Source organism: Durio zibethinus, chromosome 9 (assembly GCF_047325235.1).
Source record: "Durio zibethinus cultivar Kanyao isolate XHJ-2024 chromosome 9, ASM4732523v1, whole genome shotgun sequence".
NCBI lineage: Eukaryota > Viridiplantae > Streptophyta > Magnoliopsida > Malvales > Malvaceae > Durio > Durio zibethinus.
The window spans coordinates 10,674,241-10,746,329 of record NC_143170.1 but is presented as its reverse complement, the minus strand read 5'-3'; the positions used below and the strand labels follow the sequence as shown (position 1 = coordinate 10,746,329).

The 72,089-nt window shown below is 32.5% G+C and overlaps 2 protein-coding genes and 2 pseudogenes across 2 annotated transcripts in view; 2 read left to right on the top strand and 2 right to left on the bottom strand.

Moving 5' to 3' along the window:
• The window catches only part of GC2 (golgin Putative 2), a 10,568-nt gene extending 3,269 nt beyond the window's left edge, over positions 1-7,299 (top strand). Inside the window, exons 5-10 of the mRNA XM_022910614.2 lie at positions 281-338; positions 1,752-1,804; positions 1,941-2,027; positions 5,957-6,082; positions 6,626-6,673; positions 6,757-7,299. Of these exons, the coding sequence (XP_022766349.2) occupies positions 281-338; positions 1,752-1,804; positions 1,941-2,027; positions 5,957-6,082; positions 6,626-6,673; positions 6,757-7,116 (732 nt within the window). The 3' untranslated portion in view covers positions 7,117-7,299. The remainder of the gene's footprint in view (positions 1-280; positions 339-1,751; positions 1,805-1,940; positions 2,028-5,956; positions 6,083-6,625; positions 6,674-6,756) is intronic.
• An 18,650-nt stretch (positions 7,300-25,949) lies between these two features.
• LOC111303195 (uncharacterized) lies at positions 25,950-27,163 on the top strand. The gene has a single exon (XM_022899292.2). The coding sequence runs from the start codon at positions 26,019-26,021 to the stop codon at positions 26,721-26,723; it is 705 nt and encodes a 234-aa protein (XP_022755027.2). The 5' UTR covers positions 25,950-26,018; the 3' UTR covers positions 26,724-27,163.
• Positions 26,996-66,167, bottom strand: LOC111311227 (peptidyl-prolyl cis-trans isomerase FKBP17-2, chloroplastic-like; annotated as a pseudogene).
• On the bottom strand, positions 32,751-33,523 carry LOC149516795 (secreted RxLR effector protein 161-like; annotated as a pseudogene).
• Positions 66,168-72,089: the final 5,922 nt, after the last annotated feature.

The following is a 72,089-nucleotide window of genomic DNA, read 5'->3' as shown; positions in this document are numbered from 1 at the left end:
AAAAAAAAAAAAAACAACACTTTTGCTTTGTATTTTCCAATTTGTGATGTATGCCAATATGAAATGTATCAGGCTTATTTCTAGAGTAATGGATTCAGTAGCATCTCCCATTGTCTTGGCTCTTAAGTCTTACACAATTCTCTGACCAATTTACTAATTGATGACTCGGAATGGATAGATATATTCTAAATGTAACTAACATCACAATGAAAGCTTTTCTGGCCTCATCCTCCCTTAACCTTATATATGTTGCTCATTACATTTTAGCTTTTTGAACCAGATTAATAGGGTAGCAGATCGCCGACAACAAATTAAGCTGGAAGAAGCAGCCCATGAAGGTATGTATCTATTATTTTGATCTGATTATAATTTCTTGAAAGAGTGTGGAAGAACCGATGAACCCTACCAACCCCAACCCCAATAAACAGGAAAGAGAAGAAAAAAAATATAAAACTACTTGTCTTAAATGAGTTTATGCAGGAAAGAAAAACAAAAAAGAATAAATATTTATTGCTAGAGTTGTGCTAGGACTTTGGCTACCTATCCTCTTATGGTTGATGGGAAGTGGCTCATTGAAAAGGTATTTTTTTTAATAGGTTGTTAAACATTATGAAATTAAATCAATGGAAGTTCATACAGACATGAAACATTAGGTTTTAGGGGTTCTTGATTTAAGACTAAGCTATTTTTATTCTTAAGTTCTTCCCAAAGAGCCAATTGCTAACACATTAAATTAAAATTAATTACATAAGGCAGATGCAAAAGGGATCTGCAAGGGAAAATCTTCAAAAAGAAAAAAAGAACATGGGGAGGCAAATTAGATTTAATTTTGACTTTTGAGGGTGTTCTTTTTCTTATGGGTGGGCGCCCGTCAAGAGGCTTTTTTTCTGTCTTACGGATCGTAAGTTGGGATCCTATTTCTTTCCCGCATAATCTTTTTTGTGTTTTTTCTTAAAACAATTTTGTGTAATTTACAAATAAGCACCTTGTGGCTTGAGGTGGAACGAATTACCCCTAGAGGTTTGCAAAGAGATATTTAACTATGATTTACTCGATTAACTTACCAATCTAAGACAGTTAGCTTGTTCCTCCTATTTCTTGTCACTTGGCTGATCTTTTTTCCAGTACCTTGTTCTGCTCTTTCTTCTTGTTTCTATCTCAGAATGCTAAAGTCTATGATTTAATTGCTCCCTTGCGATCAATCTTTTTCTTCACTCTTGCTACACATAACTTAAGAGCCTAGAATTGATTGATACCCACCCAACCCTTCCCTTCTTTCTTCTCATCTGTTTTCACTTTTCATCCTTTTTTGAGTTTATCTCTCTATAATCTAATTTGCTTGCATAAAAATCTTTAAATTAACTATTAGTTTTTAAACATTAGGGTGCAAATTTTTTTAGACCTCACCGCAAAATACTTTTTTTTTCGTTACCTAATTTTAATTATATTTTCTAACTTTTTTGGTATTCTATAGTAAAGTCTTTCAATAAGTTGAAACCATGGAAATGTTTCAAACGCATTTTAGATTTCATATTGACTGTAATGATGTTGCTTGCCATGCGTATCATATAATCATTGAGGAAAATATAATGTCTTTATAATAATTAAAGGGGTTGTGTGGTGCACGAGACTCTTGCTTTGCATGGTGTAGGGAAGGTCATGCAATTTCTTGATTAATACTACCCTGAAATAACCCTGGCTTATTTCTATCTGGTTTTACAAGTTACGGATACTTCTTTTTCACCTTGTAGAACTCAAGAGGAGGATCTCTAGTAGTCACCAAAGTGGAACTTATCTAAACCAAGTGAGTTAAGTAGTTTCTCAGATCATATTTGTCTATAAATACTGACTAGAGATACTGTTCTAATCTGGCATTTTCAGCAAAAGTACTTTGCTCCAACGGGTTGTTTGGATAATCTTGTCATTTTAAAATGTTGCAGTTATCAAAGGGAATTGAATTTGGACGTGAAATCCTTGAGGCAGAGTACTCTCTTGTCACTGATAAAATTGGACAATTGCAAGACAAGGTTAGCTTTCCTCTCTCACTTTCTTCCTCTCTAGACACTCACATTTAGTTTTATAAGTTTGCAATGATCTAACAACTTATATAATATTCTATTTCACCACTCATTCATGGATAGCTGCATGTTTCTTTTTTCCGCTAAAAGGGGCAGAGTAAAATGGATATAGAGATCCAAATCCCTCAGCTTGATGGTGTTCATTCATGCACTTGTTATAAAACATTTCAAATAAGAAAAGGTCTCTACAAGTAGCACCATGCATGTCCATGAAACATTAATTGTCCTTTTCCTTCTCTGTTTAGCTGCAGTATTGAAATTCTTAAAGTTCAGATTGGGTCATATGTCCTCCAAGATTTGACTACCAACTAACAAGAAGTTTCATCTTATACTTTGAATATCTACGTTTAATATTTAGACTGATTTACTTAATACTAGAATTTGTGACACACCCACTACATGGTTGAAAGAGGAGAAAGTGGAAATGTAATATTTTTCAAAATAAAAGGTAGTTGTTTTCCTTTTAAGAGCCTGTAAAAAACAGTTTAATACAGAAAATCAATGTAAAAGTGGGCCTTAATCATGATATTTAGTAGGAGAAATGACTAATATGACTCTTATTTTTATCTGTTATGTTTTGCTAGAGTTTTTATGTAATCTATACTTGTATATAAAGGAACTGAAGTTTGGTTCATGAGTCAAGTGATTCCAACTTAGTTTGTGAATTTACATTAACAGCTGAAAAATAGTAAGTACAATAAACAAGGGATATATATAATATGTCAATTTTGACAAATGTCTTAAAGAAATTAGTTGATATTCTCTGTACCTTACACATCTGATCCTATACTTTTTAATTTCTTCTCACTCTTGGGGAAATTACCTTTTGACAACCTGTAACAAGTCAGTAGAGATTTTTTTTAACACCCAACCTAAATGATACCCACATACCTTCCCATGTATCCCAAGTCACAACGGCTGCTACCAGTTCCTTTTCTTGCATTCAAAACAAATCTTTCTTCCTCCATCTCCTTTTCAACATTAAAAGTTTATGTCTTTCTTTTATGGATACCAATTAATTAATACTCACTAAAGGTATGTTCACATGCTATCTTCATCAAAATTTCTTTTTATTGCACCAGCTTCTACATTTTCTCCATCTTGAATTTTACTTCTCATTTCAGAATTTTAAAGTAAAAAATATGTTAAGGAGAATTTTATTTGTGTATGGCCGAAGGTCAACAAAAAGCACCACTAATTGGAGGCCACTTTCCGATGAAGTCTTCACACTAGGGGAAGGAGAAAAAAATCAGTTAAAAGGACATTAATCTCTTCTGGTAATCATCTACTTAATTTGCAAATTCATTCCCTTCTCTTGCACGTGAGAAATAGTTACAACTAAAAGCAGTTTTACATATGGGCTACACAGTTATAGTACCTTGAAAATGTCTTTTGCATTTAATTATGTTTCATTAGTTCATAAAGAATAAATGTGTCATTGGGTTTTTGGAATGATGGAAACTCTAGTAGTTTTTTTTAGACCATAAGCATCACAGGTAGTTTGATTACTCGTACATTAAAACAACATTCCTTTTTGTATTTTCAACTCGTTCCTTTAGAATATCTACTAGAGGTCATCTTTATCACTTTTCAAACTATCAATCTGTACTTCTATCTTCTTTGTAATAAAAAAATCCTCATTAAAAACAATATATTAGATCTTCTGTCTGATATCATGAGTTACTTTTTTTTTTATATATCCTTAACATTATTTTTCTGCTTTTATGTAAAATGATTTTTTAAATGAAATATGATAGTTAAATGTTTTCTTGTATTTTCTACCTATAGAGTCACCATATATAATTAGCTGCACACCTTTTAACTGTTGACATCACCATTAAGGTCAGTCAACATTTCTTTTTTCCCAAAAAATTTGGTTATGTAATTTGCATTGCTTTACATTTTTCTTCAACTCAAAAATAAATTTTGATGCAAATCTAAGTTATACAATAGTATTGGGATGCCACCTTTTTGTATAGGAGTTGTACAGCACATGGAAATGCAATGCATAATTTACCAAAGGAAATTTTCTTTATGGGCTTACTGTGGTATTTTAATAAATTAATTATTGTTGTGCTATTCCTTTGATTACTAAGAAAAGTACTACTGTATATTTGAGTACGGTGTCACAAGGCACCAACTTAGTTACTATAATTATATAAAAATCTAACAAACATATAGAAATAAGGTCATATTAGTCATTTTTGTTCCTAAATATATTAGGAATGAGGCCCATTTTTAAAGTGATTTTCTCATAGGATTTTTTTTTTTTTTTTCCATTTAGACACTTTGAAAGGGACAAATTACCTTTTTTACTTTAAAATCATATAGCCTTTCCACTTTTCCCTCTTAAACCCACGTAGTGGGTGTTAATTCTAGTTTTAGTAACTACATTGATGTCACTAAACTTGTGAACCCCAACTCAGAACATGCAGTACTTTTTTTTTTTTCACTAAAGACTAATAATTAATTCATTGAAAAACAAGGAAAGCCTGCAAAAGAAAATGTGGGAAAATTAAGCATTGCATATCCATATGGTGAACAACTCCTAAAAACTAAAAGATGATACTTGACACTGATGTATAAATTAGATGCAAAGCATTAAAACTTATTTCAGACAACAGTAGGAAAAAAGTTATAGGAATGCAAGACAAAAGTAAGGAATGATGTTAGAGCAGTAAATAATTGACCTGTAGAGATTCTAAAAGGAAGAGTTAAAACTTGAAAATACTAGACAGAATGTTGTTTTGCATTGAGAGGAAAAGTATTTAGAGAAAATGTAGAAGGTGCTAGAGTGTGCATCTCTTTTTCACTTTAAAGTATTGAAATGAAAAGTAAATATTCAAGATGGAGAAAATATAGAAGTTGGTAAAAGAGGTCTGATGAAGAACATGTAAACATTCTTTTAGTAGGTATTTAATTAATTGGCATCCATAAAAGAAAGTAGCAAGCATTCAATGTAGAAAAAGAGATGGACAGGGAAATTCATTTTGTCTCCGTAGGAGAAAGGAAGCGGTAACAGTTTTTGGAACTTGAGACATGTGGGAAGGTATGCAACTATTATTTAGGTTATTTATACAAAAAAATCCCTATTGACTTTTTACCAGTTGTTGATAATGTTATAAAAGTGATTTCCCTAAGAAAAAAGAAAAAAAAAAGAAGGGAAGCATAGGTGGGTTAGAACTCAAACGCAAGAGGCAGAGAGAACATCAACTTGAAAAAAAAAAAGTGTCCAAATGTACATGTATATCCTTGTTTCTTATATTTTTTTATTTTATTTGTGGTGTTTATATAAATTCGCAAATTCAGTTAGTCTCACTCGACTCTTAGCACCAAACTCACTCGGTCCTTTTATGTATTGGCTAAAATATTTAAAATGCCTCATTGCGGTCCCTAATGTCCCAGAAAAGCTCCTATACTTCCATTGTAGCCGATTAAGTCCTTAAAGCATTATCATGTCTGATTAGGCCCTTATTTTGGATAAGACTGTTAAAGTATGTTAGTTTTGCCATGTCAACTCTCTGTGTGGTCATTTTCTTTTGCTACATCTGCATCTAGATGGCAGCATATGAAAGTTAATGCTAAGTTGACATTTATTCCTTATTTAGCAACATAAGTTACCTTTGTACATGCTGACGTGATAGAGAGACCTCATAGATGCCAATGTGGCAACGATAAAAGATTTTTATTGGTTTCCATCCAAATAACAGTTCTATTAAACAAAAGTTTTACTTTAAGGTCTCATTTTGGTACAATAGAAAAATAGGGCTTATCTGAGAAATTGAGAAAGGACAAGGACCTTTTTTTAATTTTTTAGCCTTATTATTAGTATAAAGCTGTTTTAGGTTTTATGTATTTGATTTGCTTGTTACACACAGGCAAGACAACTGGAAGCAAGCATTGAATCAACAAGAAAAGAGGTGGAGAACCCAACAGAAGTAGAAGTTGAGCTGAAGCGAAGGCTTGGACAGCTGACTGATCATTTAATTCAGAAACAAGCCCAGGTCTGTATTTCAACGTTGCACATGTGAATGATTCTGGTTAATCGATATAACATCCTTGTTTTTATTTTCTAGTAAGTGATTAGTGCTCAAAGTGCAAGGTTAAGAGTGAACCTCAGCAATCTTTTAAGTGATATCTATATATATATATATATATATGTATATATATAATGTTTTCAGCTTTAAGGTTGGAGATGTGAACTGCTATTTTATTTGGCTGTACTTTAGGTCTCCACTTTAAGCTTTTTTAACTTTATATAGCATGCAGGATGACCTACTGTGTTGAAACAGTAGCAGAGAAACAATTTTGACTCCAAATATCAATTGATCAATTGCCGAAATTGTGGAATAATTAACCCACAAGCATCTTTCTGCAATAATTCAATTGGGAAACACCAATGTCAAATGTTGAAAATGCATGTGTGTGTACGCACACATGAATAAACAAATTCATATTGAAGGGTTACTTAATGTGTTTTGCTCCTCACTGGATCAAATAGCAATGTTTCTTGTAGAGACTCATTTGTCCACTGTTGTTTCCTGCAGGTTGAGGCGCTCTCCTCAGAGAAGGCAACTTTGTCGTTTAGAATTGAGGTACATAGTTTATGAATGATTAACAGTACAATTTTTCAGAACTAAACAACAGATTTGTAATTTGCACTTGTGAACTTCTTTAGGCAGTTTCAAGGATGCTGGATGAAAGCAAGTTCATGAATATGAGTAATGCGCCGTCAAGTGATTTGGAATCAGGAATATGGAATCTTTCTGATTCAAAGCTTAAGCCTCTCTTTGAGGACAAATTTCGTTCTGGCAAACAGCAACTTGGATCAATGCTTAGGCAGTTGGATGCTATTTTTGTGGCTGGTGCAATATTCTTAAGAAGAAATGCAACAGCAAAACTATGGTCCCTGGTCTACCTGGTATGCCTTCACTTTTGGGTCATATATATTCTAATGTCACATTCCCGACCATCAGACGAGGGAAGATCGGGTGCTGTTATATCCTTGGAAAACATCAACAAAACTGCAGGTGTATAATTTGCAATTTATGTATTTCTTGATCTCAACTTTTGAGAAGTCTTTATGTGTAGGCCGTAATTTGTGCAGGTTTTCCCCTAGAAATCGCAAACAAAATTATTAGGATTATTATTCAAATATTAGTAACAAAATATACATGTTAATACAGAATTTGGTTCCCTATAAAATGTCAAATTCGTTTAAGATTCTTGCTTTTTCTCATCTTACTCTCAGTTTAACATAGCAATTTATTAATCAAATTCCCTCTGAAAAGGTGGGCAACATTGAATCTGCATCAGAACCATATATAGTTGAGAAAAAAGCAATCACTAGCCATCAATTAACCAATCAATAAAGAATACCATACAATATATGCATGAGAATGGATTTTCATTGCTGGAACAAATTAAGCCAAGTTTCAAACATTTGTATTTATCCATGGATGATCAGCTAGAAAATTAATAATGGCAAGAACCGGAAGCAGCCTAAGATCCTATTTGCCTACATTTTGATACCTCATCTGCCACCTGGCAAATCCGAAAAACAAGTATTAACCCATCTTCAGTTCATCCTTTATTTCTGCTTGGCTTCTTCTGCACATTGCACAACGGGTAAAAATATTTTAGTCACAAGTAGACTAGAAGTACAAACCACAAAATATGCTTGAACAAGAATATATGCAACGGCAGAATGCAAGTGTCACGGCCAAGTCGTCAGCTCTAGGTTTGTGCGGCTTCTAGATCCGGGAATGGATTTATTTAGTGTGCAAGATCAGTTTATTACTCAAACTAGTGCTCAGACACTCAATATTTCAAGATTAATCACCCAAGCTGTTGCTTAACAAACATAGGGGTTTGAGGAAAGGCTAGAGAGAAAGAAAAGAATATAAAACGAGTAAAATTATACTAATCAAGTTATGATGTGCATGCAATGAAGGTGGGAACCTTCTATTTATAGTCAAGGCCTCTTTATATCAATTATTGAAATTGGTCCTATCTAAAGGCTTATATAGAGTCCAAAATTATATTAAAGATTAGGGGTTCAAATTTACAAGGACTTCATTACTGGAGAGTTTAAAGCAGGTGGAACTTTATACCGGAAAGTTCCAAGTTTGTCTTCAATAGTGCTCGCTTTTGGGCCTTTCCCAGGACTTGCGCTTGGATCAGCACCTGTGCCCGTGCCAAAGCTCGTGCATGTGCCTGTGTCTATGCATGTCTCGAAACTATTGAACCTGATGTCAGTGGGTTTGAAAATTCGATTGTTTAGATGAAATTTTAAAATAAAAATGAGTTATTGTCAATTTTTTTAATAGGTGTGATTTATCATTTAAAAATTTATCTTTTTAATAAAATATTTAAATTAGTTAAGATTTATCAAAAAGATAATTTTGATTTTTGAAAATAAATATTGGTTCGAAAGTTCAATTACGCGTTGGGAAGAGTTAGCACTCTTACAACGTTCGATTTAGAACGTTGTTAAATAACCACAAGTTATCCTTTAATATTGATAAAAATGATCTTAATTTTAATTTTAAAAATAATTCCTTTAATTTCATTTTCTTGTAGAAACCCTTTAAGAGCATTTTTTTCTTAAGAATAAAATGAAAATTTTTAGTTTTGAAAATTTTTTCTAAATTTCCCAATACTTAAGTGAAATTTCAAAAAATATTTCTTCACTTAAAATTCTCATAATAATCCTTTCAAGGAAGTGATGCAAAGTGTCGTGAATAAGGCAATAGATGTGCTTACATAACATAATGAGGTGTTAGAGACCATGGACAGTCGACTGTAGAAGTGTGAGGTGGTCATTGCAAATATGCAAGATAGGTTTGAGGACACTAATGGTACGTCATAAAACTATATTCAATGAAGGAAGAGCTCAAGGAAGGGATGCAAAGTGTCGTGAACAAGGCAATGGATGTGCTCACATAACATAATGAGGTGTTAGAGACCATGGTGACAACCTTATTGAAAGAGCTACAGAGGCTCAAAATTGATCATTCTACATTGCGAGTTGTTATGATTGCTAGTGCGGGTTTAGGGCCCAAGGTAAATGTGCCTAAGTTGAAGCTATTCTTAAGAAGTCGCTTAGCCAAAGATGTGGACAATGTTGTGTGGGGTATAGAACAGTACTTTCTAGTGGCAAAAATAAAAAATAATGGTAAGCATAGCTACTATGTATTTAAGCAATAATGCTTTATTATGGTGACATTATAGGTATGACAATGTTAGGCATGGTGAATAGGCAATCACTAAATAGGACGAGTTTGTGAAAGAACTTAGATAATAGTTCAAGCTAAAGTATACAAAAGATGAAGCTCAAGGGAAGTTTTGTAAGCTTATTCAAATTAGAAAAGTTCGAGACCATTATTGGGAGTGCTTAAAATTATTGCTAATAGTCCTAAGTGTGAGCCAAAAGCAAGCTCTATTTATTTCATGGATGGTCTGAAGCTATAGGTAAAGTCCAAGCTACAACAGAGAGGCGTGTAAAAGTTGAGTCAAGCCATTGTTGCTGTAAAAACGATGATTGAATTCGAATGCAGCAAGTCTCTAAAGCCTAGAAGTAAGAGTAAGAGCGAGGGAGACACAAGTAGTAGTTTCTCATCTAAGAAAGAAGATGTGGATATGACAACCCAATCCTACATCGGAAGATTATGAGGTTCTACCATGATATATAAATAGAGGCTTAAATCTAAACTTGTGAGGCACATTTTATAAGAGTCAAAGCTAATAATATCTTACAGGTTAGGTGTGGGTCCCCATAAATGGTATTAGAGCGATTAGTAGTCGAATAGAAGCTAAGTGCTACATCGTGGGAGCCATTTCTAGAATTCTACGAAAGCTAAGTGCTACTTATTGGGAGCCACTTCTAGAATCTTAATGTCTGGTGTGATTTTGGTTCTGTAATTTTATCTATACTTTGTGTTGGGCTTGATGAGAACATCAAGCTTTAACGGGGAGAGTTTGTGATATCCTAACCCACAGAGGGATTTTGAGAATATGTTATGATATATAAGTTGGGGTTAAACCCAAATTTGTGAAGTGCCTTTTATGGAAAAAAATTATGAGACCTTCAGGTTAAAATTGACAATATCTCACAAATTAAGTATGGGTCTCCATAATAAAAAAGCCTAGATTTTACAAGGTCAAGACCTACTAAGCCATCATAGACATAAGTAAAGAGAAGAAGCCCTAGAGTTACTTTTTATGTACCGATCCATATCAAGTTAGAGAATGCTTGAAGCAAAAAAAGCTTTCAGCCATTGAATGGGCAAAAGGATATTAAAAAGCAAGAGTAGTAGGGATGAATAACAGCAAGAGAAGCCTAAAGTGATGCAGCTAGGTATTATTCAATTCTGTTAAAAGGTGAAAGCCTTTCAAAAAGTTTATGATGAGAAAAAGGTAGCAACAGAGTGCCACAGCATGAGCCTTAGAAAATAGCCTAATCGCTCTCAAAAGAGTGTGGAATGGGCTACACATGACCCAATCCAGTAGCATACAAGTTTGCTAAGGTTTGGTAGGAACAAGTAAACTTTGCTTGAATCTGCCTACATAAAGTACCAAAGAAAAGCAAAAAGTGGACTATTCAAAAGAGATGGTTGTGTAGTTTCAAGTTAGGGACTTGGTAATGCTGAAGCTGCACTTGGTGTTACACTATAGGGCTTGCATAAGGGCATAGTCTGGAGGTATAAAAGACTTTTCAAAGTTCTGAAATGAATAAGCAGCACAGCCTACAAGGTGGAAATGTCACTAAAGCTTAAGGTATAACTAATTTTCTAAGTTAGCATGCTCAAACCATTTCATAAGGATTAGAAAGATTTAAAAGGTAGAGTCATGGCATGCAATCGTGTACCAATAAGAAAGAATGCTTCATATGACAAAGAGGTCAATGTTATACTAGTTGATAAGGTTTCAAGGTGATGAAATTACAAACCAAGATATGAGTACTTTATGCAGTGGAAGGGATTTCCTGTCAGTGAAGCTAGTTGGGAACTAGCGAATGATCTTTGGTAGTTTGAGGACCATATCAATTAGTTCCACTTATAGGACACGAAAAGGGCGTTATTAGATTAGGTGGGGAAAATGTCACAGCCCATACGGGTGTTTCCGAGCATGATCAACATAATCAGTCAAGGGGGTTCAGGTCTCGGGTTTGCAACAAGCACAAAGGCCACTCGTACTAGCCCTTCAAACCAAGGAACTCACTTTTAGAAGGGCCCCTACACCTAGGCCCAAGTACAGGTGCATTAGGCTTCGGTAAGGCTAAATGATAAAACAACCTTCTAGAAGGATATGGAAGATTGACTAAGCTATGGTATAGTTAATTGTAAGATTTGGACTTTCCAATGTAATCTCGTGTAATCTCTTGTAAATTTGGACTTTTTAATAGCCATTGGATCGATTCAATCTTCGCCATTGATTCATGGGGTTTCAACTATAAATAGAGTGTCTTTGTATCCTCATTCGATGTGTAGAAACTCTTGAGCAAAACAAGCTATAGCATTTCTTGCACTTATCTTATCTTTTAGTCTTTCTTATTTTTGAATGCCTTTCAATTATTATTTTGAGTGTCAGCTCTTCTAGAGTGATTTAGGCTTTTTTAGGCATACAAAAAATAGATTTCCAATCTAAGGTCGCACGAAATTTTGGCATAAGTCCAAGGCCCATGACACAAATGCCTTCTTAGACTCAAATATCACTTTTTTACTCTGAACAATTGGATTAAGTGCCTAACTACTTATTAAATAGAGATTAAAGACCTTAACTACTTATTATAAGGATTAGAGACTTAAAATGTACAAAATGCATCAATCTGCAATAGCAAAAAGTATAAGCTAAATGCATAGGAATAGGTTTAAACTAGAAAGCAATATCTTTATGCAATTGTATAGATTCAGGGATCTATTTTGCCTACATAAACCCATGATGAAGTTTATCAAACTCATAAATTATAGTTAAACATTCATCTAAAGTTGTTAAAACTATTTTGAATTTAAAAAATTCATTTCAATTTGGCTTAATCCAATTTGATAAAAAAATCAATAACTTGAATTTGAATTAATCCAACTTTGATTTTGAAAAGATTCAAACTTGAACAACCTAAATGATTAGGTCTTCTATTTACAAATATACTCTTTATCTCTTTTGTTACTTTCCACTTTCGCTCTTGTTATAACATATAGATTCATAAATTTATAATTGACTTAATAAGAGGAGTTGCCACCAATCTTTTTTAACTAGGTGTGATTGACCACCTAATGAATCTATCCTTTTAAGGAGCTCCTAAGCTTAATTAAGGGTCCCTAAAAAAATAGGTTTTGGTTTACTAATCAGAAAAGAGTTCTAGAGTTCAAGAGTTCAGTTACATATGGAGAAGGTTATAGCACCTTCATATGCCAATCCAAAGGATGATGCCATTTTATTTTAAATTATCCTAAGGTCTTGATTCTAATGGTCTTAATTTTAATGTTGAATATTGAAAATAATTCTTAAGATTTTTTCATCAATCTGATAGAATTCTTAAAAATATTTCCTCACCTTAAGAGTATTTAAGAATCCTATTTGTTTTCTTGAAGAGGCTTTGTCATCTAAAAAAGTTTAATCATTTTTATTTTGTTTTTTTAATTGAAAATATATAAATTCATCCACCATTTGGATCAAAATTAGAAATATCTTCTCACCTAAAATTTTTTTAGATAATCATCCATTTATGATTACTAAGAATTTCATCATCGAAATTTATTTTTTATTTTACAAGTTTTATTTCTAAATTTTTCACCATTTGGGTCAATCTAGAAATTTTCTTTTGATTTCTAAATTTTTCACCATTTGGGTCTATTTAGAAATTCATTTTTTTTTTATCTTTGGAAAGAAAATAATATGACAACTATTTTCTTGAAGTTTCATTTAAATTCTTCCACCATTTGGGATAAATTTAAAGAAATTTCTCACTTAAAGATTTCTTAAGAAATTTATCATTTGAAATTTCTAAGATTCTCATCCTAGGATAATTATCAAATATTTTTAACCAAAATTTTTTATTTGAAAAAGAATACAATTACTTTTATTGAAACCTCACCTAAATTATTCCACCATTTGGGATAAATTTAAAGAAATTTGTCACCTAGAGAATTTATAAAAAAATTTCATTTGAAATTTCTAAGAATCTCATCATAGGGTAATTGGTATTTAATTCCAAAATTTTTATTAAAATTTTTTGTTATTATTTTTTATATTGAAAATAAATATTAATTATTGTTATTGAAACTTTATCTAAATTATTCTACCATTTGGGACAAATTTAAAAAAAAAAATTTTCACCTAAAAATTTTATAGAAATTTACCATTTGAAATTTCTAAAAATTTCATCATTGGATAATTGTTATTTATTCTCAAAAAATTTATTTTATTTTGTTAAAAAGCTTTCTAATTTTTCCTAAAATTTAATCATGCAAAAATACTTTAAAAATAAATAAAATAACTAAATAAATAAATAAAATAAAATAAAAAACTAAAAAAATCGGTTCAACTTGGTAGCTGGAATGGCTTGGCTGTAAAGAGGGGAAAGAATTGGAATGGCTCAGCTGATGGCTTAGCTTGGGGTTTGGCTCGATTTGAGCCAAGGACAAGGAGGTGGGTCAAAGTGGGTCAAGTTTTCAAGTTGGACATCTCACTTGCAAAACGCACAAATCTTGGTTGGACTAAACCTCCAAAATGATGTCTTTTTGATAAGATATAAATAGACCAAAACTTTCTTTTTCCTTAGATTTTTCCTTTTCTTCTCTCTCTTCTCTTTTATTTTCTTTCCTTTTTTCTATCGAAAATGATGAACACCAGTTGAATCTTCACCAAATTTTGAAAATTCTCATTGGAATCTGGGTTAGTTCACCTGACGTTTGTCGAAAGTTTACTGGTTTCTAGAAAACTAACACCAAAAACAGAAAAACTCACATAAATCTTGAAATATCACCGAAATCTTCACATATAGTTGAAAAATTCAATCGAAATTGGAAAATTTTTAGAAAAAAAATATTTTTTTAACCCAAAAAATCTCAAAATTTTTTTGTATTCTCTGGCTTTTTTTTCGTGCTTTTTTCTTTGATCTATGGCTACATTTTTTCTCTCTTTCTGTGTGTTTTTTTTTTTTTTTTGCTTGATTTAAGTTTATATTTATAGGGTTCTAATTAAAAGAACCCTAATCCAAAAGGGATTTTGATTCCCCTTTAAACTCTCCATTAAGATTTTAAGTCCAACCCAAACCCAAATAGACAATTTCATTCAAACTCAACCAGTTGATTTTTTTTTCATTATTTTTTAGTTAAGAAAAACAAATAGACCCCTAGATAGATTGGGTGTCTATAGCTACCCTTCTTTGCACATTTTTTGTGAAACAAAAATTATGTAAAGACGTTGACAACCTAATCAATAATTAACTTGACATTTTTTTTTAAGCATACGCAATCTTTTTGAATAACATAAAAACTCCTCTAAATAGAGGCTCAACAACTTTTAAGAAATAAATAAAGCTTCTCTAAGTAAAGGCTCAACAACTTTTGAAAAGTAAATTCAACTTTGAAAACTAAATAAAGCTCATTGAAGCAGAGGGTCAACAACTTTGAAAAGTAAATAAAGCTCATATAAGCATAGGCTTAATAACTTTGAAATGTTAATAAGGCTTTTAAATAGAGGCTCAATGGCTTTAAAAAATAAATAAAGCTTCTTTAAGTAGAGGTTTAACGATTTTGAAAAAATAAATAAGGCTTCTCTAAATAGAGGCTTAACGACTTTAAAAAAGTAAATAAGGCTTATCTAAACGGAGGCTCATGATTTTGAAAAGTAAATAAAGCTCTTTGACAATCATGTCCAAAGATCTTATAGATCATTTTTAAAATTGAAAAATACTCATTTGAGCAAAGGCTTCACAACTTTTATGATTGTTTTTCTTGAACCATCCTTTTTCAAGGATCCGAATCTTATCTCGGGGGTCTTTTTTTTTCAAATGAGAGTTTGAAATTCTTTCATTGGAAGATTTTTATATCTATCTTCTCTAAGTGGGATCTTGAAATATCCCTGCTTCATGCACTAGACATTCTTAAATGCAATGTATGCTATGCACTAAACATTTAGAAATGCAATGCATGCTATGCTTTTCTCCAAAAGTTTGAAATTTTTTATCATGAAAATTCTCAATCTTTCATCAAAGTCAAAACTTTGTAAAGTATGTCATGATAATGATGAAAATGCAACAGTCTAGATTCTCACAATACTACAAATGCCATATTCTAAATCATGATTTGAATGTTTATTGCATGATGCAAGTGCATAGCCAAACCAAATTACATACATGTATTGTCCCAACTACAATGCAAACGTAATACATGTAATGCAGATGTCATGAAATTCTAATTAATTGTGGTCATATGGTTCTTAAGACTCACTATCTATTTTTTTTTTAGCTTATCAGCACTAGCCATTTCAAAATAAATTCTGTCAACTGATCCACATTATTTTCATCATTTGATCATAACTCACGAGTTATGTTGACCAATCTATCACCATATTCATCATTTGGTCACACTATGTATCCTTTCAAATCATCTTTTCAAGTTTCTACTAGTTTTTCATTTTTTTTGCCTTTATCATTCTGGATTTTTTTTCAAAGGAATGCAAGAATCTTTTATGAACATTATCATTCATTCTTTATCATTTCACTTCTTGACAAATATAATGCAATCAGACATTTTCTCGATTTATTTTGGGGATGTAAAAATAAGAGAGTACAAAGTGAATTGGTAAAAAGTAATTAATACAGGAATGAGTCTGGTACAAAATAATGGTAATGAATGGTACCATAATGTCCAAACAATGAATACTTAGACAATTCTTAACATTAATCTAGAATTCTTTCTCAAAAACTCATTCTATTGACTTCCAAAATCATTTTAAGCTCATTGAACTTTGCCCCAGCTTTGAGGGATCTTCAGATGTCTTTGATCTTTCATATATTAGAACTATCCATCCAATGTTTAGCTCAGATATTTTTCTATCTAAATCACCCTTTTAGGTTTTCAATTTGAGTCTTCTTTTTTTCTTCTTTTACATTTTTCATTTTTTTCTTCATTTTTTCTCATTTTTCTTCATTTTTTCCTTTTTTCATTTTTTTCATCCATTATTGATATCTCTCACACATGAATATCTAAAACCACATAGCATGATTTTATTATTCCATCACAAGCATGCCATAGCCTAACATATGATCATTCAATTCAAACATTCACATTTGATCAAAATAAACTTTTAAAGGTTGTAATGTAGGCTATGGTGAAGGGTCATAAAAAGAAATTGATAAAATATGCTCAAAATATGTGTTTAAAGGGTTCAAAACCAAAGGATCATTTCTCATCATTTGATGCAACTTGGCACTTTACCCCATTCCACATCATTTTACTATTTTTTCCTTTTTTTCATTCATCTTATTCCTCACAAAAAGATTCTTATTACTTCACCCCAAATCATTTATGGCATTCATTTGTTTTTTACTTTTTTAAGGGGTTTTTTCTCTTTTTTTTTTTACTCTCTATCTTTGAGGCCTTTTGCGACCTTTTGCCTTTCTTCTTTTTCAAGTATGTTTTTCTTAGAATTTGCCCCCCAGTATGAAGGGTGATCCTTGGTTGGAGTTCTTTAGAAAAAAAATCATAATAGGCTCAAAAGGGATAGCAATGGATGGTTTTACGAATGGTAAAAGAAAGATGACCATTTGTCATCTCAAGTATGAATGCTTTATTTGAAAATCATTTATTAAACAAAAAAAATAGATGGATCTTTATAAAAGACTGTATATCTTCAAGATATATCTATTTTATATATGCTAGTAGCTTACTTTTTTTGCTTAAATAATTTCCACATATTGAACTTTATCAATGTGAATAAGTTTTCAAAATTAAATCCCAAAATTATTGTTATCATTGTCTAAACATTCATCATTTGAAATTTGAGGATGGGAATAAAAAGACATAAGAAAAAAATAAAACATGGAATATTGGTTGGGATGAAAGAGAAAATGTAATGAAGTACATCAACTTGCCTGTTTAAAATGATAAAAAATAAAATCTTATTACATAAAAACATTACTTTGAAAGAAATCTTAAAAAGACAAGCAACTTTCAATTAGCCTTAACGCCCTTGTCCTTTTCAAAATTATGCCTCCATGTGATCTGATGAAGGGCTTTTATTGACATATAGCCCCCTTGATTCATTGAAACTCACCAAGCCTTTTTAGATCAAACTCATTCTTGATCTTCATTTAGAGCATTGATATTGTGATTGGGCAATAGATTACCACTAACATTCGGTGTTGTTATCCCTCTTGTATCAAAGTTTATCATTCCATCCTTGATCAATCGTTGCACTTTATGCTTAGCATAGTGTAATTTTTAGTGGAATGATTAACAATTCCATAGTGGTAGTCATAGTGGACTATAAAATCATACCACTTGGGATAGGGTGACTTGAGTGGCTCTAGACAACTGAGGGCAATCAAGTAGTTGTTATAGAGCTCTCAATAGAATTTCATATAAGTCATGGGGATAAGGTCAAATATAAGTGTTTCTTAGGTATTTCATAACTCTTATGAACCACTTGCTAGGCTAGCAAGATGAATCTGAAGTCTTGTAGGAGCTTGAGTGTTAGGGGTTGATATATTGATGGGTAAGATGGTTATGGGGTAAGCTGATATAGGTAAGGTGAGGTATTATTCATTGTAAGGTACTATGTAGAGTAAACTTATGGTGAATAGGGTTGATAACCCCTGAATGATTATCTTTCAAAGTTCATAACTTAAGCTTCAGTCTCATTTTTCATTGGTGCCTTCTTGGTAGAAGCTTCTCCTTTTTCCAACTTGCCATTCTTAATGGCATTCTCAATGATTTCACTTGAGATCACTGTGTTGTTAAAATTTTTTATTGCATTTCCTATCATCTTTTCATACTAGAAAGATTTCAAAGCATTGACAAACAACATTGTGGTCTCTTTCTTAGTTAGAAGAGGCTACACTTGAGTAGCTATGTCTTTCTACCTCCTGGCATACTTTTGAATGATTTAGTTACCTTTTTTTTCATATTCTGCAAAGAAAGATGATTAGGAGTTAAATCTATGATATACCTATACTAGCTAATAAAGTCATAGGCCATATCACTCCAAGATTGAATGCGAGTCCTGTCTAGTTAGACATACCACCTAGCAGTAAAGCCCGTAAGGTTGTCTTGAAATACATGCATTAATAGCTTCTCATTATTTGCATGGGCAGTCATTTTTCTATAATACATAGTAATGTGGATCTTTAGGCACTTTGTACCATAATATTTTTCAAACTCTAGTACCTTGAACTTTAGAGGAATAATGACATTTGGGATTAAACAAAGCCCAGCAGCATCTATAGAACTATAAAAATCAATTCCATCTACTACTTGTAACTTTTCTTCTAGTATACTCATCTTCTAATTAGCTATTGAATCCCCTAGTGATTCGATCTTTTTTGGTTTTAATTTTTTTTGGATCATCTAGATCAAGGACTTGAACTGGCTCTATTGCCTTCTCAGTAAAAAAAAAAGATTTATATAGCTCTGGTAATGCTTTAGATTTGAAGTTGATGGCATTTTGAGGTACGTATACCCTACTGGGTATGTGAATTGTTGTAATGGTGCACTTTTTATGGACTGGGCTTGATGTGGCCCATAACTAAGAGGGTATAAAGGGTCAGTCACCTCTTATAATGGATGGTCCTGTTAGCTAGTATTTTCTTCTATACCTTTGCCCTTGTTCAATTTGTTTAAAATATCTCGAATCTTATTCAACTCCCTTTTAAGTTTCTCTTAAGCTCTTTATATCTTCTCAAAATGATTAGAATTTCCTTGTTTCATTTGTTTAGCTTGAGCTTTTGTATTACATGGGTGACTTGATTGTATGGGGTTTTTGCTTAGTGGAGCTATCATTGAACCTTGAATACCACAACTGCATCATTATTAGAAATGCTATACTTTATGTTTGATATTTTGATGCATGAATGAAATGTACTAATATTTACCACATAACTATCATTGATAAAAAAAACTCAATTTGAAACTTTTTTTAATAAAATTTCAAAAGTACATCCTAACAAAGCCAAAACAATATTTTAAAGTTCTAAACATCAATGTAATATTTCCTAAACATTACTTTAATGCCTCATAAATTTCCCAGCTTGCTGGTAATGATCTTATGCCTCATCTAGGAAGTCAAGCAATCGTCACCCATGAGCTCTTATTGGTTGCACCACAGCTTTCAAATCTTCCATTTCTTCTATTTCTAATGCCTTATTTGCAACAGTGCATAGTTGATCGAACATATGCCTTAGATGTTTCTATTTTTCTGTGCACATGTCTTTCTATAGCTCATTCTATTTAGTATATTTCTTGCATTAATTAGTAAAAGCTTTTACCTATGTTATGCGCTGATCCACTATCTTTTGTAGCATTTGGCTATGTTTGTGCACCCTAGTAGTGGCCTTTTGTCTTTCTTCCACCCTTGCTTTCAATAATTCATTTTTTTTAAGAGTCAGGCAAGATGAGTGTGACTAATGAATGTGTCTTATCTAGATCATTGAATAAGGCTTTCCATTGATCTTTATGCTCAGTAAGGCTTTGGATTTTCTATTCTTGTAGCTTTAAACTTTTTCTCATTTCTACCTTCAATTGCTTATCTTCTTGCTCCAGCTCATTTTTTTTAATTTGGAGTTTTCTTTTAGCCGTTTCCACTTTGAGCAAGGGATCTTAAAGAATCGACTTTGAAAAATGGTCAACTATTTGTTCTCGAGGAAGCACAATATCCTTGCCCCTCCTTATATGCCACACAATATATTTTGGGGTGACATCATAAGTAAACCTCCCCTGGTTAACCATGATAGTTTGTTTCCATGCCTTTTTGATCATTTCAATCATTTCATATGCATTTTTTTCAGTGAAAAAAAATTCTCATTGATTAAGTCCATAAGTTTCTGAAATAAATTGCTTGCATCTAGATTGGCCATAAGTAACAGTAGCCTATAAGCCTAATAAAAGAACCCAAGGTTGATTCCCACAACTATATAACACTATCTCATGATGCATTTAAAGTGCTCTTCAAATTATCTTTTGTCTATCAAGCACACAAAAATATGAAATCCATTTTTCTTTTGACTTTGCTTTAGGTCATGTGTTGCAACAAAACTCCTTGATTAGAATATTAGAACAAAGGTATGGTTTGTGAAATTGACTTTTTTCACACTCAATATGACTCTTCATCCACACATAAAGCAGTTGTAAGCACCCATTAAATTGACCTTTACCATTTCTATAATAAAAATCCAAGGAATGAATGATTTCTACTAAAATGGTTGGTGCTACATTGACTTTGTATTCTAACTGATCAATAAAGCTATTATTGCAACATTAGCATATCCAATGACTTTTGAAAAGATTACCAATCCATATAAAGCTATAGCCATTGCCATTAACCCCTGATTATCATTCAAATGCCCTTGGATGAAGTCTCACAGAAAACATCATGGGATAGCCTTACTTTCACCTTTTGTCTTGACATATGCATCAACTTGAGGCAAGCTAAGTCCTAGCATTTGGACAAGCTTTTTATGATAACCCACCTTATTTGACACATAAATCTTGTTTGTGTTTGACAAATCAAAGCAAACTAAGACCATGTACTTTTTAATTATCGACATTATATCTATTTCATTGAAGATGAAACACTTACAAGAAGGATCCCAAAATTGAAAAATGGGTCTAATCAAATTATTGTCCACATCCACTTAGAGTAATAAAGTTGTGTCTCTATATTTATTCTTAAATACCTCCTGCATTGTTGTTCTACTTATGCATCCTCATTACTTAGGTCAGCTAGGTCATTTTGTTGGAGATTGAGATGAACTTTTTCAAGCAATGATGAGTTAAAACTTTAAGGCAAGCAATCACCTTATTTTCTTTGACCTTCTTCTAACTTGATTTTCAATTAATGAGGAGATTCATAACGAACTAATGTGGACTTTGATTGCATTTGGCTTTCCATGGATGTAAGTGTGAGATCTGATTTATCAATAATTGATATGTGGCAAATATCCCTATATGAGAATGATGCAAATGACAATTTAAATATGACAATGAAAATGATGCATAGAATTAAATGACATTGAAATGATGCAAATGCATAAAGTCAAACAAAATGGTTAAATAATCAATATATCACACAAATTGTTCCTTTTTATGTCCTAACTTTGGGGTACATCTATCAATGGGTAGGAATAGCTTTATCTTAAAGCTGGCCTCTTAAGTGTAAATTATAAGTTGGGTTAAGTGACTTTGACCACTAAAGGTTCTCAAATTGTTCCTTACATCATTGGCCATCATAGACTAGTAAGACATTCCGATCCTCACCCATCACAGGCTACCAACGAAAAGGATTCAATTTGAGTGAAAGTATTTTGCTAGCCATTGCGGAGATTATCATCTCATGAGAGTTTATGTACTTTACTCCCTCTTAAGAAGGACAGAGTCTGGATATAGAGCTCATGTAATGCAAATGCATGTGATAGTGTGTGTGAAGGAACATAAAATTTTCAACCCCATAAATCAAATAAGAGACAAAAAAAAAAAGGGAAAAACATTAGTAAACAAATAACATAATCATTACATTTTAAAACCATTAGACCAAAGGATAGGATAAATTTAAAATTTATTGCTTGACTCTCTAGTTCATCCCCAATGGAGTTGCCAAATTGTCAAAACATATAAATCTGTAAATCTATAGCTAGACTTAATAAGAGGAGTCAAGCAATAAATTTTAAATTGGGGATGAACTAGACTTAATAAGAGGAGTCACCAATCTATAGCTAAACTTAATAAGAGGAGTCACCACAAATTCTTTTAATTAGGTGTGATCGGCCATATAATGAATCTATCCTTTTAAGGAGTTTTTAAGCTTAACTAAGGGTCATTAAAAGAATATGTTCTTGTCTACTAATCAGAATAGAGTTTATGAGTTCAGTTACATATGGAGAAGGTTATAACACTCCCACATGCCTATCCAAAGGGTGGTACCATTTTATTTTAAATTATCCTAAGGTCTTGATTCTAATGGTTTTAAATTTTAATGTTGAATATTAGAAATAATTCTTAAGATTTCTCCATCAATCTGGTAGAACTCTTAAAAATATTTTCTCACCTTAAGAGTATTTAAGAATCTCATTTATTTTCTTGAAAAGGCTCTATTATCGTAAAAAGTTTAATTATTTTTTATTTTAGTTTTCTTATTGAAAATATATCTAATTCATCTACCATTTGGGCCAAAATTAGAAATATCTTCTCACCTAGGAATTTTTTAGATAATCATCCATTTGTGATTACTACGAATTTCATCATCGAAATTTATTTTTTATTTTACAAGTTTTATTTCTAAATTTTTCACAATTTGGGCCAATTTAGAAATTTCCTTTTGATTTCTAAATTTTTCACCATTTGGGTCTATTTAAAACTTCACTTTTTTTTTTGTTGTTGTAAAGAAAATAATATAACAACTATTTTCTTGAAGTTTCATTTAAATTCTTCCACCATTAGGGACAAATTTAAAGAAATTTTTTACCTAGAGATTTCTTAGGAAATTTATTATTTGAAATTTCTAAGATTCTCATCCTTGGATAATTGTCAAATATTTTTATCCAAAATTTTTATTTGGAAAATAATATAATTACTTTTATTGAAACTTCACCTAAATTATTCCACCACTTGGGACAAATTTAAAAAAATTTGTCACCTAGAGATTTTATAAAAATTTACCATTTGAAATTTTTAAGAATCTTATTATTGGATAATTGGTATTTAATTCCAACATTTTTGTTAAAATTTCTTATTTTTTTAATTGAAAATAAATATTAATTATTTGTATTGAAACTTTATCTAAATTATTCCACCATTTGGGACAAATTTAGAAAAAAAATTTTCACCTAGAAATTTTATAAAAATTTACCATTTGAAATTTTTAAAGATTTCATCATAGGATAATTGTTATTTGTTCTCAAAAAATTTATTTTATTTTGTTAAAAAGCTTTTTAATTTTTCTTAAAATTTAATCATGCAAAACTACTTTAAAAATAAATAAAATAAAATAAAAAATGCAAAAAAATGGCTTGGCTCAGTAGCTGAAAAGGGCTAAGCTGACAACTCGACTTGGGGCTTGGCTTGAGCCATGGATAGGAAGGTTGGTCAAAGTGTGTCAAGCACTCGGGTCAGACTTTTCGCTTGCACAATGCACAGATCCTAAGTGAACTAAACCTCCAAAATAACATCAACATCATTTCAATGGGGTATAAATATCCTAAAACTTTTTTTTCCTTAGATTTCTCCTTCCCCTCTCTCTCTCTTCTTTTTTCTCTCCTTCTTTCTCTAAAAAATGATGAACACCATTTGAATCTTCATCGGGTTCTAAAATTTCTCATTGTAATCTGGGTTAGTTTGCTAGATGTTCACCAAAAGTTCACTGATTTTTGAAAAACTGACGTCGAATATTGGGAAACTCGTCAGAATATGGAAATCTCACTGGAAAGTAGCCGAAATCTTCAAATTTTGCTAAAAAATTCAACTAAAAACTAGAAATTTTCTAGAAAAATTTTCAAAAAAAAATCTTCTTTTTGACCCAAAAAATGTTCAAAAATTTTTGTATTCTATGGCTTTTTTTTTGTGCTTTTTGTTCTAATGTCTGTGTGTTTTTTTCTCTCTTTTTGTGTTTTTTTTTTGCCTGATTCAAGTCCATATTTATAGGGTTTGATTCAAAAATCCCTAATCCAAAAGGGATTTTGATTCCCCTTTAAAGTTTCCCTTCAGATTTTAAAATGAGGACAAAAAATGTTCCCTCATTTATCTTTTGTTCTATTTTCCTTCCTTGAGAAACTAGAATTATTAAAACATCAAGAAGATGTCATTTCCACTTTAAGACAGCCTATAAAATATTAAACACCTATCCAACGAAAGAAAATTGGATAAGTAAAAAGAAGGGTAAAAAATACCAATAACAAGTGTGAGAGAAGTATTAAGGGGCAATTACAATTAAGGATATGTAATCATATTATTAGAATTTTTTGAATTACGGTTTTGCTAGATAGATTACCGAATAGTTTCATGGTGTGCGAGTTTCAGGTAAAAAATTAATCCCATTTTTCAACATTGATGTTTTTGTTAAATAAAAAAAAATTGATTCGACCCATAAATACCTTTAATAAATTACAAAGGGAATGAATATTTGAAAAAAAAAATTATAGTAATATTATATGAATCTATATCTATATGTATATTTATTCATATTTGTTAAAAAATTTTAAAAATTGTGAAAATTTGCATAAGGATAGTTTATCATCTTAACATGTAGACTTATCAATTGAAAAATAAAATTAACATTATCTTATATACTACCTCACTTTAAAATTAGAGTTCCTACCTCTAATATATGTCTAGAGAGAGATACCAATAAATACTAAATCATTTTATTTAACAATATGTTTCACTCATATTATATTTATACTTTATGTATGTAAATATAACTTAAGGGATGTAAAATTTTGTGAAGATTATGTTAACTTTTCAATTAAATTTCAAGTTACAAATAATATTTTGTTGCATCAAAACATATAAATGTTGACTAATTTGGCTAACATCGAGCTTGGTAAAATGAAATAGTTGAATAATTAAAAAAATGAGATTATATATTCAGAAATACACATTGAATATTAAGATTACACATTGAATTTTGGTTGTCCGTCTATAATGAAAAAAGTCTTTGTGATTGTTCTATAGAAATGAAACAAAAAATATGGTAGAGCTAGGATTGTTATTGTATGAGGTCTACGCAATATATATATATGTATATATATATATATATATATATATATATTTCTTTTAGGAAAGAAAAAAGATGGTTTCATGTGCTCTGACCTATTACTAATGCAGAGCACTATCAAAGTGTTTCAAAGATGGGAAGGTTTATATAATATATTATAATATATAATATCTATTAAGTAAAAGAGTTCTTATCCTAGTGAAGTAAAACAACATTTTAAGAAATTGTTAAATATTCTTAAAAATTAATAAAGAAAACTTGGAAGAAAATTTAAGTAAACAAAGTAATTGATAATGAGATAACATAAATAGCTAATAAAATACTATTAGTTGAAACATAACTCGTAAATTATTTTATTCTGTATTTAATTTTAATAAGATTAGAGTCCAATTGGATTGGGGTTTGGGCAAAGTTTTCAAAAAGACAATTAAATTTGATTCCGTCTCACCTAATTCATAGACACTTCTAATAAACTACAAGGAGAATAAATATTTATTCATATTTATAGTTATTTATTTATTCATATTTATAAAATTATAAAAAAGTTAAAAAATTTTGAAAATTTACATAAGGATCAATTGAAAAATAAAATTAACATTCTGAAAGTGATAAATATTCTTTAAATTTAATAAAAAAACTTGGAAGAAATTTTAACTAAACAAAAGTAATTAATAATCAGATAACATAAATAGGTAATAAAATACATATTAGTTGGAATATAACTTGTAAATTATTTTATTTTATTTTTATTAAAATAATAAGATTGGAGGTGCAAAAAACTACAAAATTTGTATTGTAAATTATGTTATTTTTTTTTATTAAAATAATAAAAAATAAAATATTTTATTCTCCGTTTCTTCTTTTCCCATTAGGATTAGGATAGGCAATATATCTATAAATACAAGCGCATACCCTAGTCTTCACTCAAAGCAAACCCTAAGTTTTATATTGTTTTTCTGCTTTGATTCATTGCATTCCATTGCCCTTTTCTTCGAAGAGATTGTTTTGATAATGGCAAGACGCGAACCGTGGTTTCAACTGACGGTAGAATGCGACGTAACTCTCCCTCCTGTCCAGGGTCTTCACTTTTCCCAAACCGGATTTCTTCTTCAAATCCGTAAGTTCCTTGAGGACTATAATGGCAATGTTCGGGAGGATGATCGGGAGGAGGAATTCCAGGAAGAATTGGTTTTGCCAGAATTTGTTTTTGGCTCCAATCGGCACCGCAACTATGTAGCTCACCGTTTACGTGAAGCTGGATGGCGTACCGATCAGCGCGGCCTTGAAAGGATATTGGACGTAGTTTTCTCCGATGCGAAGCTGCTTTTAGAAAAAGAGAAGCAGAAGAAACAAAAGAAGAACAATTCTGAATTTGGCGGCATCCCCACAATAATATTACGCGTCAAGAAGATGGTGAGGCGGGAAGATGAGTTAGAGGCTCTGGCACTGGAGTTGTCAATGCAAGAAACTCCTAAGCCAGTTCCTGCGATGAAGGATTCCGTCAAGGCTTTGCGAAAAGTGAAGCTTCAACCTGAGGCTGATGGTCTTGGTGCTTCTACTGAAGAGTGCATGATTTGTATGGAGCAACTCTCGCCTGGAACAGAGGTCACTTGCATGCCTTGTTCGCATCTCTTCCATGGAGACTGTATTGAGAAGTGGCTGAATACCAGTCATCGATGCCCATTGTGCCGCTTTCCGATGCCAGCTAGTCCGTAATGTAATGGGAAGATTTATTTATTGGGTTTTTTTTTTTCTTTTTAAAAGTGCAGGATTTTGTTTTTAAGTTTTATTGTAATTGTAGTGTTTATCTCTTAACTATCCAATCTGGATTTATAAGAAGTTTGAATTCCTTGATAAATTTGCTTTTACTTTCATAATCTAACAGGGGGAAAAAATAAATAAACTCGTAAAACTGTGCAAGTGCACTAATTAAGTACATATGCAATTTAGTTTATGACTCTTTCCTTCAAAAAAGAAAAAAAAAAAGATCATGCGGGTGCAATGTAGACTTTATCTCAACCTCAACACTGTACTCAAGAGCGCCAGACGGTGGAATCTGGACACCAGAGCCTAAATCTGATCATTCTTTCCAAACCCCAAATTGGAGGAACTATCACTCTCCTTTTGCCTCCTGCTTTCATTGATCTCAACACATATTCTACCCCTTCACACATTCCCTTGCTGTAAGGCCTTGACCCCATTACTAGAGCAAGTGGCTTCTTCCCTCCATCAAATGTATCAACAAACACTTGACCACCGCCTTCAATTTTTCCCTTGAGATCAATCACCACCAAGTCTCTATTCCATGGAAAAGGCCCTCCACCAACTCTCAACTCATAGTACCTGTTTTAAATGCATATATATATATTATCATTTATTAGCCAAAGAAAATGCTGGCATTAGATATATATTTTAGGTGGTTAATCAAGTATATATAGACTAATTTATAGACAATGAAGAAAATATACCTTATGCCATTAGGCAACACGACCTCCTCTTGCTTCTCAACATCTTTGTCCAAAACAATGAGTGTGGTCAGTGAAGAAGGACTAGTCATCAGACTCATCATACACAGTTAGCAAGTTTGTATAAATTTTAACTACTAATTCATTTGAGAGGTTATTGAGTAAACTTTTGTATTTGATTTTCTACCCAAGTAAAAAAACTACCTAAAATGGTGCATTAAAAATAGCAAAGAATAGTTTGATACTTTGTGAATTTATGGTGGAACGTGAGAATTTCACAAATCATCTAATGTCCTTGTAGGTTGAACAAGTTTAAAGCATTTGACTTCAATGTGAAGATTCAAGGCTCTATCTTGTCCCTTGGATATATATGATTATAGTAATTTCTAAGGGAAGAAATCCATTGCCAAAAAAAATTCTATATCATTAATACAATTTATCTAAAGCGTTTCAAGACTTCCTAGTATGAAGGTGTTTGTGTCACGGGTCGAGACTTAAGCTCCGAACCCGTGCGGCTCCGAGACTCGAGCATTCACCCTTCTGACGTCCCGAATCAGCCTAATCGTCATGGTTCACACCCTTGTGAGGTATTGTCCGCTCTGCCTCCTTTGGCCTCACGGTTTTGTCCTACAAAAGGTGCCTCACAAGGAAGAGATGGTGTGAACCCTTTTATACCCTAGTAACCCTCCTATTATGTTCGATGTGAGATTTAGGACTCCCCCTTAGGTCCGTGACATTCTCTTGCACCCAACCTCGTGACGCCCTTATCACGGAGGCTGGCCACCCTGCCTACCTCCCTCGAGACGCTTGGCGTGGATTGAACGGTTTAGGGCTGGCTCTAATACCTCTTGTCACGGGTCGAGACTCAAGCTCAGAACCTGCGTGGCTCCTAGACTCGCGCATTCACCCTTCTAGCATCCTGAATCAGCCTAACCGCCACGGTTCACACCCTTGTGAGGTATTGTCCGCTCTGGCCTCCCTTGGCCTCACGGTTTTGTCCTACAAAAGGTGCCTCGCAAGGAAGAGATGGTGTGAACCCTTTTATACCCTAGTAACCCTTTTATTATGTTCGATGTGGGATTCAGGACTCCCTCTGAGGTCTGTGACATTTGTGCTGAGCTGACTTACTAAGAGTATAACTCTAAAATTAATAAGAAAGGGAAACAAAACGGTTAGGAATAAAAGCTAAGGGGTGTCCTTAGCATTTGTTCTCTGACGCTCAAGTCAAAGGTTGGCAAAAGTGGAAAAAATGAAGGAGAATAGAAAGAATAAAAAAGTATCAGAATATTAGATGGATTAAATGGTACCTAGATGTTCCTATTTATAGTTGAAAGTTGAGGGGTTTTGAGTAGCCTAAGCTGCCTAGGGTTAGCTTATGGTTAGAAATGACATGGAAAGTCGAGCCGACCAGTACATTGATTGTCTACTCAGAGGGTGACAAGTTAGCATCAAGGGGGCCTATTGGGTAGATTGGTGAGGTGGCTAAGCTAACGTGGCACTGTGACCTTAGGTTGGTTTGACATGTCAAGTTGGCCCAAAAGTTCAAAATGCTCCTATTTGTCTATTGGCAACTTTTAATGAAGAAAGATGATTAAAATGCCCTTTGGACCTAAAAGTACCTTTAACATTTTATCTTTCCACCCAGTAGTCTAAGTATCAGATTGACGAGTGTTGGTTTAGCTGATATGATGTGTGTTTGGCAATATTAAGCTTAAGTTTCTTGATTATAGGCTTTGAGAGCTTATCTGGTCATTTTGATCGTAAGTCAATGAGGTGGGTGACTACAAGTGCTGGTGTGAGGAAAGGTTGGATCAAGTAAGCCTATGGTCAGCTTCCAACATGTTATATGTGTGCCTGATGCTGTGTTTGGTTGTAATTCGTTGATCTACTATTACGATAGCCAATGCTAGACTTGTATAAATTCTTGGTTTGTAAATTTTGTTTATCTTTTGCACTATTGCATGGTCGACCTAGTCGATGTGATTGGCTTTGCTAAGGTGATTAATGTGTCCCTTGTGCAAATTGATTTGATGTTAAAAAGTAAATTTGCATTTAAAGAGAAAAGAGAAAAATTGGTGGTTAAATAAATTTAGGTTGAGAATATGAAAGGCCATCTTCGGTAACCACTTCTGCCATGTGTTACAATCTCAAGCATCCATTCAATCTCTAAGTCGGCTATATAAAGGGCTCCCAATGGCTTTTTCCTTACCTTATAACTTTTTTGCTCTCGTGCAAACCTAAGTTTACCGATCTCTTAGCCTTTTCCCAATTTTCTTTTGACCAATCTTATCCTTTTCATCCTCTTCAATTCATATCTTAACTCTTTTTAATTATGTCTTCTAGTTCTAGTGTATTTGGAGTTTTAAGTGGAACCAAAAAGAGGTCAGCTCAGCAATTAAGGTTCTTTAGATGGCAAGAACCTTTCTATCATTACAAGAAGAGACTATCGTCGAGCAATTTTCTCGTTGAACTTGATGTTTGTTGAGGATTAAAGGTAACATAAAAAGAGTGCTCATGTCACGGAAGAACGGGTCATAATGGCATGGATGAGCTTCTTGTTGCAATAGATTCTGAACTTGAAAGTTTTCCATCTTCAATGTTAAGGGTTATCTAGCTCTTCCAGTTGACATTCATTTTTTTCTTTAACTACCCTTTTTTAACGACAAACATTTGCTTCAATTTTTTCTCAACATCCATCTATGCTAACTTTAAGGTCTAACCCTAGTCCACATCATGGGCCTAAGAAGTTTGCTATCTCCCCTTCCTTTAATGTGATGGTGAGACTTTCTCCTGTTTAAATGTAGACCCCTACTACCTTTTTAGATAGTGAGTCATCAGGCGATGAGACCTTTGAAGGCGAACAAGTTATAGACAAGCAAGTAAAAGGGTATAACCAAGTCGAAGAAGAAGGGAAAGGTAAGGGGGAGGAAGAGGTTGCCTCAAGTGGTGATGCATACAACCTTATCCCTTTCATACTTCTTACAACCTAGGTGTAACCTTAAAAGATATGAAATAGAGTTTAAAAGGTAGGGCCAATCCCAAGGATTGCCCTAACATGTGCTTGATGCATCATTCTCGTACTTTGAAGGTTAAATTTGATCTTCCTAAAGAGGGTATAGCATAATAAGCATCGACTACTGATCATTAAGTTACTACGCCTTTGGATGCCAACAAGATTTAGGTGTACTAAGAGTTCATAATGGTTGGTCTAAGGTTCCCTTTGAATTTTTTTATTGTTGAACTTCTTTTTTCTTATGATTTAACAATCACTAAGTTCATCGTAATTCTTTTCGATATATAATAGGATTCATTATTCTTCGTAGGAAACTAGGTTTAGATCTCACAGTTCTTTTATTCAAGGAATCTTTTATAGTTGAGAAGCATGCCTATGATAGGAGTTGGTTTTATGTCACAGCTTGACTGGCAAAAAAAAAATTGTAGATTGATCGGCTTAATAAAGAGTTGGAAATTGCTTTTCCTCTTCATTCAAAAGTATAAGAAGGGGGTGTGGGAGATAACTAATAGACTGGGTGCATTTAAAGATGTCCAAGTTGTGCAGGGAATTATACATCATTCTACAGAGTTAAAATAGCAAAATTTTTAAATTTTTAATTCCCTAAAGCCAAAATCAATCAATAAGATTATACAAACAATATATATATATATATATATAAGCATGTATAGTTTTAGCTAAGGGTGTTACCTTGAACGCCTAAAATCCCTTGGTTCAATTTTGGTGACCTTCCAAATAGATTCCAAGCCAAAAAGCTGCTCAATTGTTCAGCCTCTAATGGTGATCTAATCAAACTCTTGTGAAAGAACCTTCTTTAAGATTTGGTAGAACTTAAAGCCACAGCTAGTAAGTGCTTGTAAATTTTCTTGAGTGAAAGCTTTTTTTTTTTTTTTAAGTTTGTTTTTTATTAGTTGATTAGGTACAAGAGGGGATAGCTTGATGTTCCTTTTATAAGGGAAGCATTTGGTCACATTAGCTGTAATACATGGAATACAAATTTTCATAATTAATCCTATGCTAGCCGAATGTACCAAATAAGGAAAACTCTTTTTTTTTTGTTTTCATTTCCTCTATTTTTGGTCATACCAAAATCAAATTAAGTTCAACTTAATTTGTCCTAATTTTAATTTTTTGCAATTGTCCTTTTGTGTGTGACCCATTAGGTTCTTTAGCGTGTTGGCAATAAACACAAGCATTGTAGGCATTAATATTCAACTGTGGATGAAGTAAACTTTTTGTCTTCATGACCAATTCTCCAATTAGCCAATTTTATGTTTATAAATCATGATCAATGCTAGCTTCATTGCCATGACCCCTAATTGCTACAACAAAGTCAATATGGCTTGACAACCTATCCGTGAATGGTCTTAGCGTATAAATAATATTATTTCATCACACAATATCTTAGTTTGAACATTGAGTAAGGTTTAGTGTCTACTAAATCTTGTTCAATCATGTTAAGTCTTGTCCTTGACATTAACACACAAAAGCTTTAGAACAATTCGAAACTCTTATTTCACTTTAGCCAAAGATTTCTCAAGTTAATTCAATCAAAACTAGTTAAGATATTCTATTGAACACACAAGGTAATGAATCCCATCTTGATTACTTCATGCATCTTCACATGCCTCATGTTATACCCAACAATACTCAACTGGAGCATTCTTACTTAGAACTATAAGTAAAGTAAAGTTAAAGTATAACATTCATCATATAAGATCATAAGTCATCTCAAGTCAAAGGATCACTTATACAACCATCAAATGAGAATGTAGCTATAGACACTATGTGAACTATCATATAGCATTCTCATATTGGGTTATGTGTAGTGAACTTGTTCTCATAACAAGCACCCATATGTTAGCTCATGTTTATCCAAACTTTAATCTATGAGATTAATTGTTTGCTTCATAAGCAAGAGCAAGAGCATAGCCATGTGCTAGTCTTAACAACTTTTGTCATTGTCCTTTTATTGATAAAGTAATGACTAGGAACAATTTTAGAATATATAGCTTTTTTGCAATGATAATCTCATAATTACAATCTCATTGTAATTCCCTTACAAAGCTTTATTTGTATTCCACAGACTTTATCATATAAGCATCAACATTGAAATATAAGTACACAACCTTAATGATAAAGAAATAAGACCTTTATAAGATATCAAATATCAAAGTACTACAAATATGATAATATCTTAGCCAAAATATGATTTGGCTAAAAAGGCAACTACCAACAATCTCTCACTTACACTAAGCCAATCATTCATGTATCTAATACCATATTTGAGTACATGTTTATTTTGTTTTTCTTGGGACATAACTTTAGTAAGAGGATTAGCAATGTTATCCTCTGTGGGTACTCATTCAATTTTAACATCACCTCTAGAAATAAGTCTTTAATGAGATGATATCACCTCAATACATGTTTGGATCTTTGATAAGAACTTGGCTCCTTAACTTGAGCGATAGCTTCATTATTGTCACAATAAACTATTATCGGATCAACAATGCAAGGAACAACACTTATTTCAATTACGAACTTTTTGATCTAAATAACCTCTTTTGAAGCCTCAGATGTAGAGATGTATTCAGCTTTGGTTGCAGAGTCTGTAGTTGTACTTTATTCTAAACTTTTTCAACTTACTACTTTACCATTCAGAGTAAAAGCATAGCCGCTTTGAGACTTGCTAGCATCCTTGTCGGGTTGAAAGCTTGCATCATAATAGCCCTGAACAAGGAGTTCAACTCCACTATAGACAAGAAACATATTCTTAGTTCTTCTCAAGTACTTAAGGATTGCTTTCATGACTTTCCAATGACATTCACCTAGAATTGCTTGATATTTACTTGTTATGCTTAAAGCATACGAGATATCAAGCCTTGTGCATAGCATTGCATATATAATGAATCCAATTGCCTAAGCATATGAAACCTTAGTCATGCTATCTTTCTTAATTTGTGTCTTAGACATATGTCTTTGGAAAGATTTATGCCATGTGACACTAGCAAAAATCCTTTTTTTGATTCTTTCTAAACCTTTTTAGCACTTTGTCTATGTATCTAGATTGTAGGATACCAACCAACCTCTTTGATCTATCTCTATAGATCCTTATGCCTAGCACATATGTTATTTTTTTCAAAACTTTCATAGATAACTTCTTTGATTACCAAATCTTGGTAGATTGTAGCATGGGCATATCATTTCCTATTAGTAATCTGTCATCCATATATAGCACTATGAAAAAAATTGCACTCTTACTTGTCATCTTGTATACACAAGGTTCATCTACATTTTTTATGAATCCAAATTCTATAATTACTTTATCAAAGCATATATTCTAACTCCTTGATGCTTACTTAAGTTCATAGATATATCTTTGAAGCTTACACACAATGTCAACATTCTTTTTGGATTTAAAACCTTTGGGTTGTATCATGTACACATCCTTTTGTAAATTCCTATCAAGGAATGCCATTTTGACATCCATTTGCCATATCTCATAGTCATGGTATATATGGAAATAGCAAGCAAATCTTAAAGGATTTTGACATGGCCATTGGTGAAAAAGTTTCTTCAAAATTAACTCATTATTTTTTATTATAACCTTTTGTAACTAGCTTGGCTTTGTACATTTTTACATTGCCATCCATGTCGATTTTCTTTTTGAAAACCCACTTGCACCTTATGGGTTTTTATCCCTTTAGGTAGTTCCACCAAAGTCCATACTTGGTTTGCATACATGGATTCCATTTCGGATTTCACGGCCTGATTCTATTTCTTAAAATCAATGTCCAACATTGTTTCTTGATAGGTAGTAAGATCATCATCTATGATCAATTTATCCTTGTCTATGAGAAATACATATCTTTCAGGAGCTTGGTGAGTCTTACTTGAACTATGGAGTTCTTGTGTACTTTTAGCTTTCGCCTATGCATTTGATGCCTTAGCCATTGGCCCAAGTTCCATTCTTGTGTCAATTTGTGTTTCTTAAACTTTTTCAAGTTCTACTTTCCTCCCATTGTTATCTACAAGGATAAACTTTTTTTTCCAAGAAGACAACATGTCTAGAAATAGGCATCTTTTGTTCCTTGGAGTTGTAGAAATAACATCCAATAGTTTTCTTTAGATATCCTACAAATTTACACTTAACCAATTTAGCTCCAATCTTGTTAGCTTGTGTATACTTCACATAAGCATCACATTCCTAAATCCTTATGTGTGACAAGTTAGGTCTTTTACCTTTTCACATCTTATACGGTATCTTGTCAATGGATTTAGATGGAACTATATTTAGAAGATAAGCAACTGTTTCAAATGCATAACCCCAAAAGGATATAACAAGATTTGAATTGCCCATCATAGATCGAACTAAATCCAACAAGGTCCTATTTCTCATTTTAGAATGTCCATTTGTGTTGTGGTGTTCCAAGTGGAAATGATTGTGAGAAAATCCCATTTTCTCTTAGATAACCTAGAAAATCATCACTTAAGTATTCACCACCTCGATCATATCTAAGTGTGTTGATACTTTTACTAGTTTTTTTTTAACCTTCATTTTTAATTTTTTGAACTTTTCAAAGGATTCAGACATATGTTTCATTAAATATGCATAAACATATCTTGCATGATCATCAGTAAATGTAAAGAAATTAGAGTATCCTCCTCTGGCATTTGCATTCGTTGGGCCACATAAATTTGAATCTATTAGGCCAACAACCACACTGGCTCTTTCTTTTTTTTTTTAGTAAAAGGTGATTTGGTCATCTTTCTAAGCAAATATGATTTACAAGTTCCATATGATTCATAATCAAAAGGATCAAAGTATCCTTGTTTCTATAACTTTGTGATTCTTGTTTTATTGATGTGACCAAGCCTATAATGCCATAAGTAAGATTGATTTGGTTTATCTAGTTTAGCCTTATTGATATTTATATTGAGAACATCATTGTTTAATCTAAGAACATATAAGCCATTATCTTACATTCCCATACCATAAAACACATCATTTAAATAAAAAGAACAACAATTGTGTTTAATATTAAATGAGTATACATCATTTATACTTAAATAAGAAATTGAAATGATGTTTTAAGTTATGACAAGAACATAATAACAATCCTTTAGTTCTAACACTAAACCAAAAGGTAAAGGTAAATAATAAGTTCCCTACGGCATAGGCAACAACACTTATTCCATTTCTAACACATAAAGACACATTTCCTTTCTTTAGGCATTTACTCTTTTTTAATCTTTGTATGTCATTACATAAGTGAAAACAACATCTAGTATCCAATACCTAAGACTATGTGTCAAAAAAAGATAGATTGATCTTAATCATAAATATACCTAAAGTAGAAGTGTCTTTAGACTCATTCTCCTTCAAACTTTCTAAGTAGACCTTGCGATTCCTTTTCTAATGACCTTTCTTACCATAATGGTGACATGCACCCTTGTTCTTTTTTATGTTGCTAGTAGGATTGATAGCCTTACTTGCATCCCCTTTCTTATCAACCTTTTTACTTTTTTTTTCTTGGCTGACTTTTTCATGGTCTTAGATGAAGAAACTAGAAAAGCTATAGGCTTTTGGTTTTTAATGGATTTTTTTACAATGTCAAGTATATTCATCAATTATGGTAATGTTACTTCCATCTGATGCATAAGTTTATTACAATTCATAAAAAGTTACTAGGAAAAGATAACAAGATCAAGTCAACAATTAACTAACTATCCATTACAAATCCTAATTGTCTAAGTTTCTCAATTCAATTGATCATCCTAAGACAATGCACTTTGATCGAAGTGCTCTCAAACATCACTGTTTGGAATAATTCCTTAGAGGTCTCAAACCTCTCAATCTACCCTTGTTTGCCAAACAATTCTTTAAGGTGCAAAATGATTATTGGAGCATCTATATTCTTATGTTGCCTTTACAACTCAAGGATTATACTAGCCACCAGGATATATGTGGCTTGATCGACATAGTCTTTATGGGTTTCATAAACCCACCACACTACATCATTAGCACTAGCATCTACTTTAGATGGAACCGATTCATCAAGAACAAAAAGCATTTTCTTTTGCCTTAGGACGAGTTTCATATTGTGGTACCTATCATTGAAGTTAGGCCTTGTGAACTTGTTAGCATCAAGTATGCTATGAAGCGACAAGTTACTACTCATTTTGCAACCTATAAAATATGAACAAGTATTAATCATATTGTTCAATACCAATATAGATAAGGTCTAAATCTATATATTGGTTGCTCCCACTATTTTAATCAAATTAATAGCCCTCACTATCAACTTGAAAAAATACCTTTTTTTGTGGGTTAGGATCCCATTTAGTTTACCATAACCTTAAGGTTTGTCTCAACAAGCCATGATAAGTAAATTAGGTAGATAACATGCTTATCAATTACATCCCCATGTGACTCTTAGATCAATTGGGTGATTTGCCCAATCATTGCCTCTATAATTATATGAACAAAGTTTTTCACATCTGAACAATACAATGATAGTTAAGTAAGACCCATTAATCATAACACAACCTTATTACTAATAATGAGTGCCTTGAGTTTTGTCTTAACAAGCTCCACTAGTAGAAAGTTCAATTGTTTATACTAATGGAAGGCATCAAGATTTAATATTTTTCATAGGGATTTTTTTCATCATAGGTCTCATCAAGGATGCATAAGAATTCATCATATATCCAATACATGTAATCTTATCATACATCTCACAATTATACATGGAATTTATCATATATAAATTCTAGCATGTATAATAATAAATTAATATAACATTTATGGTATTTATCTCATAACTAACATGCAGACTAGAACAATCATCATGCTTGGTTCAAATTAATGATCTTGCACATCTATTTTTTTGAATCAATATCAATATCAATATCAATATCAATAACGTGATGGAAGGCATAGACATATTTAGCTAGCATGTCCAAATATGTCTAACTATTATCTTAGAAACATGTAATTTGCAATCATAATTTCCTAAACAACTAAGGAATCATATATTAACTTGAATTTTAATGTAACATGGTTGACATCATTCTAAACCATTTAGGAATGCGAATCAATTAAAATCAAGTCAAATTACATGCATTAGGATTTTCCTAGTCCAAGTAGTTGCTGTAGTGAAATAGTTTCTTATTAATTAGAAGTTTTAAATAAGTTAAAAAGTCTAATTCAATTTGGATTTTATATGAAATCTTATTTCTCAAACCCAAACTATTTAGGAATCCCAATTCAATAAGAAACAATACCAATCTAGGACTTGGGTAAAACCCATCCAAAAAGGAAAGCAAGTTGTGACTATTATAGTTTTCATGGAAACTAGGTAGTTTCAGCCATTTTTTGCTATGCTGCCCCTACTAACTACCATCTAAGAGTTCTAAACTCTTTCCCATGCTGTCTTATGCTTTTGCTCATGATTCTTGAATCCAAAGTAACAATTACTTTGACTTTTATAAAAATAGTCCATTAAACTTGGTGATCAAAAAAACAAAATTTGAAATCTTGGTGAACAAATTTCCTAAGATTCCCAATATTGATTACCAGGTAGATTTTCATTAAAATGTTAGTAATAAGGTCTTTAAAGCCTCTTCACTTTTAAAAGTACCAACTGCATCAAGAAAACCAATTACCATAATCATATTAGGGCAACAATACATCATATGCATATTTTACATACCCAGCCGCCACAGCCAGATTTCTGGGCTGAAATTGTCATCGACTTTTAAATAACCAAATCAACTCCAAAATTTATGAAATTTTTAAATAATGATCATCAATATGTTTATATTCATGTGTTAAAATTTAGTAGCCAGATAATATCCCTAGAGTGAGAAAAAATTTTCATAATATCACTAAAGCATAATTTTTTTGATACCGATACATTGCAAACAAAAAATTTATTAAGCATGTAAATGATATCCATAAATCATAAAATTCATACCCAATAATACTAAGACATCATGCTTTGGTATTATGAAAGAATTGAATCAAAAAAATATAGAAACAATTAAGTTTTCAGCTTCTACATCACAATAATAGATTGCAATCAAAATAGTTTTGATATCATGAACAACCAAACAAACTTCTAATTTGTATAATCTACATTGAGAAGGCTCTGATACCACTTGTAGGGAATTATGCATCATTATGTAGAGTTAAAACAATGAAAATTTTTAATTTTTAATTCCCTAAAGCCAAGATCAATCAATAAGATTATACAAACAATATATATATATACAAGCATGCACAGTTTCGACTAAAGGTGTTACCTTGAATGTCAAAAATCTCTTGGTTCAATTTGGTGATCTTCCAAATAGGTTCCAACCCAAGAAGCTACCCAAGTGTTTAGCCTTTCATGGTGATCTGTATGAACTCTTGTGAAATAACCTTCTTTAAGGTTTGGTAAAACTTAAAACCATATTCTAACTAGTAAGTGTTTGCATTACCTCTTGAATTTTCTTGAGTTAAACTTCTTTCTCTCTTAGTTTGTTTCTTATTACTTGATTGGGTAAAAGAGGGGTAGCTTGATGCTCTTTTTATATGGGAAGCATTCAGCCACATTAAGTTTAATACATAGAATGCAAATTTTCATAATTAATCCTATGCTAGCCGAATATATCAAACAAGGGAAACTATTTTTCTTGTTTTTATTTCCTCTATTTTTGGTCATACCAAAATCAAATTAAGTCTAACTTAATTTGTCCCAATTTTAATCTTTCACAATTGTCCTATTATGTGTGACCCATTAGGTTCTTTAGCATGTTGGCAATAAACACAAAAATTGTAAGACTTAGTATTTGGCTATGGATGAAACAAACTTTTTGTCTTCATTATCAATTCTCCAATTAGCCAATCTTATGTTTATAGATCATGATCAATGCTAGCTTTATTGCCATGACCCCTAATTGCTAAAGAAAACTCAATATGGCTTGACAACCTATTTGTGAATGGACTTAGTGTATAATTAATATCTTTTCATCACATAGTATCTTGATTTGATCATTGAGTATTGTTTAATGTCTATTCAATCTTGTTCAACCATGTTAAGTTTTGTCATTGACATTAACTCACAAATAAGTTTTAAAACAATTCTAAACTTTTATTTCACTTTAGCCAAAGATTTCTCAAGTTAATTCAATCAAGACTAGTTGAGATACTCTTTAGATCACTTAAAGTTATGGTCCCATCTTGATTACTTCATACATCCTCATATGTCTCATGTTATACCTAACAAAACTCGATTGGAGCATTCTTGGCTAGAATTATAAGTAAAGTAAATTTAAAAGTTTAGCATTTGTCAAATAAGATTATAAGTAATCTCAAGTCAAATGATCACTTATACAACCATCATATAAGAATGCAGCTACAGACACTATGTGAACTACCACATAGCATTCTCATACCAGGTTATATTTAGTAAACTTGTTCTTATAACAGGCACCCATATGTTAGTTCAAGTTTATCCAACTTCGACCTATGAGATCGGTTGCTTGCTTTATAAGTAAAAGCATAACCATGTTGCTAGTCTTAACAGCTTTTGTCAATGTCCTCTATTGATAAAGCATCAACTAGGAACAATTTTAGAAGATATAGCTTCTATATAGTGATGATCTCATAATTACAATCTTATTGTAAATCCCTTACAAAGCTTTATCTATATTCCAAGGAGTTTATCATATAAGTTTCAATATTAAAATATATGTACATAAGCTCAATGATAAAGAAATAAGACTTATAAGATATCAAATATCAAAATACTATAAATATGACATTATCTTAGCCAAAATATAATTTAGCTTGAAGGGCACATACCAATAGGTTAGTCCCTTTAAAATTAGCGAGCTTGAAGATCGAGATAAAATAATGGACTTCCTTAAGAGAGGAAGTTAGTTGTGGATGACAATGAGCTAACTTTTCCTTCTATTTTAAATGAGGTTAAGTATTGGGATAGGTTTGAGGTATCTTAAAATGGTGTTTATTTTGTAAATTTTTTTTCTACCACTTAGCTAGTCTTTTATGCAGATATATCATCCCATATGGTAGATTTTGAGTATATTCGCTTCTTACACACCTCTAAGTTCAAGAGTTCAGGTAAAATAGCCATTCAGCTTAGAGCCCTTTTAAGAGGGCTTAAAAAAATTAACCCTCATTCTCTTCAGCCTCTTTCTAGCCTGATTTTACCCTAAAAGAGATAGAAATAAAAAGGCTTAAAGGGAGAAAACCTTAACGAAACAAATGACTGAAGCTTGTGCTGTTGGGTGAGGCACTCGGTTGTAGCCCAGCTCAAAATGGGTAGTGATAAATATGGAGTTTGACTTTATAGAGAACATGTTTAAAGATCCTAAGGTGGTTAAGAAGATCACCATGGTAACCCTCACAAAAAAAAGTCAGTATAGTCTTTGAGCTTATTAAATATAGATTTAATTTTTGACATCAAATCAATTTGCACATAGGACACGTCAGTCACCTCGACAAAGCTCAAAGACAATGTTGACCTTTTTTGTAAGGGTTGAATGAATTTGGTTGAGAATGTGCAAAGTCATCCTCGATAACCATTTCTGCCATGTGGCACACTTTGGAGTGTCCATTTTATCTTTACGTTAGCTATATAAAGGGACCTTTTATGGCTTTTACCTTACTATACACCTTTTTGTTCTCATGCTTACCTAATTTCATCTATCTTTTAGCCTTTTCCCAACTTTCTTTTGATCTATCTTATTCTTTCGATCTTCTTCGGTATGTATCTTAACTTTTTCTAATTATGTCTTTCAATTCTAATGTATTTGAGAGTTTTAAGGTGGAACCAAGAAGAGGTTAGCTTGGCCATTAAGGTTCTTTAGATGATGAGGTCCCTTCTGTCATTATAGGAAGGGACTATTACCAAGCAGCTATCTATTTGAACCTGATGTCTGCTGAAGATCCAAGGTAACTTGAAGAGAATGCTCATGCTAAGGGAAAGTGGGTCTATCATGGCATGGATGTAATTCTTATTGCAATAGACTATGAACTTGATAATCCTCTAGCCATAATGTCAGGGGTTAGTTTAGCTCTTCCAGTTGACCTTCATTCTTATTCTTTTACGCCCTTTTCAACCATAAATTTTACTTTAACTTTTTCTAGATGTCCATCTAGGTCAGCTTTAAATTCTAACCCCGGTTTACATTACAGCCTTGAGGAATTTACTATTTTCCCTTTTTTTTTCTTTTTCTTCCTATGATATGATGGTGACACTTGAACCTATCGAGTGCAAGTCCTTTTTACCTTTTTGGAATGTGAGTCATTAGATGTTAAGCCCTCTAAGGGTGAGTAGGTTATAGGCAAGTAGATAGAAAGGTCTAACTAAGCTAAAAAAGAAAGAGAAAGTGAAGGGAAAGAAAAGGTCAACTCAAGTAGTGATGTATATGACCTTATCCCTTTTTATATTGCTTATGACTTAGGTGTAACCCTAAAGGATGTGATGTAAAGCTTAAAGGGTAAGGCCAATCTCGAAGGCAGCCCTAACATGTGTTTAGTGCACATTCCTATGCTTTAAAGGTCAAATTTAATTTTCCTAAAGAGGGATACAATATAATAACATCAACCATCGACCACCGACCATTAAGTTACTATTCCTCTAAACACTGACAAGATTTGGGTGTTCTAGGAGTCTATAATGGCTGGTCTTAAGTTCCTTTTGTATTTTTTTATTATTGAACTTATTCTTTTTTATGATTTAACAATTCTTTTGTTCAAGGAATTTTTTATAGTTAAAAAGCATCTTCATTATAAGAGCTAGTTTTACATTATAGCTCGGTTGGTAAAGAAAATTTTTGCAGACTATTCAAGCTTAACAAAGAGTTGGAAATTGCTCTTCCTCTACATTCAGAATGATAATATAGAGGTATGAGAGGTAAATAATGAGTCAAGTACATTTAAGGTCATCTAGGTCGATCTTTTCAAGATCAACGAGCTTGAAGCTTGGGATAAAATAATCGACTTCCTTAGTAATGGGAATTAGTTGTAGATGCTAATAAGATGACCTCCTATTCTGTTATAAAAGAGGTTAAGAATTGGGATAAGTCTAAGGTAACTTTAAGCAATGTTTATTTTGTAAAATTTTTTTCTAGCATTTAACTCATCTTTTCTGTAGATGTATCATCTCAGATGGTAGATTTTGAGTTTACCCACTTGTTACACACCTCCAAGTCTAAGAAGAGAGGTAAATCTCCTATTCAAGTTGGAGCCCCTTCAAAGGGGTCAAAATAATTAACCTTTTTCTTCTTTAACCCCCTTTTAGCCTAAACACACCCTAGAAGAGATAGAAACAAATAGCTCAAAATGAAAAAGCTTCAAAGAAACAAAGGATTGGGAGTTGTCTTACTAGGTTGAGCACCCAGTTGTAGCCCATCTTAAAGTAAATGAAAATAAATATGGAGTTTGATTTTGCAGAGAATGTGTTTAAAGACCCTAAAATGGTCAAGAAGATCACGAGGGTAACCTTCACAAAAAGGTCAGTATTGTCTTTAAGCTTGATCTAATCTTATATTTTTTATATTTTTGGTTTTTTTTTTAATTTTTTCCTTATTTTTCCAAAGTATGAGCTCAATTAGTATTTTATGTAACTATTGAACTACTCCCTTCTATTGTCTCTCAAACTACAAGGCAAGGCCTTTTAAACTCTTACCGGCCCTTGTACATTATTATAAGATCGAGTAAGATTTGAAGGATTATGCTTGGGATCTTCATCAATCCTTAGAGGCTTATAAAAAGACCCAAGCTTCTTTAGTTGAATTAAAAAAGGATAAGGAAAAGCTTAGCAAGAAGGTGGATGACTTGGCTTCTAAGCTCGAGGACAATTTAATGTAAAAGACAATAGTTGAGTCACTCCAACAATAGGTAGCAGGCAGTGGAAGACTTCCTAACTTATCTAAAGTTTTATGATATACAAACAAAGTTTAGTAGAAGCTAGGTGTTTGGTGCCTTCAACACGATGAAGTAAGAGGTTTAATTTTACTTTGTTGACCTAAACCTTGATCTCTCTAACATTAGGCTCAACAATATGAAGTCTTAGACAGCCTCTGCTACTGAACATTTTGAAGCTATCGAGAATGAAAAGGATGTTAATCTCGAAACCAAGGTTAATATTGCCTTCAAGGCTAAGGCTGAAGCCAAGGTCAGGGTTGAAGAGCAAGGAGGAAAAGCAAAAAAGAATGAGGAGGCTTAAGGTAGCTCTTTTCTCTTTTTTTTGATAATTTTGGTACAACTTTTTGATAATCTTTTGTAATTTTTTATACAAGCTTCAAGTTCGACAAATGTAAACAATATTCTTGATGAATTGAAATAAAACTACTTTTTTAGCATAAGTCTTAGCTCTAGATTTACTTCTTTTCTTTTACCTTATAGCTTGTTTCATTAAAAGTGACAATTCAAGTAATCAAGTCTTAGCTCAACACTTTACAAATAAGATGAAAGTAATAAAACAATGTTTAAATTAACTTAAGGATTTATGTTAATGGTTGAACTTAGACTTGATGATTTGTATATTTATGTCATGTAAAATACTAAAATTTATGTATTCATATCGTGTTTTACAAGAAGATTTTGTATCACAATTCATCTCGACACGAAAACATGAAATACAAATTTTTTTTGTTTGATTAAACCCATGGTATTATGATCGAGGTCTTTTATTGGGTTATGAACCTACTTTTCAAGATTAGCTTCATGACATTGTTGGGTTTGTGTGATAATTTCTTAAATAAGTATAATGTCGAGCGACTCTTTTTAAATCAAGCTGAGTGGATGATGTTAGACGTCAATTTTTTCCATTTATTCTATTATTTAGGATGCTAAAATTTAAAAATTAAAAGTTTAAAAGTTGATGAGCTTTAGGCTTCATAGATGATTTTAACGAAATATAAATTCTAAACAAGCTTGGAACTTTATTTAGCTTAGAAATGGGATGGTACAAATAATTATAAGTGTGCGCTTGGCCTCATGGCCTCTACTAACAGTAGGTCTTAAGGTAGTCCACATTTCATGTCTTCGAGATAGAATTTTCATTCATATCTTGTAGCCATGGGTCACATCATGGATGACTTCTTTAACTATGTAAAGGCTCTTCTAATTCGATGTTAACTTTTCACCTCAGTCGCTGACTCCTAAAGCTTTTAATTTCTTGAACAACAAGTTGCCCTTCTTTATGTATTTTTGTTAGACCTTTTTATTGTAAAAATTGGATACCTTTTATTGATAGGCTATTACTCTAGTTAAAGTTATGTCTTTTTGCTATTTTGTTAGGTCTAAATTAGTTTTACGAGCTTCATTGTTCTTTTTTTTAGTTTCAAGCTCGACTTGAAACTAGAGAGGTTGATATCCACAAGAATCATAGCTTCTGTTCTAAAAGTTAAATTCAATAGGGGTTTTTGTATGAATCTTTATGGTTGTCTCGAGGGCCTATAACACACTAAGTAACTCATTGTCCCACTTGCTTTTAGCTTCATCTAATATCTTCTTAAGAGCTTCAAGTATAGTTTTATTGGCCACCTTGACTTAGCTATTAGACCAAGGATGTGCGATTGAGGTGAATCTCAAATCAATGTTAAGATTAGAATACCAATCTTTCAACCTCAGGTTATCAAATTGTTTCATATTGTCTATTATTATAGATTGAGGTAAGCAAAATCTATAAATTATATTTTTATACACAAACTTTTTAATCTGAGCTTTGATTGTGGTAGCTAAAGCCTTGCTTCAAGTCATTTAGTAAAGTAGTCAACTACTATTGAAACAAATCTTTTTCGCCCTATGGCTAGAGTGAAGGGATCAAGGACATCCATTTTTTATTGCATGAATCGCCAAGAGCTGATTATTGAAACTAGCTTAGTTGATGGCAAATGTTGTATGTGCTCTAATCTCTAGCACTTATCACATATCTTCACCATGTTGGTTACATCTTTCCTGATGGTCAACCAATAATAACCTTGTTTGAGAACCTCATAAGCTAGTGGTCGAGGTTCAAGGTGATTATCACATATTTCTTCATGAATTTCTCTAAAGACATAATTTCCATCCTTCTCATCTATATATTTGAGGTAAGGTAAACTGAAAGACCTTCTGTATAGTTTCCCACTGATCATGGTGTATTGAAAAGTTTTTGTTATAAGAGCCTTAGCTCAAACTTTGTTTTTAGGTAGTTTACTAGTCATCAGTTAAGCTTGGATCGATGTCATCTGTCACTCATTCTCTTTAATTTGGATGACTAGTTTTTCATCAATACTTTTTTCTGCTAGTTTTCCCACTAAGACATGGGCTAAGCTATTGGCCGTTATCCTTGATGCTAGTTTAGATAGTGAATTAGGTAAGTTTTTTTTTACCTCAATAATTTTCTAACCTCAACCTTTAAAAATGTGATCAAATGTGCCAATGTTTTGTCTAGGTACTTTCTTATTCCTTTTTCTCGGGCTCTTAATTATCCATTTATTTGGCCGACAACTAGTTGAAAGTTGCTATATACAATGATGTTCTTTACATTATGCTTGATCATTAGTCTCAAGCTGGTGATTAGTGCCTCATATTTAGCTTTGTTATTTGAGGCCTTGAATTCGAACTTTAAAGCATGCTAGAACTGTAACTTTTTTTGGTTGATCAAAATTATGGCTACCCTATTTTTCTAATTAGTGGCTAATCCATTCATAAAAAGTTTTCATGTTTCTTCTTTTCTTATTTCTTCAGCCTTACTTGTTCATTAGTTTGGGTCGAGGTGCATTCAGTGACAAAGTCTATTATCACCTGTGATTTTAGAATTGATTTGGGAAGTATATGTAAGTTATTTTCACTAAGCTCTACTGTCCACTTAATCAACTTGTCTAGCAATTTTGATTTTTGTATAATCTACCTAAGTGGTTGGTTAGTGAAGACGTTGATTATGTGAGCTTGAAAATATGGCTTGAGCTTTTTAGCTAATCTGACCATAGCATAAGCCAATTTCTCTATCTTGGGATAGTTTATTTTGAATCTTATCAAAACTTTGCTCATAAAATATGTGGGCTTTTATCTTTCTTCATCTTCTCTAACCAATACAAAACTAATAAATTGGTCAGTTATGGCCAGGTACAAGTATACCCCTTCATTAGGTCTCATCTTAGAGAGGATAGATAGAGTGAAAAGAAATTGTTTAAGCTTTGTTAAAGCTTTTTACACTGAAATGACCATCCAAAGTCTGAGATATTTTTAAAAATTTTGAAGAATGGTGAGCACCAATCTATTGATCTAGACATGAATCTGCTTAGGGCAGTAATTCTACCTTTTAAGCTTTGTACCTCATTAATTGAAGTCAGTGCCTTCATGTCAAGAATAGCTTAAACTTTTTTAAGGTTTGCCTTTATCCCCCTGTTATTGATCATATAGCTAAAAAATTTTCTCTATATGACCCCAAAAGCACATTTGTTGGGATTGAGCCTCATATTATATTTCTTAAGGGTGTTAAAGGTCTCTTTCAAATCTTTCAAGTGCTCAGTTGAGCTTTTGCTCTTTACAATCATGTTGTCTACATATATTTCAACATTTTGGTTTATTTGGTTCTTAAAGACTTTGTTGACCAGTCTTTAGTAGGTTGCCCTAGTTTTCTTCAAGCCAAAAGGCATTACCTTATAGCAATATAATCTTTTCTCAATTATGAAAGCTATTTTCTCTTCATCATCTTTCAATATTTTGATTTGATGATAGCCAAAATAAGCATCAAAGAAACTGAGTAGGCTATGTTCGGCACTATCATCCATCAACTGATCTATATTGGATAGAGAAAAACTATCTTTTAGGCATGATCTATTGAGGACGTTGAAGTCTATGCATATTTTTCATTTTCTATTGTACTTTTTTACCATCATAATGTTAGCAATCCAATTAGGATAGTATGGCTCCTTGATTTAGCCTACCTTTAATAGTTTGCTGACCTCATCTTCTATTGCCTTTTACCTTTCTAAGGTAAATATCCTCTTTTTTTGTCAAATTGATTTCATGTTTGGATCTGTGTGTAGTTGATGGACCATCACCTTGTGTTTTATCCCTGACATGTCGAATAGAGTTCATGCAAATAAATCGACATTGTTTCTCAAAAGTTAAATTAACTTTTTTTTGTGGTCAAACTTTTTTCTAATTTGTATGCTTTTTTCAAAGTTGCTTTCCCATAATGGCTAGAAGATGAGATCTTCTGTCATTTTAGTCTATTGTCATCGACTTTAAGTCTTTGATCAATTATTTCTTTTTACTCAATTAGATCAAGGTTGTCTCCTGTAAGAAGGATAAATCTTGATGTAGCAATTAGTTGATTTGCTAGTAGAATGATAGATTGTAGAAAAGTAAAGTTCAACAAAATTTAGCTACTATATTTGTTTAATTGGCTTATGAGCTCGGTTCTATTAACATATATGTATGCCAGCTTAAAAGCTCGATTTCATAAATTATATAAGTTTTGGGCTTAAAAACTTAGAAGTGGACCTTAAGAGCTTGGAGTGGCTTAAGAGTGTGTTGTATTTGGTTTTGTGTTGCTTTTTACCAAGGCTATCTTGCTTTGTTTCTTTAATTTTTTTTACCTTCACTCTTACTACTTCAGTTTTCTCTTGTTCTTTGACTTTAGCCAAACTATGAATCTGCTCCCAATCTTCCCTTCATGGTTGTCACAAAACATTATCATGTTGTGTATTGGTCTCCTCTGACCTTTCCAACCCTATTTGGTGTCAAAATTTTAATCTTCAAATGAGGAGTTGAGTCAATCATTCTCATAACAGATTGATTAGGTTGGCCCAGTTTCATGTTGTATACTGAAGAGACTTTCACCACCATAAATTCAATGACCAAGGTGATGGTCCTCGGTTCAATGCCCAGTGAGATTGGTGGCTTGATTGTTCCTTTACAGGCACTTTTTAAAACCAATTAGTGTGGTAGTGAATAATTTCAACATTTCTTCTTTAATGCCCATCCTCAACATTATATTATAGTATAAGATGTATGTTGAGCTCCCATTATCGAATAAGATTCTTTTCACCACATAATTATATACAATGGCAGTGGTCACGATGGCATCATCATATGGAAATTGGATCCCTTCCATATCTTTCAAGGTCAAAGAGATTGGTTCACCTTTCCAACTTTTCTCTTTCTTGTCTAAGGTCCCTATGGCTATAATCATCCTTTGATGAAATTTTCTTTTGGCTGAGGTAATGCTCCCCTTAGTTATTACGTTAATGATGCCTGCTATATTTTTATTGTCTATAGCTTAGCCTTTATCCTTCTACTCATTTCTCTTATTTCCACCATCTTGGTTCCTATTTTCTTTCTTTCAGATTCTTTCTTATCCCTTCTCTTTGATTTCCTCTTCTAAAATTTGATCTCCCTTGACCTTATCTTGTTTGGTCTATGAACCTATCCAACTGGCCACTTCTTACCAAATTTTGTATTTTGTTTTTCAAGTCGACTCAATCTTCAATATTGTGGTCAACGGCTCTATGAAAGCAATCTCTTTATAGGATCTTTTCAAGTATTTTACCTCTATGGTTTTAGCCATCTGAACTCAGGGTCCCTTTCAATGTGCATCAAAGTCCTCTCTTTGAAGATATTCATTGTGGTGTAATTTTTTTCTCTGCTTTAGGGTACTTTTATCGTCTCCCTTTTGAGGGAATATCGTAGATTCTTTTTTTTTTTTAGCCAAGGAAAGGGGATAAGCATCTTTCACCTTGACTATTGAAGAGGATGGATAAACCTCTCTCATCTTAACTATTTTTCATTTCAGCTTCAACATTGATATATTTCTCTAGAATAAGTAGCACATTGATAAATATTTTTTATAGTTCTAGGGAAAAGGGTGAGCTTTAAGTGGTACTCTCTATCACCGAGTCTATTGGTCAGGGTGGCAATTGCACAATTTGTTTTAAGTATTTGACTTGTAGGGCTTCTACATTAAAATGTGTGATATAGTCTTTCAAAGACTTGTTTTTGCCCTGATGGATAAACATTAAGCTCGTCATAGTTTTCTTTATTTTTTTGCTACTAACAAATCGAAATATGAAGGAATGGCTAAGCTCATTGAATGTTGGAATGGACTTCAGTTTCAAATTGCAACACCAAGACCGAGCTACCCCTTTGAGTGTGGTTGCTAGACCTTTGCACATCAGAGCCTTATTTGCCCTTTGCATCGTCATGCTAGTTTGGTAAAACTTTAAATGATCAAAAAGATTGGTCGTACCATTGTATGTCTCTAAAGTCAGCATTTTGAATCTTTTTGGGGGCATTGTCCTATCAATCTCCTCGATAAAAGGCAAGCTTTTTAAGAACTTTAGCTCTTCCTTAAATGTAATCACTTTACCTTTCAACTCTTTTTCCATAGCCTGCATCTGAGCTTTGAAGTCTTTCTTTGGTTAAGGCTTAGGGATGGTTTGTTTGGATTTTTGAGTGGTGGCTTGTGTAGAGGTGTTGTGTGGCAATGGCTGACTGTGGTGGTATGTTGCTCTTCATATCTTAAAGTTGATGAGGTTTTAGTGTCCTCATAGCTCGATAGTTTTTCCATGTAAGGGTTTTTTAAGGCATTTGGATCAGGTGCCTTGGATGTTTGTGGAAGGGTAAGGCTTTGGATCATTTCTTTTAAGGATTGTAACTATTGATTGAGAGCAAGGAATTGCTACATTGTAGGGCCTGTTGGTGCAGGTCAATTTATAGGTTGATTGTTTTGGGTTTCGATTTCAACTACAACAACTGGTTTTTCTTCCTCGACCACTCCCTTTGTTGGCAGCATGATGTTTTAGCTTGGCAAAACAAAGAAATGCCCCCTATCTTGTGCGCTAAATGTTCGTGCTAAGTTGACTTGCTAAGGGTAGAAACCATCAAAATCATAAGAAAGAGAAAGAGAGTAGTTAAGAACAAAAGCTAGGAGTGTCCCAGCATTTGTTCTCCAATGCTCAAGTCGAAGGTCAACAAGAGAGGAAAAGATGAAGGAGAATAAAGAGAATAGAGAGGTATCACAATATTAGATGGATTGAATGGTACATAGATGTCCCTATTTATAGTTGGAAAGTTAAGGGTTTCAGGCAGCTTAAATTGCCTGAGGTCAATTCTATGGTTAGGGGTAACCTGGCAGGCTAAGCTTACTAGGACACTGATTATCCACTCAGAGGGTAACAAGTCAACAACAAGGAGGTTTGCTAAGTAGATTAATGAGGTGGTTGAACTGACGTAGCACTATGACCTCAAATCAGTTTGACATGTCAGATTGGTCCAAAAGTCCAAAATATCTCTGATTGTCTATTGGCAGCTTCTAATGAAGGAAGACAACCAAAATACCCTTTGAACCTAAAAAGGCCCTTGACAACATGAAAGACTAGTAATTGATAAATATGCAATATGGTGTTGACACCCAATTTGGTCCAGGCCCGGATCAATTGGGCCTGGTCCAAATGGGTAAGCCCAATTTGGCTTTTATTTTGTATTTTATATTATTTTTATTTTTATTTTATATTATTTTTCTTCCTTTGTATCTTATGTATTTATTATTTATTTATTTATTATTACTATGTATTAATATATGTATATCTTTATTTATTTATTTATTTATTTTTTTGTTAATATTTATACATGTATTTTATTTATCTAGTTATGTATTTATTATTATATTATAATTTATTTATTATTATTATTTTTTATTTATCTTGTAATATTTTTTAATTATCTATTTTTTTTATTCGTTTATCTAATTTTTTTTTCGTTTGTTTGATTTCTTTTTTTTTTTTCTTTTTTTGGGGTTGAGATTGAAGACTTTGAAGAATCCTACCATGAATGGGGATTCAATTAGAATCCAGATTGGATTTAAAGATTGAATCCCCATCTAAAAAAGAATAGGGATTGATCAGAAACTCTTCTAATCAATGCCTATAAATAGGTACTGGAACAGAAGGAAGAGGACACACAGAAAAACAATGAGGAAAAAAAGCTACTGGTTGAGAGAAAATGGCGTATAGAAGATTTTTGAAGGCTAAGAAAAGGTTTAGAAGTGTTAGAACAGCTGTAGGAATCGAAAAAATTTTTTTTGGAGATTTTGGCAAAAATTTTTTTTCAAAATTTCTGGAAAATTTTCAGATTCCGGTGATTTTTTCGACGAAAGTTGAATTTTTCGATGACAATTCCGACCAAGTTTGAAGTTTTCGGCCAGTTGCCCAGTTTTTGATGAAAATTCTTAGAAATCGACTAACTTTTCGGTGAACTTTCGACGAAAAATTAGATTTCGGTGAAAAATTCTAGAATCCAGTGAATATTCAACCAGAGTTCTTCAGCCATTTTAGAGAGAAGGGAGAGAAAAGAAAAGAAGAGAGAAAGAGGGAAGAAGGTTTTTGTCGAAAAAATAAAGGAAATAACCTTATATACTCTCCCTAAACGACGTCGTTTTTGCGTTAAATAACCTAGAGGATCCGCACGTTTTGCCAAGATCCGACCCGATCTGAGCGTCGACCCACTTTTCGACCACGCGTGTTCTGCCTCCCCGAGCCGTTAGCCGAGCTGACGTCTCGAGCCGTTTCTCCGAGTCATTTCTATTCCTTGAGCCGAGCCGTACTCCGAGCCGCTCCAGGTTTTTTATTTATTTGTTTATTTATTTATTTTATTTATTAAATTAAGATTATTTAATGTTCTTTTATCTTTATTTTATTTTTATTTTTGTTTTACTTTTTTTTATTTTTTTTATTTTTTTTATTTTGTTTTATTATTTTATTTTCTTTAAATAAAACTTTAAAAAAAAATTTTTGAGGAAAAGTTGAAAGTATCAATTTTCCTTGAAAATCAAAGAATCTAAAAAAAAATATTTTGGGGAAAAGTTGAAAGTATCAATTTTCCTTAAAAATAAATTTTCAAAAAAGATTTTTGAGGAAAAGTTGAAAGTATCAATTTTTCTCGAAAATCAAAGTTTCCAAAAAATATTTTTGGGGAAAAGTTGAAAGTATCAATTTTCCTTAAAAATAAATTTTCAAAAAAAGTTTTTTTTGAGGAAAAGTTGAAAGTATCAATTTTTCCTGCACAAAAACAATCATTCTTTTCTTTTTTTTTATTTTTTAATGTTAAATAATCCGACGATGGAGCTTCTGCAATTGAAACAGTAGTTTTCTTGCATACTCTTGAGGTGAAAGGATTTTCTCAATTTTTTGCTAAAAGTATTAGAGTCAATTGAGAATAATTTTCAATAGTTAATTACTTGGTAAAATTTTAAGGCTCATTGGATAACATAAATTTAAGCTGGTACCATCTTTTGATGGGCGTTGTGAGGGTGTTATAACCTTCCTCAGACGTAATCGAACTCGCGAACCCTATTCTGGTTAGTAGACCTGAACCTATTCTTTTAGGGACCCTTAAACTTAGGTGTTCAAACAGATTCCTTAGGTAGCCAATCGCACCTAAATAAAAAAGATTAGTGGCGACTCTTTCAAGTCAATGTCTAGCGATAGATCCCCGAATCTAGATGTTATGACAGCTTGGCACTCTGCTGGGGATTTTGAGAGTCAGGCCAGCAAATAATTTATGTTATCCAAAAGCCTAATAAAATTGAACCTTTTTGTATATATGTGTTATTATTCATTCATGTTTATTTGCCTTGTTATTTACCTTGTTAATTATGTCATTCATATGCATGTGCATAACATGAGCTCTACACCCGAGCTTCGTCCCTCTAGGAGAGAGTAAAATACCTATTACTTTCGTGAGGTCTAATGCCTCCGCAGTGGCTAGCGAAATACTCCCACTCAAATTGAACCTTTTTCACTTGTAGCTTGTAATAGGTGAGGATTAGGGTGCCTTACTAGTCTGTGATGGATAAGGATGTAAGGAGCAATTTGAGGACCTTTAGACTTTGACCTTAAAACTGCATATAGTGAACCTTAAGAGTGCCTAAACCTAGGATAGGGCCTTTTCTACCCAATGATAGATATACCCTGAAATTAAGACACAAAAAGGGTGTTTATCTAATCATTTTGATTGTTTAACTTTGTGCATCATTTTCATTATCATATGTAACATTATGCATCAGCATCACTTTCAATTCATCCATGGAACTAACTATGTTGTTTGTCTGATTGTTTGCATCTGCATTACTTTCATGATCATGTTTTAACACAATCATTTGCATCCATTTCATATTGGATTTCATCCATAAAATTATACATTTCATTCGTGCATCAAAGCATCATACATAAAGCATAACATAACATTACTAATTCTAAGATATGGTACTCAAGGTTCAAGGATAGCTCCATCTAGCGAGAACCCTGCCCATCGATACAACACAAGATCCAGAGCCAAACAAATGGAGTAGACAAATTCTCATAGATTTGAAAAGATAGAAAAAGCACAGGAGAAGATTGAAAGTGAGTTGAGCAAGATTATGGATGCTCTTAATAACATGAATAAAGGAAAGGGAGTTGAAAAAAATACAAGCCAACAAGTTCCCCCATTGCAAAAAGTGGCTGACCCTTTATATCCTCCCAGTTTTGGCCCACCTCAAGCCCAGTCTGCTCAAGAGGTCCCACCACAACACTTCACATATCCAACATATCCTGGAATACCGTCAGCTTCCAACCCAGGGCATTTTAATAGCTATGTAAACCCTGTCTTTACTGAAAAAGTAGTAGAACCAATTCCTGATCTAGATGATTTAAAAGAAAAAGAGAAAGAAAGGATAAGAGTAGAAACTCAAGAAAGCTCTAAGATTAGTATGCTAGAACAAAAGCTACGGGCTATGGAAGGATTCAGTTTTTATGGGTCAGTTGATGCTGCTGTGCTCTGCCTAGTCCTTGATGTGGTCATTCCTCATAAGTTCAAAATACCAAAATTTGAAAAATATGATGGTACAAAGTGCCCCAGAACTCACATCACAATGTATTGTCGAAAGATGGTAGCTCATACTCATGATGAAAAACTCTTAATGCATGTTTTTTAGGATAGCCTTACAGGCTCTGCTGCCAGGTGGTATGTTCAGCTGGATAGAACCCACATTCACTCTTGGAGTGATATGGCACATGACTTCATCGGTCAATATCGACATATTATCGATTTGGCCCCCTGATCGTTTGTCTTTACAGAATCTGGAGAAAAAAATAAACGAGTCTTTTAAAGAGTATGCCTAGAGGTGGAGGGATATTGCTTCTTAAGTACAACCTCCTTTGACTGAGAAAGAGACTACGGTGCTATTTGTTAGCACTTTAAAACCTCTTAATTATGAAAATATGATAGAAAATGCAACAAAAAACTTTACTGATATGGTAATTTTGGAAGAAATTATTGAGAGTGCCATCAAGAATGGTAAGCTAGAAGGAAATGAAGCATCTAGCAAGAGAGTCCCGAAGAAGAAAGAAACTGAAGCTCAGGCTGTGAGCTTTGATAAATAGTAATTTGGAGGCTATCAACCCTACTCATCACCAGAATATCTGCCATATTATCCTATTGTAAATAACACTTCCTTCACCTATACCAACTATTTGTACAATCACCATACCACTAAACATATCGAACCCCCCATAGGCCTCAAAATACCATGTATAGTCCTAACAATCAGCCTACCCCAATACCCCAAAATCGTCCAACTAACCCCATTGGTGGTTTGCGGGAGCAACGAACTACTCGTGAGAAACCTGTGTTTGACCCAATTCCAATGACTTATATAGAATTGTATAAGGAGCTTTACAATAGTCATTTGATTGCTCCAAGTAAATTGAAACCCCTCAAGCCACCTTACCCCAAGTGGTACGATCCCATAGCCCACTGTGACTACCATTATGGGATTGCTGGTCACTCTACTGAAAATTGCACCACCCTGAAACACAAAGTGCAACGAATGATCAAGGATGGAATGATTTGCTTTGATACGAGAGGGTGACTGCACCGAATGTTAGTGGCAATCCTTTGTCGAATCATAATGTGAATGCTATAAATGAAGATGAAGTGGGGCTTAATCAAGAGGAGTGGGTTCGTCTTTGTCCACCAAATTATGAGCTGAATAATTGGAGTGCCATCAAGATGTCTTTGACTTTTGATTCTAATACAATGTAATTGTAACATCTCAATAGCTATTACCCAAGGCATTAGGGTGATCTTTTTTTGTTTGGGCCATTCATCTTTTATTATTTTTAATAAAAAATAAGAATGATGCATTTTCATTCATTTTTTCTTGTGTCTTCATTATTTCCATCTTTTCAAGCATATCTTGCCAACATATCCCATTTCATTCAATTTCAAGAAGAGAATCATGATAACAATCAAGAGGTTAGCTTTGAGAATTCAATTAACACTGATGAACTTAACAATAAAGAGAATTATGAAAAATATGTTATGCCTCCGGACCTAATGAGGATGATTGAACAAGAAAATAAGCCAATTGAGCCTCATCAGAAAGTAGTGGACTTAGTGAATCTGAGAGATAAAGAGAATAAAAAAGAGGTCAGAATGGGCACTTCACTTTTATCTGAAGATAGGCAACGATTGGCAGACCTACTTCGAGAATTTGTAGATATATTTGCTTGGTCTTACCAGGATATGTTAAGACTGAGCACAGAGATAGTGGAGCACAGATTGCTCCTAAAGCCAGAATGTAAGCCAGTTCAGCAGAAACTAAGATGGATGAAGCTCGAAATGCTACTAAAGATTAAAAAAGAGGTAAAAAAACAATTTGATGCAAGTTTTCTACAAGTGGCTAAGTATCCAGAGTGGGTAGCCAATATAGTTCCAGTTCCTAAAAAGGATGAAAAGGTATGAATATGTGTAGACTATCGGGACTTGAATAAGGCTAGCCCAAAGGATAACTTTCCTTTACCTCATATCGACACACTGGTAGATAACATGGCTAAGCATTTGATTTTTTCCTTTATGGATGGTTTCTCAGGGTATAATCAGATAAAAATGACTGCAGATGATATGGAAAAAGACTACTTTTGTGACCATGTGGGGAACCTTTTGCTACAAAGTCATACCTTTTGGGTTAAAGAATACTGGGGCAACATATCAAAGGGCCATGGTAACACTCTTCCATGACATAATGCACAAAGAGATCGAGGTGTATGTAGACGATATGATTGCAAAGTCTTGTGATGATGAAGATCATGTCACTAGCCTCAGAAAGTTATTTGAGAGATTGAGAAAATTTCAGCTCAAATTAAACCCAGCCAAGTGCACCTTTGGGGTAAAGTCAGAGAAGTTGCTAGGCTTTGTGGTCAGTGAAAGAGGAATTGAAGTCGATCCTGATAAGATATGAGCTATTGAAAATCTGTCACCTCCCAGCACACCAAAGAAAGTTTGAGGTTTTTTGGGGAGATTAAACTACATTTCTCGGTTTATCTCTCAGCTTACTTACAAATGTGATCCCATATTTAAGCATCTCCGTAAGAATAATCCTGGGAAATGGAATGAAGAATGTCAAGAGGCATTTGATAAAATTAAGCAATATTTATTAAACCCTCCAATATTGGTGCCACCTGTTCCAGGGAAACCTTTAATTTTGTACTTAACTGTATGTGAAAATTTAATGAGATGTGTGTTGAGGCAGTAAGTTGAGGCTAGTCGAAAAGAGAGAGCTATTTACTATCTGAGTTAAAAAATCATGGAATATTAATCCAAGTATTTTTCATTGGAGAAAATGTGTTGTGCATTAGTGTGGACTACCAAAAGACTCAGACAGTATATGCTCTATCATACTACGTGGCTCATAGTGAAATTAGATCCCATTAAGTATATCTTCGAGAAGCTTTCTTTATCTAAAAGAATCGTTAGATGGCAAGTAATGCTCTTGGAATATGATATTATATACATGAGCCAAAAAGCAATAAAAGGGGGAATTATAACAGAATTTCTTGCAGATCGTGCTACTGAAGAGTATGAGCCAATAAAGCTAAAATTTTCTGATGAAGACCTAATGACTATTTCCCAACTGGAGGAAGGGGAACATGGAGAAAAATGTTGGAGAATGTACTTTGATGGAGCTGCCAATGCCTTGAGGTATGGAATTGAGACAATTCTGATCTTTCCAGAAGAACAATACTGTCCTGTAATAGCAAGGTTAAATTTTAATTACACAAATAACATCGCTGAATATGAGGCATGTGTCATGGGCTTACAAGCTACTATAGATAGAAGAGTGAAAGTACTGAAAGTGTTTGGAGACTCAGCTCTAGTCATATATCAGTTGAAAGGAGAATGGGAGACTAGAGATTTAAAACTCGTTCCATATCATAAGTATATTCTAGAGTTGACGAAACAATTCGAAGATGTCCAGTTTGACCACTTACCTCGAGAAAAAAATTTGATTGCTGACGCATTGGTTACTCTGGTTGCAATGACTCGAATTAATGATAATACTGACATTCAACCCATCAAGTTAGATGTTAAGGATATACTAGCTTATTGCTCTAATGTAGAGGAAGAAGAAGATGGAAAGCCCTGGTATTATGACATCCTACAGTATATTAAAGATCAACAGTACCCAGTTCAAGCAACAAAAAATGATAAAAGGGTCATCCGAAGATTGGCTATGAGCTTTTTCTTAGATGGGGATGTCCTGTACAAAAAAAATAAGGATAAAGTATTATTGGGGTGCGTAAATAAGATTAAAGCAAGAAGAATCATTGAAAATGTGCATGATGGAATATGTGGGGCACATACTAGTGAACATATGATGGCAAAACAGAGCATGAGAGCAGGATATTACTGGTTGATGATGAAGAATGATTGCATTGATTATGCTCGTAATTGTCATAAATGTCAGATATATGCTGATAAGATCCATGCTCCGTCATATGCTTTACATGTTATGGCACCACCAGGGTCATTCTCAATGTGGGGCATGGATGTCATTAGTCCAATCACCCCAAAAGCTTTTAATAGGCACAGATTCATTTTTGTGATGATAGATTATTTCACAAAATGGGTAGAGACAGCATCATATGCAAGTGTGACACGCTCTGTGATTTGCAAGTTCATAAAGAGAGAGATCATCTGTAGGTATGAACTTTCAGAGAGAATTATTTCAGACAATGCCAAAAATCTAAATAGTAAGATGATGCAAGAAATATGTGCTCAATACGAGATCAAGCATCATAACTCGGCACCATACCATCCGAAAATGAATGGGACAGTTGAGGCAGCCAATAAGAACATAAAAAAGATTTTGGAGAAAATGACCGAGAATTACAAAGATTGGCATGAGAAGTTTTCATTTGCATTATATGCATATCGAACGTCAGTTCGTACCTCTATTGGGGCAACCCCATTTTTTTTTTTGGTTTATGGGATGAAAGTTGTACTACCATTGGAAGTAGAGATCCTTTCCTTAAGAGTTCTAAAAAAAGTTGAGTTGAAAGAAGCTAAATGGATTCGAGAACGTTATGAGCAGTTAAATTTCATAGAAGAAAAGAGATTGACTGCACTGTGCCATGGTCAGCTATATCAAAGAAGAATGATGAGGGCTCATGATAAGAAGATTCAACCCCGTTGCTTTCGAGAAGGAAAGTTGGTCTTGAAAATAATTCTTCCAATCTAGCACGATAGTAGAGGAAAATGGACTTCGAATTGGGAAGGGTCGTATGTGGTGAAACGAGCTTTTTCGGGTGGAACACTGATACTGACTGAAATGGATGGAAATGATTTACCCCATCCTATAAATCTGATGCTGTGAAGAAATACTATACTTGAAAAAAAATGAAAAAAATGAAAAAATGAAAAAATAAAAAAAAAGTGAATGAAAAAGGAGGATTCAAGGCGAAAACCCTAAAAAGGCAGTTTGAGTCATAGGGAGTTTGTCTAAGTTGAAAATCTGAAAAGGCAGCTTAGATAAGGAGAATATAGCATCGAATTTAAAAGTTCGCTGACATGGAGGCTAGCAAATTCGAAAGAGTTCCAAGTTGTCAAATACATCAGAGGGTTGGGTTTTCAGAAAAAACTTTGAGATGTGTTGTCATGATTATTTGATTGTTCATTTTGGGCTTTATCCCCATACTTATCCTTGTAATTCTCTCTTGGCTGAAATTAGCCAACATTTTGCTAATAAGAGACATTCTATTTCATTCTTTGTGTCTTTTTTTGATGACTGTTTCTCAACCATTCATATTCCTTTCTTCTTAGTACCCCACCATAGAAGAAATGTGCAAATGCATTCTTACTTTTTGAGTTTGAAATAATGATTGATGAATGAATAACAACATGAAAGATTTTTACATTACATTGAATAAATCAATAGTGATAAAGGCAGAATCGAAATGTTTAGTTCCTGATTAGGACATTGAATCTGGGAAGAGATTTCTTACAGATGGAATGTGGTGGAAAAGACAATTAAGAGCTATATCGGCTCGATTTTAGAAGAGCAGTGTAATTGGATCTTTGAAGAATCAAAAGGCTTGATGCCCGAGAAAAAAGCTTGAGAAACTTGATTACCATAAATTGAATAGGAATTAATTGACCAACATTTGCTTAGCATGCATTGAAATTCATATGCATTGCATAGCATACACTACTTTTAGGAAAGTATAGTGTATAAATTCAAGAAGCAGGGATGTTCAAAGATCCCACATAGAGAAGATAGATGTGAAGACATTTTCAAAATTGAAAAAAAAAAACTGGTCAGGTAAGTTCCTAATCCTTGAAATAGGATGTTTTTTGGTATCAGGGTTTATTTATAAGACCTTTGGGCATAATCTCTTGAAATTCCTTCAAACACAACTTTCAACTCTTTTGGACATGATTGTCGAGGAGCAATTTACTTTTCAAAGTCGTGGTGCCTCTGTTTAGAGGAGCAATTTACTTTCCAAAAATTGTGGTGCCTTTGTTCAGAGGAGCAATTTACTTTTTCAAAAGTCGTGGTGCCTTTGTTTAGAGGAGCAATTTACTTTCCAAAATCGTGGTGCCTCTGTTTAGAGGAGCAATTTATTTTTCCAAAGTCGTTGAGCCTCTGATTAAGGGAGCCATTTATGTTTCTCAAAGTCGTTGAGCCTCTGCTTAAAGGAGCTTTGGTAAAAAAAAAAATAAAAAAAATAAAAATAAAAATAAAAATGTCGAGTTGAGTCTTGATTGGGTGTCTACGTCTTTGCACAATTTCTGTTTCACAAAAAATGTGTAAAGATGGGCAGCTGTAGATACCCAATTTGATCTAGGCCCAGATCAATTGGGCCTGGTCCAAATGGGTAAGCCCAATTTGGCTTTTATTTTGTATTTTATATTATTTTTATTTTTATTTTATATTTTTTTTCTTCCTTTGTATCTTATGTATTTATTATTACTATGTATTAATATATGTATATCTTTATTTATTTATTTATTTTTTGTTAATATTTATATATGTATTTTATTTATCTAGTTATGTATTTATCATTATATTATAATTTATTTTTTATTATTATTATTTTATTTATCTTGTAATATTTTTTATTTATCTAGTTATGTAATAATGTTTGAAGGCTAAGAAAAGGTTTAGAAGTGTTAGAATAGCTGTAGGAATCGAAAAAAAATTTTTTGAAGATTTTTGGCGAAAATTTTTTCTAGAAATTTTTGAAAAATTTTTAGATTTCGGTGATTTTTTCGGTGAAAGTTAAATTTTTCGACGACAATTCTGGCCAAGTTTGAAGTTTTCGGCCAGCTGTCCAGTTTTCGATGAAGATTCCCAGAAACCAACCAACTTTTCGATGAACTTTCGACAAAAAACCCAGATTCCGATGAAAAATTCCAGAATTCGATGAATATTCAATCGAAGTTCTTCGATCGTTTTAGAGAGAAGAGAGAGAAAAAGAAGAAAGAGAGAGGGAAGGGAAAAGGTTTCTGTCGAAAAAATAAAGGAAATAGCCTTATATACCCTTCTAAAACGACACCGATTTTGCGTTAAATAACACAGAGGATCCGCACGTTTTGCAAAGATCTAACCCGACCCGAGCGTCGACCCGCTTTTCGACCCACGCGTGTTCTGCCTTCCCGAGCCGTTAGCCGAGCCGAGCCGATGTCCCCAGTCGTTTCTTCGAGCTGTTTCTCTTCCTTGAGCCGAGCCAAGCTGAGCCATACTCCGAGCCGCTCCAGGTTTTTTTTTTTCTTCTAATATTTATATTTATTTATTTGTTTATTTATTAAATTAGGATTATTTAATGTTCTTTTATCTTTATTTTATTTTTATTTTTATTTTACTTTTATTTTACTTTTTTTTATTTTCACTTTTATTTTGTTTTATTATTTTATTTTCTTTAAATAAAACTTAAAAAAAAATATTTTGGGAAAAAGTTGAAAGTATCAATTTTCCTTAAAAATAAATTTTCAAAAAAGGTTTTTGAGGAAAAATTGAAAGTATCAATTTTTTTCGAAAATCAAAGTTTTCAAAAAATATTTTTGGGGAGAAATTGAAAGTATCAATTTCTTTAAATATAAATTTTTCCAAAAAATATTTTTGGGGAAAAGTTGAAAGTATCAATTTTCCTTAAAAATAAATTTTCAAAAAAAAGTTTTGAGGAAAAGTTGAAAGTATCAATTTTCCTCGAAAATCAAAGTTTCCAAAAAATATTTTTGGGGAAAAGTTGAAAGTATCAATTTTCCTTAAAACTAAATTTTCTAAAAAAATATTTTTGGGAAAAAGTTGAAAGTATCAATTTTTCTCAAAAATAAATTTTCAAAAAAATAAATTTTTGAGGAAAATTTAAAAGTATCAATTTTTCTCGAAATTAAAGTTTTAAAAGAATATTTTTGGGGAAAATTGAAAGTATCAATTTTTCTTAAAAATAAATTTTGAAAAAAATAAATTTTTGAGGAAATGTTGAAAGTATCAATTTTTCTTGCACAAAAACAATCATTCTTTTCTTCCTTTTTATTTTTTAATGTTAAATAATGCGACGATGGAGCCTCTGCAATTGAAACAGTAGTTTTCTTGCATACTCCTGAGGTGAGGGGATTTTCTCAATTTTTTGCTAAAAGTATTAGAGTCAATTGAGAATAATTTTCAATAATTAATTACTTGGTAAAATTTTAAGGCTCATTAGATAACACAAATTTAAGCTGGTACCATCTTTTGATGGGCATTGTGAGGGTGCTATAACTTTTCTCACACGTAACCGAGCTCCCGAACTCTATTCTGGTTAGTAGACCTAAATCTATTCTTTTAGGGACCCTTAAACTTAGGTGTTCAGACAGATTCCTTAAGTAGCCAATCGCACCTAAATAAAAAAGATTGATGGCGACTCCTAAAAGTCAATGTTTAGCGATAGATCTCCGGATCTAGATGTTATGACATCTGATTTTCAAGTAAGGATACGGAGAGAGAGCTTAGAGTTAGACAGATACCTTGTGAAGCTTCAAGGCGAGTCTTAATCTGTTCAGAAACCACTCCAACAGCAAGGAAGGCTGCCAATGAAAGACCTGCACCAAGCCCGAACCGCCTGGTCAAAGAGGAAGCTATCCAGTCAGTGGTTTCAACAGTGGTGGCAGCTTTAAGGGGCTTTTGTTGTTGCACTTTTACTGAGGCTGCTGGTGGATGCTGCTCAGAGGAAGTCGTGCTTAGCTATGGAGATGGAGTAGGAGGTGGTGAAGATGGTGATGATGAAGAGAAGTGGAGAGTTCTTGTTAGCGGGTGAGACAGAAATGGTGGAGAGCTAAAGAAGGTTGCCATTTAAGGGATTTGATAAAATCTTTGGTCGAGAAGCTACCAGGCAGCAGGAAGAGAAATAAAAATATATCATCTTCACTTCTGTAGGGAGTGGCTGGTCCTACCTTATCCTTACAGGTGATAGGATTTAAAACTTTAGGTCTATTGAGCCTTTTTCTTTCTATTCCTTCCCAATGGGAATTGTTTGGGTGCAGTCATGGAGGACTAGCTTATTCACGAAAAGGAGGAACATGAAAAAGGAAAATGTCGTCAAGGTTTTTTTTGTTTTTTGTTTTTTTTTTTTTTTGGGACTCAAGAATGAAGTATATGAATGGTTAACAGTCAAAAAGTTCGAATTTTGAAACAACGATCAAGTGAAAATGGCATTATTGAAGCTGCAAAATTTTGAATTGCAACATCCTTCAAAATTTTGCTGGCAGAGAATTCTTGGTTAACTACTGAATGAAAAAGAAAGAAAAATTCTTAAGCTAACAGCTTTAAAATAATTTTCAGTTATTGTATCTTTCTTCAGTTCACATTATCACATGATTAAAACAACTTTCCTTTTTTTTTTTTTTTACAAACAAATGCACAGCATTAACAAAAATGGTTGCATCCCTAATACCCAAAAAAGAAGAAAACAAAGACAGAAAGAAACATATCATCCCAAATCGGAGTATATACAGTTCAGGGCCTGCCAACTGCTGGCAATTGAATAAAGCCAGGGGCACTTCTGTCTTGAGCTTTCTCACTTTTCCAGATAGGCCTTCTGGCAACACTTCATGGCTAACCCCTATGATGGGCACTACTTAAAGATACAGTTGATCTAGGTACTTGTGAACTTGTTACAGGCTTTTGCAGTGGCGTCAAAGCGGCCATAATTTCTGCAAATGTTGGCCTCAATTTTGGATCTCTACAATTTTAAAGAACAAGGGTCAGTTTTGCCTATCATCCTTTACACACATTCAGATGCATCTTCAACTACATCCTATCGATTGTAATGACCATGAGACCATAGAGTTCATCTCCATAATACAGCGGCAACCAAAACCATTGATCAAAGTTCAATATTGCACACGTTAATATGATTAATTGTCATTATAATGCAAAATCAAAAGTTTAAGTACAATTAAAAAAAAAAAAAAAAGCAAGAGAAAGAAAACTCAGACTAACAAGTAAAGCTTAGGTTAAGAGTACTAAGGTGGCAAGATATGTACAAAGTACAGATGGAACATATAATAGACTAGGCTCAACATTCTCCCATCTTGTGCAAATGGTTTAGATTTAGCTCAACTCTTACGTGTTTAAAAGCATACAAATTCATATTAACATGTGAATTTCACATTGAATTTCATAGGTATACCAGCCAGATCGTCAATTGCACATGCACAAAGACTATCAATTAATCAACTTCCAAACTAAGTTGATTTTCAATCCAATATGCGATTAGGTGTCATCATCTAAAGTCACAACATGACAAGGCTTGAAAGGCAGTAAAACAAATTTGAACTAATCATCTAGGCAGAGAAAAGCATTGAGTCCATCCAAAATTTACTCCAATACTTTTGTGTCTCTATACTTATACAAAAGAGAGTTTAATTTGGCCTCCACTAAGTTAGTCGACACAAACTAAATGCTATGATTAACATAACAGTCAAACAAGACAATAAGAGGTTACATCATGTTTTGACATATTAGTCATTTTGATTCATATTTGAATTATGGTTCTATCCTCGACTCTCATTATATCAAAATGAGCAACAACAAATAACTTCTATTTTTTTTTCTCTCCTTTCTCCCTTTTACTTGTATTTAACAATATATTTCCATACATTCACCAAGAAGAGTACGACGGACGGTAGAGAAAATAATGCTTCTTCAAATTAGTTGTCACTGAGACCTAAGTTCCTAACTATTTCATGGTAAAGATATTCTCCAGACTCCCTTCACCAACATAGATAATTAACAAGAAAACAGCATGAGACAATTTCTTTAAGAGCACCAACAATGCGTTTGAAAAGCCACTCCCAAATATTCCTTGAAACATAGAAGAGAAGAATGACTATAACTTTTCCAAACTTCTTACACTAGATAGGAAAGTTATGTTATTAATCTGCACTTCACATTAAATGAAAACCATTCTTCTGAAATTCAAGTTAATACATAAATGGCACGTACGTGCATGCATACACTCTTCTAGTTGTAGCATTGCTTGCAATTAACGGGTGCATGAATGGTTTAAACACGCACATCTTACATAGACAGGCATGTGAGTCAAAGGTAAAACAGCCTTTCAAGATTTAAAGAGCAGAACGCAGGTTCAGGAGATTGAGAATAACCCCGAAGACAAAATCAGAGAAAGGTCAACTAAATTAATGAAAAAGTTCTGAAGAAAGAATTGGTAACCCCAAAGAAAAATTTCAGCAAAAATGAAACAGAAAACAGTTTAAAGCAACAATGTTAAAAAATATAAACCATGAACCAAAACATAAGCATCTACAGTAGTCTCCTTTTAAGCTACGGTAAGAATTTAAAGTATAGCTACTTTGGCAATAAAAATAGCATGCCAACTCTAGTTCAAGATAACTCAAATGCTATAGTGCAACTATATGTGCATGAGCTTGTTGGGAATTGGCTTATTAAATCAAAATATCTAATCCGAGACCAAGAAATAAGGGCAATAATATAAATTATACTCACGCCTGCCAACACTTTCTAATAATATCTGCAATGGCAGGATCCATGTCATCTGGAATGTCAAGACGACGGTGCTTAAATCCTACTGCACCAACAACTTGCATTGTATTCATTCCTTCCCATGGTTGTTGCAATGTAGAGAGCTCCCATAAGATAACTCCAAAGCTGTAAACATCAGACCTGAATATTGACCATATTTTATATGACCACTAAATGATTTTAGGATTATGAAGAAAACAGCAAGGAAAAATAACAGAGTGGGAAGGGAAAAGGCCTGCTTCTCGTTTGAAGATTGATTTCGTTGTACTTCTGGATCCATCCACTCAGACTGAAGAAGGCACCACATGGACTTGGTTAAATTCAAAGGTACATCGCATATGGTACAATTAGAGGTTGGGTTTTGGAAAACAATGAACAAACATGGGTGCGAAACATAGTTGATGACATTAACTTTGTTTGGATGTAGAGGAGAAGAGGGAAAGAAAAGGAAAGCTGGGGAAAGAGGAAATCTTTCCCTTGTTTGAATATTATTTAAACTAAAATAAAAGAAAGGAAGGGACAATGGTTATAATGAATATTAGGAAAACATTATAATGAATCCTTCTGTTTTCTTCTCACTCTTTAACCGAATAATTAATTGTTAGGATTTTTTTACTTTCCTTTCCTTTATTAATTTTATGTATGTTTTCTTTCCGCTAAAAAAGTTTCATTTCTTTTTTTTTCCTTTACTAATGTCATCTAAACATAGTGTAAAAGTATAATTTGTCCTAGATATCTAATAGACAAATCCCATTCTTATATAAAGAATAAAGAAGGAATGAATATATGCTACCAATATTATAATAGTTGCAATTTGCTCCAAAATATCCTTTAGGATTACTGATAAATGGAACTTTTCCATATTTTGCTTCATGTATGAGTCTATTGTACCCTTACAACACCTAGTCATGCCATGGCATAAAAGCCTTAGCTCAACATTGATCATTCCACTAGACATCTAAAGGCATGTGCTTCACCTAGATGATCAATTACAACATTATTGATATTTTTTTATTTTTTCATTATACATCTAATTATGTACATGAACTAGGTGAGATTCAATTGGACATCTAACTAGGTGAGGATCTCAAAAGTAGATCTATTCATTCAGTTGCCTTTCTTCCTCCCTCAAATTGATTTCCTTTGACATTCACAGTGAAGAAATATGGGTGCGGAACATAATTGATGACATTAACAATGTTTGGATCGAGGGGAGAAGAGAGAAAGGAAAGGACAGCTGGGGAAAGGTCCCATTTCCCTTGTTTGAATATTATTTACACTAAAATAAAAGAAAGGAATGGACTCTTCCTTTTCCCTCAAATGCCCCATTTTTCAATTACTCAAAGTTGAAGAAAAAATCAAGTAAAGGAAAAAGGTAGGGAAAATCTAAATGCATCCTTGTTTTTTCTTTTTACACCTAACTTTTTGTTTTCAAAATTTTTTGTAAATGAAATTATTTAAATACCTTTATCAGAAGTGTTTGGATATCCATATCCAATAAATTTTATGATTTTTCAAAAATGAATTTTAGAGAAATGTTATAACTTTTTAGCAATGGATTGCCGAAAAGTCATAACACTTCTCGAAAATGCATTTTCAAAAAGTTATAATACTTCTAGGAAATGGAAATGCATTTTCAAAAGGGGAAGGAGTGAAAGTTTTTGAAAAAAATTACAAAACAAGAAATTTTGTTAAAATTTTTATGAATTAGATTAATGAATAAAGTTATTATTAAAATAGAATCATAAATTTTAAAATTAATAAAAAATTTATTTTTATTATTTTGATCTTAGAAAAAGAATAAAATCTTATGAGGCCTAAATCCTAAACCGTAATCTTAAAACCTAAACCCTAAACCAAACCCTAAATGTAAGTCCTAATCCTAAACCTAAAGCCTTAAATTAAACCCCAAACCCTAAACCTAAATACTAAATCTTAAACCTTCACCTCGACCATCCCAAACCAACCCCAAACCTTAAACTAAACCCTAAACCCTCACTTAGATTTCAAACTAACCACAAACCCAAACTAAACCCTAATCTACTCCCTAAACCAATTTCAAACCTTAAACCAACCTTAAACCCAAACCTGAATCTACCTTAAACCCAAGAATCCACACTAATCTCCAAAGCCTAAAACCAACACTTGATCCCTTTTATGCATTTGCATCTCATTTTACTTTACTGTTACATGTATTCTTGAATTATCATGCATTTAAATTTTTTCATTCATTTTTCATTATCATGCATATATTAAATATTGTTATGCTCATAGATACCATGCATATATTTTATAAATGAGATATTTCAAGAAACGGTGTTTTAAAATAAGATAATATCTCACTTAGATTCCAAACCAACCGTAAACCCTAAACTAAACCTTAAACCTTAATCTAGATTCTAAACCAACCTCAAACCCTAAACCAACCTTAAACCCACACCCTAATCTACCTCAAACCCAAGAATCCAAACTAATCTCCAAATCCTTAAACCAACACTTGATCCCTTTTATGTATTTGCATTTCATTTACTTTACTATTGCATGCATTCTTGAATTATCATGCATTTAAATTTTGTCATTCATTTTTCATTATCATGCATATATTATATATTGTTGTGCTCATACACACCATGCATATATTTTATAAATGAGATTTTTCAAGAAAAGTGTTTTTAAATAAGATAATATCTCAAGTAAAAATAACCTTTGAGATTTGGCCTAAATATAAGAGGACTCAAATGGTTATAATTTATATTAGGTACTATCTCGATTTCTGGGGCAATTTGAAAACTCTTAAATTAAAGACATTTTTGGAGCTCTGCCTAAATATAGGAGAGTGAAAGAAATGTTTCAATACTTAGGATTTTTCCTCTTGATCCAAAAATAAATTGTTTTTGTTTTTAAAAAATTAAATTAATTTGCTTTCAAAAGAAAATTTAAAAAAATCCAACTTTTAGAATAAATAAATGAAAGTAAGGAATTAATCCATAAACATTATAATAGGATTGCTTTTATGAAAATTCCAAAATAACATGTAATCAATTGGTACCATTTTCAATGAGCATTGTAAAGGTGCTAATTCTTTTCCATGTGTAATCAACTTTTAGATCTAACTCTAATTTCGTATACCGTCAATATTCTTTTAATAAAACTTAAACTTATTTTTAAATGTTTTATTAAGAGAATAAAATTTTTAGGTGGCCAATCACACCCTAAAAAAGATTGGTGGTGACTCCTTGATTTTGATTTCATTGAAATTCTTTTACTCGTTTTCAGTTTCCCCCAAGTTTGATGCTCAAGTTCCCGGACACATATGTTGTGATAGTCTTAGACCTTTTTTTGATATTTTATTATTATTACATAAATTTGGAAAAAATGTAGATGATAAAACCCTTACAATTGTAGAAATTAGGCCAATATTAATGAAACTTGTTAAACTTATAACAAAATACTAATATAAGTTTATAATTAATTTTATTGACTATGATATATTTAGGTTCTTGAAGTTTTCACTGGAATTAATTGTAAAAATATATATAATAGTATAGGAATAATTCTATACATACATTATTTTATAGATTAATAAAAATTCATCTTTTTTATTGAAAATTTTCAACCATTTTTACTTTAAACAATTAATTTCTAAATTATTAGCATGGTGATTAAAACATTTTATTTAGAATGGTTATAATTAAGAAAACAATCATTAGAAAAAAAATGGATATTTAGCAATGGTCAAATCATTGTAAATAGGTCTTTATCATTGTTAAAATTCTTTTGAAACGATTTTTTATCGTTGCGGGGTTATTACTATTAATCTCATTGTTTAAGAGTTAATGTAACAATTTATATTATTATTGAAAAAGAAATATATTGCAATGACTTTTAGTTGTTATCTTATAAACCATATTTTCACAACAATAAAATGTCGTTAAGTAAAATTTATTTTAGTAACAATAAATTTTGTTTACAAAAAATTTTATGTAATATTATTGTTATGATTGCAAAAAATTTTGCATAACCATGTTATTTTGGTTGTCAAATTTTTTACATAACAAAAAAATTGTTATTGTTAAAACATCATTTTTCAACGACAAAATTGCATTGTATAAATTTAAAATTTGGTTACAAAAATCCTTACATAACAATATTAGTTTGATTACATAATATATTTAATAATGATTAAATGCCATTGTTTTAACTTTTTTTAACAACCATAAATTTTGGTTACGAAACTCTTAAGTAACAATATTGTTTTAGTTATGTAATATATTTTGTGATGATTAAATATCATTTTAATTTCATTTTAACAACCATTAAATTTGTAGTTGCAAAAACATTTTACATAACAATATTATTTTCATTGCCTTGTAATATTTTGCAACATAATCATATATAATTGCTAATTACATTTAGCATAATGATTTTTGTCTTTTCGATAAATACTTTTAACAATGACTATAGTCGTTGAAAAATCTTTTACATATCTACAATTGCTATTGGTAAAATTATTGTCACAAAGCTTTTTTAATTTTAGTAGCAAATTTTATCATTGTCAACTTTTTAACACAATCAATTTAATTAATTGTAGCAACGACTATTATTGTTACATAAATATTTTTAAAAATTTCTTCATAGCTTTCGCAACAATTTTATTGTTGCCAATTATAAAATCAAATATTTTATTATTTTATTAAAACTAATATGAAAAGTTTCAACTATAATGGCTATACATGAGTCATCTCGCATTTACCATGAATCTGATCATTGGAAAAAAAAAATTTCATTGGTTTACATCCTTTCTTACGGATGCCCTAGGACCTGCATTATCCATATGACAAGCACAATTCTGCAATTTCCTTAAGCAACTAACAAGGTTAGAATTGCTATATGAAGTAAAAACACAAAGGTTAGAACTGCTATAATTTAAAAAAAAAAAAAATCAAATCACAATGTTAATAAGTGAAATCAATTCTCTTGATGTTTTCAAAGAAAGAACAAAACTTCAGCAACAAACCCAATAAATTAAATACTAATCCACAAAAAACAAAGTAATAGTTAATATTATTTTTTGGATATTAAAAACATTGCACCAAAAGCCATAGAGTTGTTTCTATATAGCTTTCATTTAATTAAACTTGAAAGCCATAGAATTCATGCAAATTGATTATTTTTAAGAGTTTAATCTTAACTAACCTAAACCTTTAAAGGAAACTTATGCCTGACCATGCAATTATACCATACACAATCAACAAGCAACCACTCATTTATAAATTTAGATCCACAAAGCTAAGCTAACTTTTACATCAGGAAAGAAGTACAAGTAATATCTAAATTTGAACAATTACCTCTATGCATTTGCAATGGATCAAAACTGAATGATTTCTCACATCAATAAACAAACAATAAAAGTATCTTAAAAATCCGTAGAGGTAAAACATGCTGGAAGGAAAAAAAATGAAATTAAAAGAGTTAATTCCATGGTTTATGAATTCAACACCAATTAAGACCTTAAGAGCCACCATGATGGCATCCTTGAGAGTTGCAACAGAAGGCTCCTGCGAATACAAATGATGGTGAACAACAATAAAAGCCAAATAGAACCCAAATCGGCCATTGCGAAGTAAAAATACAATTGAACATAGAAATATCATACTCATACTTAACAATAAATTATTTTCGATATTTAGATAAAGATACAATCGATTTTCATGAATCATTTATATTTATCCATATTGCACATTCAACAGTCTTACCAACAGGTTGCTGAAATTGCTATCCCCTAATAAGAACTAAATAATTATATTCTTGACCAAATTTCAATATGTTGAAAGTCCGACTCTGAACTTAAATCCTTCATCAATCAATGATCCAAAAATCTTATGAAATTTTAGTAAGTGTATATTACCATTGATCAACATATGAAAAACTTTGTAAATTGTCATAAAAGCAGAAAAGAAAGTGTAGGGAAAAATACCGTTTTCCCTTCAATCCCGAACTAGAAAAACTTGACATTATGAGATCGAAGAAATTCAAAATTTTCCTTAGGATAAGGCTTTAGACACAAATATCTGCTCGAATTTAAAAAATAAGAAGTTATTTTTCCAACTTTAAAGAGACATTTAGTAGTCACTTATCAAAAGTTGATGTTCTTCTTCATGCTTATTATGCTTTTTTAAAATCAAACCAAACACGTTCCTAATGTTCCTTCCTTAGCCTTCCTCTTTTA

What these genes read in the sequence shown, in the direction of transcription:
- LOC111303195 (XM_022899292.2), top strand. Translation starts at nt 26,019, where the DNA reads ATGGCAAGACGCGAACCGTGGTTTCAACTGACGGTAGAATGCGACGTA.